At 39.0% G+C, this 72,089-nt stretch overlaps 1 protein-coding gene across 1 annotated transcript; it reads right to left on the bottom strand.

The window, feature by feature from the left end:
• Positions 1-28,595: 28,595 nt before the first annotated feature.
• Positions 28,596-70,635, bottom strand: TTC8 (tetratricopeptide repeat domain 8). Its single transcript, XM_041471946.1, has 15 exons — positions 70,464-70,635; positions 62,051-62,080; positions 59,433-59,553; positions 55,252-55,315; positions 54,944-55,103; positions 54,101-54,190; positions 50,370-50,414; positions 43,907-43,992; positions 41,797-41,884; positions 38,330-38,440; positions 35,623-35,762; positions 34,208-34,382; positions 32,811-32,933; positions 30,930-31,013; positions 28,596-29,293 (listed from the first exon to the last, which is right to left on the bottom strand). The coding sequence occupies exons 1-15, from the start codon at positions 70,569-70,571 to the stop codon at positions 29,177-29,179; spliced, it is 1,542 nt and encodes a 513-aa protein (XP_041327880.1). The 5' UTR covers positions 70,572-70,635; the 3' UTR covers positions 28,596-29,176.
• Between the last annotated feature and the right edge of the window lie 1,454 nt (positions 70,636-72,089).

Below are 72,089 nucleotides of genomic sequence, written 5' to 3'. Positions count from 1 at the left end.
GTGTCTAAGTTCTTCAAAGTCAGTTATTACTGACTGCTACTTGACTAGATGACATCAAAATGACTTGTCAAATAGATAGGGAAAGAAACTAGGGAAAAACTGGCATTAACTGAGGTCGTCATGCCTGCACCCTTGTTCCAGGATAAAGAGCTAAACAACATAGAAACTTGGTGGTTGGTCCTTTTTGGTGTATTTTGATGGCCATGGGCATTGCAGAGGAACTTTAATGCCCCAATAAACCTCTGCTTCTCTTGCACATTACTACATGTGAGTTCTTCTGGCAAGGGATGAATTCTACCAGGCATCAGACTTCACCCTGAAAACTGAAGAGGCTGAGCTAATTTCTTTGGTCTTGCTTTGCCTACCATCCTTGCAACACTGAATAAGCTGGTATGTCGTGGTTATCTGTAGGATGAGACAAATAAGACTGCATGAGTGGCTAGGTCTTTTCAAACCAAGAAGAGCAGCAAATACCTTCTCTCTGTACTGTGCACACTCCTGCCTTTGAGGAAAGGAGGAAAGAAGAGTCAACACAGCACCCACTTTATTAGGGAAGCTTATTTCACTGTCAAAAATATTCAAGTCATGATAATGTTATACAATCACATTAAGAAAAATATTGTTCCTATTTCAAAGACTGTCTCATGAGGATGATCAATTGTAAAATCCTCCCTGTGCTTTTTTAAGGGAAACTATCCATCAAAGAAGGAAGAAGAAAGGAGTTAGCTGCACTAGTGGCTGGCTGCAGTCATCTTTCAGCCCTGTTGTTCTCCAGGAGGTGAAGAGGTTGGCACTGGGGACTGCTGTTTTCTGTGCTCTAAAGGGACACTGAGCATGATGTACTAACCTGGAGAAGCCATACCAGCTTTCATGTATACTTCACAGATGTTTTCTGTATAAGCAGAAAATTTTAAACCATTTTCCTGATGTTTGAAATTATGAAGAAAATGTTTTGCTCATTCTGAATCTATGGAACGTGCACAGTAATGTGTATATGTTGGGCAGGTCGTGGCTGCTACACAAAAGATTCCTCTTCCCTTTGCAGCACAGTTGAAGTGTGATGCTATGGTGGGAAAAGGCACTGGTGTAGATGGAAGTTCCAGCAATAAATATTGAGTATTCTTTATACACTGCCCAGAAGAGAAGGTGAGTTTAAGTGTATTTCTTGAAGCATGTGGAAAGCACTTCAGCACAGCACCAGTACCCATCATCATAAAGCTGCAGCTTTAGGCAGCACTTTTTTCTTGATGATCGTAATTCAAAGCTACAAAGAGTTTTTTTTAGGCTATCTGACAACAGTAGCAGAAGCTTAGCAGGAGCAGGAGCTCTTAGATGCCCTAGAGCTTTCTTTTGAGCAGGAAATCAAGAAAGGTGTCATGTCCTGGGCTCCTTGTGTTTGATGATTTCCCTGACCTTGCAACATAGTCCAAGAGAAGAAATATCAGCTGTGTTCATCTGCAAGATAGCATTAAAGGAAATAACAGGGACACATTTTTTTAGCATTTTTGACATATATAGGATACCTATATGTTTATTATTTATTTTGATATTATCAGTAGTAATGCTGTGTCCCAGTGATTCCACAATCCCTCTTCTGCCCAAGTAAATAGGCATCATTTCTGGATGTGTCTGCAGACAGGGATTTTCAGAATGTGGGATAGACCTTGTACCTTCTATAAACAGATATGTATTTTGCTAGAGTTGATTTGATGGGATTTGCATCAGGGCTTGTGCTGTTGGGTCAGTACTGAAGCAGCACTGTCCACTCTGATGTCCTCCAACTCTGGCCCCTGGGGTTTCAGAACAAATTAATACATCTCGTCAGCTGGGAGAGATGTTGGGCCAGAGTTTTGTGGGTGGATTTCCTCCCAGCTGCTCTGGAGCTGATAGCCTGTGAAATTTGCTGTCTCTGAACTGTGCTAGAATGTCTGTGCTAAGAATTACTAGTAAATTCTAGGCAAAAAGTACAAGTGAGGAATCTCCCCCAGTTTCCAGAGTTACAGGGCTGACAGGCATGAGTTCATCATGTCAATGCACTTCATCTAAGCAGAATTTATTCTTTTCCTCATCAGGTCATGAGAGAGGCTCAGGTTTTTTCTGTTTGTGCAAAAACTGTGTCAAAGGCAAAAAAAAAAAAAGAAAACCGCACTGCACATCGAGTGTGTTGGGGTGCATGTGGTTGCATTTGGAACGTGACCACATGTGCATTTGCGCTCTGAATACTGCCCAGCATGCTCTTTCTTCTAACAAGAAGCAGCTAGAAGCAATTTTTTTTTCAGGTGTTGGTTTTGTTAATCATACTGAAGGTATGTGGATGGTTTCAGAAAATATTTATAAAGTCCCACTGCAGTGGGACAATGAAGTTTTTCAATGCCAGTGAGATACTGCATAAACAAAGCAGCTGTGGTGGAGCAATAGGAGGATCAACATCTCCAAAAACTGAAAGCCTAGGCATTCTGTCCTCTCCAGAATTAAACTGTACTCCAGACTGGTAGTGTACAAATAGGCCATCATTCCACATTTTCATAATTTCCCTTTTTGAGCGTGTTACATGTGCTTGTTCTGCAGTCCTTGTTCAAAAGCAGCATATGTGCAAGACACACCCAAAGAGCAAGAGCTTCCATCTCCTACTGTACTGTACCAGATGGCTCCTTTGGGATTTTCATGCACAAAATGCAACTGAATACACTGGGATTCCTATCTCATGTCTCCTACAGATCCACAGGCTAGGAATGAAGAAGGAAATATAATGTGATTGCTCACTGCAGCCCTGACTGCCTTGTGCTTCACTTGTGATGATTCATGAGGACTCTCTTGGTGGTGCAGTTCTAATCTAGGGGTTCCAGACAAAACCATAACTACTGGCATTTGGACAACTGATCCCATAAGGAGAGGTGATAATCTACAGTGTCGTGACAGTAATTGCCAGCTGCTTTTTTTTTTTTTTTTTTTTTTTTCTGGAAAAACCATACATATAGACAACGCTTTGTTTGATGACAAAAGCATTTAAAAACATGTCCAACATGACAACAACAATCAGCATGTTAAAATAATCTCCTTCTATTCAGTAGCTTGGCATAGATCTCATTACCTACTGCATCAGGTCATATCAGCTGATGTGTGTGCTTCCTGGCATGATGTGGCACAGCGTGACAGCAGCTGACACAGCATTGCCTCTCCCCAGCACAGAGACGTGCATTGGATGCTCAGGCAACAACTGATGAAGTTATTAAATCCTCTCTGTCACCTGCAGTTAGGCAAATGACCAAATTCTAGGAAGAATCTTCATTTAATAGCAAATTGTTATTTTTGTGCTGGCTTGAGGACAGTGTTTTCTTGCAGGGCACCTCCACTGCCATTGCGTCAGAAACTCATGTTGGGCTGTTGAGGGCTGAGTGCTCCAGAGACAGCCCAGCAGTGAGTGTGGGAAGCATCCACATACTGCAGGGTGTGCAAGGCCATTCCCACTGATTTAAGAAGTTATATTCCTCTACAAAAATATTAACATGGCAGGTATAAAACCAAAAGCTTCATGGCTATCCACAAATATTGAGAGATTTGCACTAACTTCTTAAACCATAATGCTAAACCATTGCAGAAAATAAATTTTCGGAAAACTGGGCTAAGAGGGCACATTTCAAAAATAAAAAGCTCGGGAAACTCATTGAGATAATGAGCTGTAGGTGATTAACCCAATCACTGTTGAGGTCAGCAGCAGTATTAGAGCCATAATCCCATTGATTTAGATTATTGTATGGTTTTGTATTTCAGTAACTTCTAGGTTGTATGTTTTTATGTTATGTCTTACTCTTGCTTGATGGTGTGTAAGGCCTCACCAGAAATCAAGGGTGAATATTGTTCAGACAAAGAAAATTGTACCTCTTCTTATCACATGAAGTTATTTCCAGACTCTGTAAAATTTCAAATTTCAAATTTGTGTCTGGAAACTCTGGGGAAATTGTGGCAAGATTGGAAAATACAAAAAAGGGGTGCTCCTGCTGTCCTACCCCCGTGTATTTGCCTCTCCAGGCAGCGTTCCTGACTCGCTGTGCAGCTCCCTGCTGCCAGCCCTTGTTTTGTGCTCTGGAGGTCATGAAAGGAAGTTGGTGCTTTTCTAATCATGACCACCAGGTTCAGAGCAGGGGAAGAGCAAAGATGGGGAGCCATTTGAGAGATAATGTTGGGCTGCTGCAATGGCTCTAATGGCTATTTTACACTGAAGAATGAATTAAGGCTTCATAGTTGGAAGCTGGAAGAGAGTCGTGGCAGAATTGCTCTGAAATCCTGAGGAGACCTAGTGACTGAATGCACATGTAAAGCAGAGTAATGATGCAGTCTCCATGGCAGCATCTCTGAATTGTACAGTAATATTTTGAAATGTAATATAGATTCTAATTTTTCAGTCTTAACCCATCAAATCAGTTTTCCTATAAATACCCACGCTATCCAGTCTCCCAAAGAACTAAGGCTGACAGTTATTTTAAGCCTGCCCAACCAAAGACAAAAATGCAATTTCCATTCCCTGCCAAAATACACTCCTTCAGTTAGGAGAACAGAAGGATTTTGATTTTAGGCAGGCAAAATCAAGGAAATATAGAGATTACAGGGGGAACATGATCTCTGCTTCCTCATACATCTGGATTATGGCAACCTTCAATTGCCAACATCTGAAAACACTGAAACTCTGTGGGCATGTAGATAGGAAAGCTTCTTACCATGACTGGCTACACCACCAATCAACTCAGGGCACAAAAGGGCTGCTGAATCTGTCTGAGGCCACCAGTGTTCACCATGGTGTGTAACTCAGAGCACATCTGAAAAGAGTGGTTGCTATTTGCAGACAAAAACTAAATAGGCTTAAATAGACACCCAGTGAAACAAGCCCCAAGCGCTCTGCTGAACCCATTAGTGTCTCCATATGTGCCTTTGTGTCCCAGGAAGCAGATGCTGCTCAAGGGTAACTGAGAGCAAGTGTGAACACCCAAGGGAGCAAGTGAAAGTCCTCAGTGATGGTTGTCTGGTCTCCATAATAACAGCTGGATTCCATTCAGTCTAACAGCTTGACTGAGAAAAGATGCTCCAATAGATCACTAGTTGTGATCTATGTCTCCACCTGACTTCATCCTCTGTTGAGGAAATTCACAATGATCTTATGAGAGCTGCTGAAAAGTTGTCAAAGTTGTTGATTATCAAAGAATGGCAAGGGTGGGAATGGCTAATGAGGTTGTATTGAATGGTGTGGGACCTGAGTAGGACATAAATAGTATGGAATAAGGGGTGGATTGTGCAGATTTTGGCTGGGGTAGCGTTAATTTCCTTCACAGTAGCTAATATGGAGCTATGCTTTGGATTTGGCTGAACAGAATGCTAATAATACAGAGATGTTTTTGTTATTGTTGAGCAGGGTTTACACAGAGGCAAGGCCTTTTCTGCTTTCCTACTACAACACTGGCAAGGGAGTTGGGGGTGCATGGGAGGCTGGGAAGAGACACAGCTGGGAGAGGTGACCCACACTGACTGAAGGGATATTCCAAAACACGTGACATCATGCCCAGAACATAAAGAGAGGGGAAGAAGGAGGGCAGTGGGGGACATTTCGGGTGATGACATTTGTCTTCCCAAGTCACCATTATGTGTGACAGGACCCTGCTCTCCTGGAGATGGCTGAACACCTGCCTGCCCTTGGGAAGCAGTGAATTAATTCCCTGTTGTGCTTTGCTTGTATGTGTGGCTTCTGCTTTCCCTATTAAACTATCTTTATCCCAACCCATGAGTTTTCCAGCTTTTATCATTCTAATTCTCCCCCCGGTCCTGCTGCTGTGGTAGTGAGTGAGTGTCTCTGTGGGGCTTGGTTGCCAGCTGGAGTGAAACCACGACAAAAGTTATCATTGGAAAACATGCTCTTATTCATCACTGTGCAAATGTAATTATTAGGCAAAGAGCTATAACTCATTTTGAAATTACTTGCATTTGTGGTATAGCTCTATATACACATGCTACTGGGTCTGAAATATTTGCTTGATCATCTCAGACTAGGTTTTCTAACCCCACTCCCATTTTCACCTTGTGTGCAGAGCACTTGGATATCTTAACCCTGGACTGCTCTTACAGACTGGCTGCTTTGAAGACCAGATATGAAAAGGTTTGGACAGACATAAAGTAGTGTCCCCTATAAACATCAGAAACCCAGTCTTATCCTCTGATGGAAAGCAATGGGCTAAAATCTGCCAGTCAGGCATGACAGCTCAGACTCATGCTAGAATTACTAATTTAAAAAAAATAAGTTACTCATGCTCTTGGCAAGTTACATCTATTGCCATCTGTAGTAGCAGTTACATAAGTGGTGCCAGGATTTCTTTAGGAATTGAGAGCATTTTATTCTTTCTAATATCCAGAGAAACATTAAGGTGTTGCTAACAGCTTTGCTGCTAATGACACTTACAATTAAGAAACATGAAATAAAAAAGTATGGCATGAGATAATTACAAGGAATGTCAGATAAGAGAATAATCAATAAACAAGTATTTCTAACAATTATCTTTGTGGAAACTGGAAACTCTGATTTTCAAATGATTTTCAGTGATGCAGGTGCTGTGCCAGCTTGCAAATAAATGAGAAAGAAGGGTGTGGCAGATACTTGTCTGTGTGAGGTGCTGGGATTCTGTCTGTCCAGAATCAAGCTCTGGATAAAACATGGCATCTGGATAAGAAAGAGCAGGAAATTGCACAGCTGTTTCAAAAAAGCGTGGCAATCATTGCCCAAATTCAGGGAGCCAGTGTTGGCCGTGATGCTTTAGAGGATGTCCCTGGATCTCCCAGAGGTCCCAGTTTTATCTGCTGGCCCTGTGCAGGTGCTCCAACCCACTGGAACCACGTCCCAGGCCCCAGGAAAGGAGGCAGGAGGGGTGAAATGCAAGTGCATGGTGAAAAGTGAAGGCAGCCTGATCACATGGAGGTCACTGACTGGGATGTGGGGGCAGCACAGATAACCAGCAGCACCAGCTGATAGCTTTTACCTGGGGAGAAAGAAGAGGAGAAGGAGGAGGAAGAAAGCTCATGGTACTGCATTTAAACGTGAGCCAAATGCTCACCCACGGTCATTTTCAGGCAGAAAATTTAGATATGGTCTTCAGTCTTTTCTATTTGTACCACAGATGGTGAATATATTACCTAGCTTGTCCTATTTTTCAGCTGTGACTCTAAGTTTTCTGCACATATTCCTGCCTTTGCAGAGGCTCCTGGTGCAGGTGTTAATTCTCCCCAAAATCTGAGCTGATTGGGAGCTACAGTCACACCCTTAGGGATAAAAAAGTGGAAATATTGGAAAAGCGGGAAGGTTACAATTTCAAAAACAGCTCCATGTCCCTCCTACTTCTTAATAAGCCCTATTTTAAAATCTTCTTTCTCTACAGGGGTTGATTCTACCTTGTTACTTGTACAGCTTCTGATATCATCAAGTGCAAATGTGGAACCCTTGGCATTACCATTGTACAAATTCTTAAAAAATGTTCTTAATTAAAGACAAAAAAGATTTTTTTTCTCTCTGTTTATATCCTAAGATCATCTCTCTGACATGTTTTATTATTAAAATATATATAGCAGAAACAATGATTAATTAGAAAAAAATTACAGGTTTATGTCTTTCTGTATAAAACATTAAAAACTGCAACAAGCAAAGAGGTTTCATAGTTCCAGAAATACAATTATGTATTATTTCTTAACCTTCAGGTCAATCTGGAACATTAATATGCTCAGTCAGAAAAGTCAGTCAATCAAAGCAAACCTTAGCTCCCACTTTAACATTAAAACCTAAAAAAGGGTATCTTGATTTAAAATAAGCAGGCACACCCTAGAGGAAACTATGAAATGCCACAGTTTCATATGGGACTGAATTTAATATGATAATATCATGTGAAATACAATGCAGAAAATACCATTAATACTAATTTTTTAAAAAACCCTTTTCCAAAAAGTGCTGCCCATGTTGTGTTTATACATATTTTAGGAATAGATTTATTGTTCACAAAAGAAAAGCAGTGAAAATTTATTCCAGGTTTTAGTTGTTGAAAGCATAGTGCAGAATTCAAGGGAGACAAATATACGCTTTTTTTGGTTGGCGGGGGCTTTGCTAATGTGTGATATGTGAGCCTTAGAGAATTGTTTATTTTTGGACAAGTCAAGGACTGAACCACAGGGAGTCACTTTTTATTTTGTTTTATTCCCTTCTCTCTGGAGAGGTGCCAGGGCCGGCAGGGCTCCCGTTTGTGGCTGCTGCTGTGGCTGCTCTCATGGCAGGCTGGCTCCCAGCCCACAGGCCGGGCACCACCGCTGTGCCACTGGCCAGCCCGTGCCATTGGGCCCTCTAATTAATTCATGGAGCTTAAATGTCTCTTTTCTCTTTCAGGCAACTCCTCTGGGCCCCTTCAGGGATGGTGAGGACGGTGTCCGGTGCTTCCCCGTGCGTGTCCCTCTGCCCTCCCTGCAAAGAGGGGAGGTGAGGTGTTCCAGCCCTCTCATCCCTCCTCCACCCTCTCTCCTGCATCCATCCTCTGCCCTCCCTGCAAAGAGGGGAGGTGTTCCAGCCCTCTCATCCCTCCTCCTCCTGCAACCACCCTCTGCCTCTCACACACACCTCTGGCACCCCACGTGTGCCCATCTCTGCTGCCCTGTAGCTGCAGCCAAGCGCCCTTTCTGGCCACAGCGCTGTGGGCAGCACAAGAAATTCCTCTTGCTTCCAGATCCATACAGGCTTTCCTGGTGAAATCAATCAGTGCCCATTGACCACAAGTTTCCTACGGACCCAGGGTGCCTGGCTCAGGTGGGGTTTGCATTTTTGGCTTGCTTATTCCTACTCTGGGCTTTGGGCTCTGGGAACAGCCCAGGGAGAATTGGCTGTGTTTGGAATTCCATGTCTCTGGTGGAGATGCAGCATCCAAGCATTAATTTGTTCTGCATGAATTTGCACAGGAGGCAAACACAGAGGTCAGATCCTGCCACGTTGAATCATGAGGGCCTCTTAGTTCTGCCTGCCTGCCTGCCTGCTGATCAAGGTTAATAAGAGCTGGCAAGCTCCAGAGGCCCAGTTACACTGCTTTAAAATCTTTCAAAGGCAACACAGAATACCAAGAGTAAAATCGACTGTGTTGGTCTCACTGGAGCTACATTTTCTTGCCTCAGTTGTCAGTTTATCTATTAATAAACAGATAAACCTGTTGCTGAAATAAACCACATTTTGTATATCAACACTGATTTAGGCTGAAGCTGCATTTAAATAGGGATCAAAAGCATTTAACTAACAGACTGCTGACTTGTGTTGTGCTTTCTGTATTGCACCTTCAAAATCTGCAGTGGAAAGAAAGTTTTAGAATTGAATCAAATCTCATTCTGCTGTGGCTGACACCAGACACCCTTGTGACATGAGGTCTTCAGAGATCAGTCGTCCCTTCACAATAGAGATGTTGCAAAAAAATCTGTAATTAAATTCTTCCTCCATCAAATAAGTTTACACAGCAGCTTCTGTGGTTCAGTATGGCTCAAAAAGACAACCCTGTGCTTCACACCTGAGTTGAGCTCCTCAGAGTCTGCACTGCTGAGCTGCAGCCCAGTGAGCCAGCCCATATTCTCACAACGACAGCAGCATCCAAGTTCAAGAGCCCCATCTCCACTGCCTGTGTCTTGCACACTCAAAAGTCACAAGCCCCTAAGCCCTTGCTACTGAGTTTTCTGGTGTTCAGCTACTGCCCATAGCTAAAATAACTTCCTTGGTACATGGATGTACATCTCCATGCTTATCTCACTTCTGCACTTGGATTAGAAATCAGAATCTCTTCAGTTTAATCCCCGTGAACCATGCATCCACTGCCTGGCAGAGCTAGTACAGATAACTGCTGCCCTGAGGGCAGGATAAAATTTAGATTGATTAAATTTCAAACCAGTAGCAGTTTTGCTGAGTGAAGAATGGAGAGGAATCATCCACATTTTCTAGAGACTGTAACAACAATTTTAGTATTGTCTGTGCTTTAAAAGAACAAGTCCACTGCCTGTTCTGAAAAGGATGGCTCAGATGTTTAAGTTCAAAGTGGGTGCTGAGCTTTGAATATTGGGTTTGGGTTGAAATGCCTTTCAGGGGTGAAAATGAGATTTCTGTAATGGGGTGAAAATTAGATTTCTGTCACCCCTTTTCAACATTTCTGCCTAGGAGGATCCTCCTCCTCAACCTACGGTCCAGCAGGAATCCTGTTGGGGGGTGTTTCAGAGTCCCAGTGCCCCGCAGCAGAGCCCATCTAAAAGCCAGCCAGGTCTTGCATCCAGAGGATGGGGAACAGAGCAGCAAAAATACCATGTGGGAATTCCCAGCAGAGTACCTAAGGGCCAGCTGCCCTCACCCTGACACCAAGACAGGACAAGAGGATAATCCTCTGGGCTTCATGAGGCTGAGAGGTGTATTTTCACCTGCCGGGCAGAAATAGCAGCACCAAGTGATTGCACAGCAATGATGCTCTGGGGGAGGGGATTCATGCTGCTGGGTCAGCTGCTCGCCACTGACCTCTCAGCCAGCGGGCTGCCTGTTGGCTCCCAGATACTGATCTAAAAGAGGGCATATGAGCCCCAAACGATTTCATTTTGCAGCATTCACAGGCGCTGCCATCCCAGCAGAGGCTCTGCAGCAATGCCAGGTCACCGAGAGTCTGCGTGGGAGGGAACAGGGTGCTGCTCTGCACTCAGTGTTAATGCTTTTGCTTAAGCATAATCCAGCTGAAGGTCTTTTCAGTACAGCAGAGTTCAGTGGAGGACTAGCTGAGTGTGCTGGTTCAGAGGGCACTAATGCAATTGTGTGATTAATTGATGTCTGCGCTTTTGTCTGCTGCGCAGGCTGCGCTCAGTGGAGGTGGGCAGCAGACACAGTCACTCCTGCAGTGCTCCCTGGGCTCTCACCAAGATCACTGCTGGCCTCTGAGAGTGCCTTTGGAGCAGAGATGAGTCACTGCCCAAGGGTAAATAGTGAGTGCTATGATGACACGTTTGAAAGAGAGTGATGTGGAACAAACGAGGTAACTTCTTAATAAATATTTATTTCAAGGAAACACATTTGGCTTAATCCTTTTTCCACTGATGTTAATAAAAGTTATGCATTGACAAAAGGCGCTGCAGCATTTGTAAAGTATTTTGACATCTGTGGATGAAAGGTTCTAAATAATAGCTAAGGATTATGTATTCCTCAGTGGGAACATGAGTTAGCCTGCTGGATAAATTAATAAACACATTGTTATGTAAGTATGGTAAAATGCTGCTGATGCTTCATGATTAAACTTGACAGGCTGACAAAAGGAAGCTGAGGATTTGGTTCATTTTACTTTATTTTAAATCTCTTAAAAATCTGAATTTTCAAAAATTTGATACTTGTAAGGTTTGCTTGAAAAATCTTCAAGTAATTTCAGTTAAAAGACATTAAATTTCCAAATGGACACAACTATATTCAGCTCTGTTTCATAGGTAGATAAATTGAGTATGCAGGAGATCACTGAGACTTCAATATCATGGGATCTGTGAACTGCAGGCTGCACCCCTGGTCATTACAAGGTACAGAAAGTGATATTTAATTGTTTTAATAATGCAAAAATCTCAAAATGGTCTCACAAAAAGAAAGGGACCTACCTAGTGTAAGAATGTCAGAAAGCCAATATTCTTCGTGTTTAGATATTTAATAACAGCCAAGAAGATTTACCATGCCCTCATCGTGGTGTATCTTATATTTCACCCTAGGTACCACCATGAATGCTGCAAGCATGGGAGATCCCAGGGGGCTCTTTTGGCTGTGTGGGTGGGACCCAGGTCCCTGGCTCAGGAGGTTTCACCATTAATCCCACCGAGCTGTGTTTGCCCTTGGAGGCACCGTGCAGCATTGCTGGCAGGAGCTAAAGCCTGTCCTTGCACTCCAGCCCCAGCACTGCAGCTGTGCTTAGTGCTGCTGTACTTAGCCAAAGACCTTTCTTTCTCTCTGCTTTCATTGAGATCCTTGATCACAAGCATTTGTACAGTGGTCCTCACTCTGGTACTTGGGCATCATTTAAATACCCCAAGTGATCCCAAAACTGAAATATCTAGCACCTAAAAGTGATAACTGGTGATAACACATTTACAAGCATTAGACCGTGGTACATAAGAGATTGGTGTTTGCTGCTAAATGCTGGAGAGTCTAGTACTGAGTATTTATAACAAATCATGTTTTTTGTATTTGTAAATATTATGATGTTTATAAAAAACTTAAATTAGAAATTTTCATGACAGTGGTTCTTTTACTGGGTGCAACCTATATCATTTCAGCAAAGGAAGCTCACATAAATGGCTAAGAGTGAAATTAGTTATCACCAACTTCCAGTGCTTTCGTCTGAGTGTGTATTGTATTTACTGTATTTACTTTCAGCAACTCCAGAATTATTCTCCTGGACTTGGGCAAAGTAAAGATTAAAAGATAAGTTTTCAGTGAGTGATAGTTTTCTTCAGAGCTGAAGAGGATTTGGAGTTTGTGTTTTGTCTTTTTTTCCCTTCATTTTTCCTTCAAATTTAATGATCTGTAACACAAAGAGTTTAACACTCTACCTTCTGTTCTGTCCTGCTCTGCAAAGACTACTTTTGGTGTCCATGCAGTAATATGTTAGCCTTTTCGAAGGTTTTTTTTTTTGTTTTTTTTTGGGGTTTTTTTTTTTTTTTTTGTAGCAGCTTTATACAGTATGGATGCATTTTGTCTACAAGGTCACCTTGTAGAAGGTGACAAAAAACCAGTCACATTAGAAAAAAATGTCCTTGGGAAATAAGGTCTGTCTAGGACTGGTGCTCAGGGATCCGCTTGTTCCCTGTCTTTCTGAGCTGTTTCATTGGATGACTCATGAGGACAAGGACTGTCTCATACCTAGCACAGGGAGTACCAGTCCCAGCTGACTCAAGGGCTCTTCCTATTGAAGGCAGTTATGTGCTGATGGAGCCTGCTAGCTGTGAAACAATAACACTGAGATCAATCAGGTTGATAAATAATCTTCCTTTTCTTCTCTTAGATACAGAAAATGCAGGTTCTGCCTTCCACTGCTCCTCTGGTATTAGTAGGAAGATTTATTTAATACCTCAGGAAATGAAGCTAAAGATGAGACTGAAATTCTTTTCAACGTAGTGAGGACTTCAATACTTCTGCAAGTCTCATACTTAAGACTTAAAGCACAAAGAAAGGGAGATGTCCGTGTCATGGGCTGGCACCTCCAGCTTGCACTGCATTTGCTTGCAGGTAAGGAAGTATAAAACCAAGGGTGGGATAAAACTGGGCATTTCTGCATTGTCTCTTTACAGGAGAGAAGGATGCCTTCCCAAATGCATCTTGTCTTCATCTCACCATTGCAGGCAGCGCTGTCAAGTGTGAAGAGAGTGTCTGGCCCAGCTGGAGATGCCTCCTGGAGGTCACAGCCTGTGGGTTGCTGCAGACAGCCGATGCCCAGCTGCCCGGTTTAGTCTTGGCATTTAAACAGGAACTCCCTTTGGTGCGGGGTGTTTCTCTCTGGACCCAAAAGCAGCCGAGAACAGGGATTCCCTCCTCATGGTACAGCAGCTACTGTGCAGCTTGCTTCCCTGCGTCATACTGTCTTTATTCCTTTCCAAAGCGCTTGCAGACAGGAAGCAATTGCTTAAGAAATATTGTTAGTAGGATAATCTCTGTGCTACTGACCTTCTCCCAGTCTTGGGAGACCTATCAAAGCCTCCTGCCGAGCATAACATCTGCCTGTGTGACACCAGTCCCGTCTCCCCAGCCCGTGGTCCTCCTCTGCCGCTATCACCGCTCTCCATTCCCCACCTCCGTGTCCTCAGCCTCTCACCAGCCGTTTCCCGCAGAATTCCCGTCTGGGCTGGCTGTTCCCGCTCAGCCGCTGCTGGGCTCAGCCCGGCGGCTCAGTGACCTTTGGAGCGTGTGTGTGCTGCAGGAACATGCTCCCCTCCACGTGCCAGCACAGCCACAGCCTCTCATAAACTTTTGACCCTTCCTTAGTCCTCTGCCATCCCTGGCGGAACCAAGGGCACTGTTGTACGCCTGGGTTTAGTTACCAGCATCTGGGGACTGCCAGGGAACACAGTGTTGCAGCTCTGATTACACTTACATGGAAGAAAAATACTCTTATGGAAACAGCTGCTGTTTTCTTTTTTGTTTTTGTTTTCCTCTAGGCTGTTTCTCACTCTCTTTTTCTTTCTTTTTTTTTTTTTTTTTTTTCATTATCATTATTTTTATCTGTCATTAGGTTGCTACTGAGGAGCCAGGTGTGAAAGGCTCTACCCCTTGAGTAATTCAGCGTGGTGCTTCCTGAGCTATGTAAGTCCCTGTTATAGATAAAGGCAAGGAAGAGCATAGAAACAGAGAAAGGTGGTTGCAGTCCTTTTAGGGGAGAGGATAAAAGGCAGAAGCAGCATGTCCATATGTCTAACCTGGAGATTTAATGACAGAAATTATGCCTTCCCTGAGTCCAGCAGAAGAAAAATTCCTCCCCAGCAGGAAGCCACGCAGAACACTGTCCATTGCTTTGCTCCTACTAGTAAATAGATAAAAATTACTTTCCAGTGAGTTCCAGTGCAACCTTCAGTGCTTCAGTCAGTGGTTTGCTTTTCCTATTTCCAGCACTGCAGCTGTGCTCCAAACAATTTATAAGCTTCAAAGCCCAGCTTAGAAAATATTTTCTAAGCATTATCCTTTCATACAATATATTTGTAACACATTCATTTTCTTAACAACTCTTGTCACATTGTTACATCAACCTCAGTAAGTGATTCCTTTGAACAGCTTCTCACACCAATTTGAGTAATCTCATGAAGTCTGGCTGTGCTCCTTTATCCTCCTCTCCTTGTTCCTTTTCCCTGTTTAACCAGAGCATTAATGGGGAGGCTGAAGTAAGGCGTCTTTCTTCTTCAAAGTCTTTGACAGAGGATTGTGAGACACCCTTCCTGCAAACAGCAGTTTGAGTACGTCTCCCAGTAACAGAAACCTCTTTTAGTTGCTTCTTTCTTGGACTCTGTCACTGCTTCTCTTAAAAGCTGCAGCTTCTTAGCTATTGTGAGTGCTGCCAAGCAAAAGTCGTGGAGATACAAACACCTCTAGTGAGTGCATCTTCTTGCAGAAGGCTAAACCCAAGGAAGGCTAAACCAAGAAATTACATCCATGCTTCTCCTCACCTGGATTTAAAGCCTAGGTGGCCACCAGTCTCTCTTGTGCTTGTGTCAAGAACAGCAAGCCATAGTTCCCTCAAACCCAATGGGATCTTGGTGTTCCCCAGGAGTTGCAACTTGCCATCAATGAGAGAACAAGCTCAGATTTCATTTGAAACCAAATCTACAGGACTTTTCTTGCTGTTACAGAAGACAGAAATCTCCAGATTAACCAGAATATCACAGATCCAAACAGCTTTCTATTTACAGTTGCTTGGTTTTGGAGGCGAGGCTGACTCAGGACTTTGTGTGCTTGACTTGGCAAAGCCCACCAGCTTGCACCAGCCTCAGCCTCTGAATATTTGCCTGCTTCACTTCAGACATGTATCCCTGCAATGCAGATTATAGAGAGGACAAACTGTTACTTATTTCTTTTCTCCTGGAAAAATATTTTCCTTTTGTTTAGTTGAATGGCATCTAAATAAACATTTGTTGTAGTTTTGTGTCATTCTGAAACACAGAATGACACAAAAATTCTGCAGAAAGGGCAGCACACAGCATTCAGTGTTTGAATTGTCTATTTTACTCCACCCGGATTCCAGAGCTTTGAAACAAATGTGCCACATGACAGCATAAACTCACTGTGGAGAAATAAGACTAATTCTAGTTACTGGGTTGAACAAATGGTGTTTACAAAGTAGTTGTTTGATTCTTTTAATTTCTTGTCATATCCTGTTCCATGTAAACTTGATATCCTATTTTTTAACAGAACAGGTGCCACAACTTTAATGACTGTGACACAGTATCTCATTACCCTTAAAAAAAATCAACAAAAAAGTTTGAAGCTTATTGTCAGCTTCATGAGAGAACTTGCAGACAGAGCAGGAAAGTGCAGTCAGGTTTAGGAACCTGATGAGGAATACAGAGAAATGTTAAATAAATTATTACTTATACATTATTAAAAATAAGTCACACTTCTATAGCTCCTCTCAAATAATGAACTCAAATCCATTTATTATTCATTTCACAACTCCATGTAGGTGAAGGAACTATGCCATGTTGGTTTTATGAGCAAAGAGCTGAGACTTTGAAATATGACCTGTTTAAAAATGGTGTAATGCCAGGGAATTTTCCCCAGAGGACATTCCCACAGGTAAGTGAGGTAAGCAGGCTGGGTTGGTTTTCCAAGTTTTAGCTACTGTATCTGGGACCATGTGTCTGCTTGTCCTGGAGTTGGTTGGAGTCTAGTCCAGTGGGGTCTTCAGATTTGCTCAGTGGGATACTGACCCAGCACCTATAACTCCATAGGACTGGGCTGTTGAACCCGTCATCCTGAAACTTGGAGTTGCCAAAAAGACATTTCACAGTGCAATGCTGTGACTGGATGCTGAGGCTTCCTCTCACTGTTGTTGAAACCTGAAAAATCATGGTGCTGCACAGCAGGGGCAAAAAATGCCATAAGCAGGCCACAAGTGCTGATTTAACTCATGGATGGGGGAGCTGCAACTGCTGAGACTGGAAGCTGTTATGCCATGTGCTGATGGGAAGCAGAAGGATGGACTTGTCTGATCTGCTAACACGTGTCGAGGAAAGCATTCACCTGCTGCTGAATCCAATGGAAAATTAAAATCCTACCCCAAATGATTTTCTGACATGGTATATTCCCAGAAAAAGCAATGACATTTACTGGCACACTGACAATAACAGGAGCGCTGCACATAACACAACCGAGTGTTCTATCAGAGCTGAAGTCAACTGTGCAGCCCAGATTACTTCCACTTTTGCAGACTGCATTGCAGAGTGCTGTGGGAAGCAGTATTTTGGGAAGCGTAATGAGAAGATAATCTGAGCCCTGCGAATGCAGCAGAACGTGACTTTCCCTCCTTCCCCCTGCGCTGCTTGGGTTTGCAAATGGCAGATATTTCCTTTTCCCAGCTTCCAGCCTTATTTTATTTCTCATGGGCAATTGCATCAAGTTGCACTGTAGCTGTGGTATGCTGTGACTGTGTTCCTTATCGGGCAGTGGCAGTCCTTCTGTGGAAAAACACCTCTCAACCTTTGCTTACATCGCTGCCCTGGCCCAGATGAAGGTATTCTGTGGTTGGTACCTTCTGCATCTGCTGACTGCAGAGCACAGGGAGCAGCAGTGAGATCCTGAAGGCAGAGAATTCTATTTTTGGTTCTGCACTTTAACTAGGAGCTTTTCTTCCTTCTCCCAAAATTGTGTTCATTACTAGATCACGTTTCAAAGAGGCAAAGAATTTCTACACTTCCCCAGAAAGTAGTGGGCTTTCTTTATAAAGGCAGGTAGGAAGAACCTGTTCTATTTTAAATCTCTCTGTCAATTTATGTTGCTTCCTTCTCATGTTGCTGCTATTTAAGCTGTTCCAGAAGCTTCTTCTGACTGTATTCAGCAGGAGATGGACAGAAGTTGTCTCCAGCATTGGTCTGTGAAGGGCCCAGGGAGTGCCAGGGATTGAATGATCATGATGAATGCCCATCTTCTCCTGGGGCCAGCAGGCTTCCTCCAGGACCTGAGATCCAGATGGTGACAACAGGTGATTTGCTATTCATATAGCAATATAAAAGCTGTCAGGACTCCAGCTGCTGATGGATGAAACTCCAGTTCTCACAAGGGATTTTCTGTTTTCTGACCATAAGTTATATCTGCATTAAAATAAACAGTTCCCTTTCTCAAACTGCTATCCTTTTCACAGGAAATTTTTTGTTAGCTCTTGTTCTGCAGCCTTCTATTGACTTGAGGGTTATATATGCTGCAAAACCCGCCCATAAAATGGATTATATGAATCACAGAATCATCAAGGTTGGAAGATACCTTCAAAATCATTGAGTCCAATCATAAACCCAGCACCACCATAATCACTCATAAACCACACACCTAAATGGAACACCCAGAGGGCTCTTGAACACTTCCAGAGATGGTGACCTCACCACCTCCCTGGGCAACATATTCCAATGCTTAACCACTTTCAGTGACAATTTTTTTTTTTTTAAATTTCTAATTTGAACCTCCCCTGGTGCAATTTAAGGCAATTTCTTCTTGTTATTTCACTTGAAACATGACAGAAGAAACTATCCCCCAACTCACTACAACCTTCTTTCAAATAGTTATAAAGAGCAATAAGGTCTCTCCCCCGAGCCTCCTTTTCTCCAGACTAAACACCCCCATAAGGAATTGAGCCACTCTTCGTGACACATTTTCTAGACCCGTCACCATCTCCAGTGCCCTTGTCTGGGCACACTCTCCAGCACCTCATTGTCTTGTTGTGCAGGGCCCAGAACTGAACACAGTAGTCCTCACTCAGACCCACCAGTGCCAAATACAGTCACCAGTGCCAAGTTTTTTTCCCTAGGCTGTTTCTCTCTCTTTACGCCTTGAGTAATACAAACACAATCACTGCCCTGCTGGCCACACTAGTGCTGATACAGGTCAGGGTGCCACTGGCCTTCTTGGCCACCTGGGCCCTGCTGGGTCACGTTCAGCTGCTCTTAACCAGAAACCCCAAGGCCCTTTCTCTTGAGCAGATTTCAAGCCACTCTTGCCCCAGTCTGTAGTGCTGCATGGCGTTGTTGTGACCCAAGTGCAGAGCCTGGCACTTTGCCTTATTGAATCTCACCAGTTGTCCTCAGCCCATCAATCCAGCCTCTATAAATCCCTCTGCAGAGCCTTCCTACCCTCCAGCAGATGAACACTCCTGTTCAATCAACACCAGTGTGGATTGGTGTCATCTGCAAACTGACTGAGGGTGCACTAGATCTTCTGTGGGAAAGCGTGTCAAAGGCTTTACTGAAACATCCACAGCCTTTCCCTCATCTGCTGAGTGGGTCACCTTGTCACAGGAGATCAGCTTGGTCAAGCAGGACCTGTCTTTAATAAATCCACATAGGTTGGAACTGAGTCCTTGGTTGTCCTGCACATGCCTTTGTGATGGCACTCAAGATGGTCTGCTCCATAACCTTCCCTGGCACTGAGGTCAGGCTGACAGGCCTGTAGTTCCCAGATCCTCCTTCCACCCTTCTTATAGATGGGCATCACATTTGCCAATTTCCAGTCAACTGGGGCTTCTCACAGTTGCTTTCTTTTTTTCAGCAGGACTACTGATAAATGATTGAAAGTGACTTGGCACGCTCTTACCATCCTCATCCCTCTAGGCTGCATCCTGTCTGGGGCCATGGACTTGTGAGTGTCTCACTAGCATAGCAGGTCACTAACCTTTTCCTCCTGGATTATGGGAGCTTCACCATACTCCCCATCGTTAACTTCCCCCAGGGTATCCTGAGGACAACGGGGTTTGTACAGAGGACTGAGGCAAGAAGGCATTAAGTATCTCAGTGTTTTCCTCATCCCCTGACACTATGATATCCCCTGCATCCCACAAAAAATAGAGAAGCCCCTCAGCCATTTTTTGCTGCTGATGTATTTGGAGGAACTTTTTTTCTTTGTCTTTAACAGAAGTAGCCAAATTAAGTTCCAGTTTGGCTTTGGCCCTTCTAATTTTCTCCCCAGTAACCTCACAATAACCTTGTAGTCCCCCTCAGGTTACCTGCCTCTCCTTCCAGAGGTGATACACTATCTTTATCTCTCTAAGCTCTAGCCAAAGTTCTCTGAAGATTTACTGAATATTCTGATATTCTTCATAATCTGGTGAACAGCCAACTCTTTTCTCTGTGTGTACGTGGAAGAGCATGAAGAGAAGTCTATGCCGAGTAATGACCATGTGAATAATTTCTTTGACACAAAACTATTTTGTTTCTTTACAAAGTCTTGCATCCCTATGAAAGCAGAAGTTACCCAGGGAGCACATTTTCCCTCTGGGGCAGTATGCTCTTTTCCTATATTTGTTTCTCATTTTTTAGCAACAATCTTATTTACTCTATCAGGCATTTATAATCACTTAGAAGTTTTCTGACTCTACCAACAATTATTTTGCCATCCTGCACTACTTATTTTCAGAGTGAACAATAGCTTGTATTTTCTGTATTTTGTAATAAAGATATGATGAGAAACATTTATGTTTTTTGAATAAATAGAATGGATGTAAGATCTGAACAACAGAATGAGGTACGGGTTTGGGGTTTGATTGTAGTTTGAGCAAGCGAAACATGACATTAAGATCAGAAGGGAAATATTTGCTGAAAATAAGAAAAGGTTACCTCAACTTTTTTGAATTACAAGATGGTATTCAAAAGAGGTATTTTTATACCCACCAGGGAGCCATACAGGGTTTATGCAGATTTGACATTTTCTTCTTTCTTCTGTATCTGTGTCTGGAGCCCAGGGTGAATAACCTCCTTTGTGTTTGGTCTTGTTAAATATCTTTGTCTGGGCAGCTGTTGATTCAGGCCCTGTGAATAAATAAAATGAAGAGGACCTCCTGCACGATTCAAAAATAAATGCTATTTTCTGAACCCCAACTTGCTATTTGCAATGTTAGCATTATCTTATTAGACAAATAAATGGCCTCATTTCCCTCCTCAAGAGCACATTAGCTTTGCACTTCCAAAAGCTGCAGCAAGTGAACTTTCCTGACATTAATGGGAGGTGACGGCAGGCGAGGGAAGATGTTGCCTTTGTCCAGGAGGAGAAGAAGCTCTGAGAGCCCAGTGTGCCTGCAGCACTCCAGCTTCATGCACAGATTTTATTCTCAGTGCTTGTGAGTGTTACTGAGGGAAATTAAAGACAAAATCCTTTAAGAATTCTGTCCTGTCACCCCCTGCACACTGCCTCTCACCATTGCTTAGGGAGGACTATTCATGGGAAAACATCAATGGTCACTGGATGGAAGCATTGAAAAATGGGGTCAGGTGACAGAAAATGCATTAATTTATAATAATTATAATAGCAGCAACAATTCCATTAGCCTTACTTCACACGTATGGAAATGGAGACATAGAAAAGCACAATGTGCTGAAGCTGGGAGCACTAGTTGGGCCTCAGATGTCCGTCCTCCCCTTTCTAGGTCTCTATTCTAATGACTAGACCAAATTCTGTGATCCCAACATGTGACTGCTCCACGATATTCTTTATCAAATATGACTAAAACTTGTTAGGGGAGCCTCACACAGCTCTTCAAGGTTCAGGAATCCTCCTTGACCCTCAGCAGTATTTGTGCCACCTCTTGAGAAGCATCAGGCAGTTTGGATGAGCGTTCCTCCCCTGGTAACTCAGTGGCTGTGACTGCATCACTTAGCTCACAGGAGCCCCGTTTCACATCCCATTAGCAGGTTCAAAGGCTACTGCACTGAACTCCACCCTGAACCTTTTGGACAGGGTGTTTTAGCTGCTGCTCCTTTTGGACAGGGTGTTTTAGCTGCTGTTCCTTTTGGACAGTCCAACACTAGGGAGGAGGGTGACAAAAAGGATACAATCACAGAGACAACATGCCACCATGTAAGGAGACATGAGAGCTGTCAACCAGAAAGAGGAATGGCAGGGAAGAAGCCCTGTGCCAGTCATACATATCAATAAGCCCTGTGGAAAACATTGTCCCATGGCTGTAAATCTGACCACACATTGAAGCCCCAGTGTCTGTTTCTTGCGTGGGTTGAGGGGGCTCCCTGGCTGGGCAGCTGCTCTGCTGCAGTGAACCTGCACTGGAGGAGATGGGGCTGGAAGGTGCCCAGATAGCAGGTCTCATGCTTAGCAGGGCTGATTTGACAGGGCTGCTGGGAACTCAGGGAAGATTGCTCTAAGCAATCTCTATCCTCACCATACATTTTAGAAACTGCAGACATTTTCAGTGTTCTGGAGTTTCCAGTGTGTTAGAACACAAGGCAGTTGAGAGAGATAAAAGTAAATACTGCTCATGTTTACAGCTGTGGTCTTCTCAACCTCCAGAACACAGGAAAAGGACATCAGATTAAATATAGGTTATCAGGCTGAAAAATGATGAAATTCCTGCTAGTGAGCACGATCAATTAAATGAAATTTAATTTGCTTTCCAAACATATTCATAGGACAAACTCAAGGCTTCCAGATGACAAGCCCAGACAAAATGGACTGTTCTCATTTCTCTTCAAGTAAATGGCAAATCTGAACAATTTCCAGAGTTATTGGTTGCTGTGTTGCAAAGCTGGCCCTGGTGTGGTGACAGCTCGAGTGGATGGAGATGAAGCCTGTCTGAGGAGTGCATTTCTTTGGGAAAAGCCAGGCTTGCACATTCAGCAGCTGGAAGAGGAAGAGAGTATTTTGGGGTCATATTGACCAAATTGCCTGAAAACAGAACATGAAGTCACAGAGAGTGCAAGTGCAGCAAGGCAGGATGAACACATCCCAAGAGAAAAGATGAAACTAGGTCATAAAATCTGAGAAAAGAGGAAACCACACTTATCATTCATTAGCAATTCCCAGGTTACTTGGCATCTCAGATCAACTGTCTGGTTCAAGGATGGATTTCACAGAGACCAGAATAATTCCCATTTTCAGGTCACTTTTAAAGAAAACTCAAATTTTGCAAGTATTGCTCCAGAAATGGAAAGAATTTCTTACACAAGCTGTCTGTCATGTGTCAGCCTGGTGAAGCCATACAGCTGGGCTGTAACTCCCAGGAGAGGGGGGCAGCTCTCTCCTTTCCTCAGTGGCAGCAGTGTGCCAGCCAAGGGAAGTGGCAGCCTCCAAGCCTTTGGGAGATATGCCAAGCGTTGGGGCACCCACATCTCTTAACCACTTTATTTCAAGGGTAAGACAAGCCTTGAAACAAGGTCCTGGGCTGTCTGTTGAGGTTTATATCATGTGTACCTTTAGCTGCTTAAGTCTTAATCAAAATCTGCCTTGAAGCTCATCGATGTAAGAGAGCAGATCTGGCTGCAGCTGGGAGCACCACAGGGTGGTTGACTTCTTGCCTGGTGAGATGCACTCAGCCTGAGAGTGCTCGTGTTTTTCAGCAGCCATGAGGGGCTGGCTATTATATCTATGGTTTCTGTGTTGGAAGCAGTTTTGTTGTCTAAGTAGAGGTGAAAACATTAGTACAAACTCCTGAAATGAGGATCGATGAAAGAAAATTGTTCTACTATTATAATCACGTGATGGGAAGCACAGCACTGATACCTGCTATGGATATGCATGGAGAAAGGAGCATGAAAGAAGCTCTCATCTTTCTTATATTTAGCTCCTTTGCTACTGTTAAAACAAGTTTGTTATACTCACCATATCTGGTGATATGAACTCCTGAAGGGGCAGTAAAATGTTATGACCATGTCTAGCACTGACATTCAAATATCCATGGTCACAAAGACAAGGATGGCACTGCTCCCAGGAGCATGGCACTCTGAGCATCCATTAAAGACAAATAGCTCTGTGGTACACCACAAACTATTTGAAGTCTGTCAAACTACCTGCTGTGCTGCTCTGAACCTGAACTAAAGTGGGACTTCCAGAGGAGAAAGGAGAATTTATTTATAGTATGTACATCTTAGAATCCCACACAACAAGAGGGTTTGTTTTTCCTCAGGGTGCTTGAACAGACCTGCATGGGTAAAGTTTGTCTGTTTGCACATTGTTATAAGTGATATTGAGTTGCAACAGAACCTAATCTTGACAAAGTTGGCTATGTTGCTATGGGATAAACTCCAAGAGACATAAAGGTGCCTTTTAGAACTACATGAAAACATTGCTTCCAATCCAAGTAACACTTTTCCAGCTTCCTCTTACTCTTTCTCATTCGAGAGATTTGTGCCTGAATTACCATGTTTTCCCAGACATGACAGATGTTTAGCCTGAAGGGATTTTGCTTACAACTTCTGTTACTTTACAATGTGTCATTGGCTTATGTTGCAGCACAGTAGTGCTCACCAAGATAACATGATATGAAGTACAGGTGATGATGTGACATGAGCCATAAGCTACCCCAAGACACAACTCTCTTTTCCCTTCAGAATCACCCATCATTACTTAGGCTTTTTTTCAAGAATTTTAAGTTTTGATCTAATTGGAAAGGTGTCTATTCTGGTAGTGATTTTTATTTTTTTTTTCATTTTAAAGGCATTGGAGCATCTGAAGCTTCAGCTTAAGTAGAGACACTTTCTGAGATGCCTGAGTATGTGTAATTTTTTTCCTTAAGATGATGTGGTATTCTGGTAGACTGTACGGACTTGTCACATAATGCCAGTGATTTGAAAATTTGTGAACTTCGCTTGTAATTGCTTAAAAGTTCATGTTTGATAAATGCATACACATTGGCTAATAAAGATTATAAAGACTGTCAGGGGTGTGGCTGAAAAGTGTAAAGAATATCAGTCATTTATAAGTAGCCACATTTTATTTACTATTATATTAATTATTTTTTGCTAGTAGACATATACCCCTGCAAAACAGGATCTCCCATTCCACCCACTCTTCCAAGTGCCCTGTTAGACTGGGGTCTAAGGTACTCTTGGAGAATTATTTCCTTCACTTTCTACAGTAACTCCCTTACTTAAAGACACAGGCTATAAGTGGATGTCTTCCACATGTGCAATAATGACAGCCATGTCTGTACTGCCGAGATTTTTGGTAAATGTGGTTGTCTGCTTATTAGCCTACCTTCCCAGGATTTATATTGAATTTCAAATCTTACATTCATTCAAGTAGCTACTATTGAATACCTAAATAAATTAATGCTTAGTAGGCAGCATGTTAAGCCTATCCATCAGACACTGCAGGACTGCAGGCACAAGTCAGGGGCTTTCAAAGTTTTTCTACTGGGCCTCCTCCATCAGTATCTCTGGAAGAACTAACAATTACATCCTTGAAAACTAGGACAGATATGTGCATTTGTTTTGTTCCACTGATTCAAAAGAGTGTCAGTGACCATATACTTTACAACACTGTGGGTTTATCTGAACCCTGAACTGTTGGTTTATGGCAATTCACAGGAATAAAAATAGTCCAGGGCAGCTTTTAAGTTGGCTTTTGGGTAGTTTCTCATGTACCATTAGTCCAGTCTCTTGATGGATGACCCTTGGTTACCACGATCTAAATTTATTGCTGGAAAGGATAATTAGTTACCGTGTGTAATACCTTTAAAGGTGCTTGGTATTATTAAAGGATATAGACTTAAAAAAATATGGAACTGATAGTATTGTAAAATTATACCAAAGCTAAAATGTAGAATCTTGGCAATTACTTTATGGTTATGTAAACTGAATAAGCTGAAAATGAGATGAAACTATTGGGGTGGTCTGCTTGCTGGAACCAAGCTTCCTGGTTCTTAATGACTTTGCCCTTTCCACAGTGCTGAGCAAGGTTTGCATCCTGCTGTTTCTTCTGTCTCATTTCTAATGGCTTCAAGACTTATCTTTGTCACACTATAATTGGTTTCACTGGAAATACCTGTCAAAAAGCAAGCAGGAAATGAGGGAAAATCCCCACATTTGTATGGGCTGATATATTCTTAAACACAATTAACATAATGCACTATGTGTTGGGAAGAGTTTTTTACAATGAAGTCATTGACTTGATTGTTTTTACATGTTTTATTCAGATTTAGTATCTAAACAGGAAATCTTATTTAACTAAATCTTTATGACCTTTTAGTAAACTAAACACAAGGAGAAGGCTGTGCACGAAGCAATTGCTGTAAGTAATCAACAGAACGAAAGTACACATAGTACCTGTACAGCTCCTTCAGTTACTCCGCATAATTCAGGGTATGTGTACTTGACAATTTTGCAACAAAAATTGCTTTTGTGGCACATCTTCCAGATTTAACCTGTTTACAGATGCTTCTGAGTATGTGCAGTTTCTGAGCATCCATTAATTCTAAAAACTCTGCTATTCAGGGAAACTAATAACACCATCTTACCAGCACAGGAATTCAAATGCTACTGGAGAGTGACTGGAGATACAAGTCTGTAAATGACTTGAATATCAAGTTCTCTTAGCTTTCCCTTTATTCATCTTGTAAGGCACAAAGAGAGAGACATGAATGAGCTTGAAAGCATCCATCAGAAAGAAGAGAAACATGTGGTAGGTAAAGAGAGATACTAAATACAAAATCTTTCACAAAACTTGATGCTGCTCCAGCAGGTAATGGCTACTGAAGTACAAAATAAGTTAATTAGAAGAAGTTCCTGGCTTAAAAAGCTTGACTTATGTCATACCAGAGATAAGACTAAATGACCCAAAAATCTCTCCCTGTAGCCTACAAAGACAGGAAGCAATCAAAGAAAAAAGCCACCAGAAGGAGCAATAACAAAATTGGATAATCATCCAGTCATACACTGACTGAACTGGCACCTAATGACAAACTGTCTCTGTCCTGTACAACTTTTGAAGCTGCTTTTTGCAGTCAAAACCATCCACAACCCTTAAGTGTGAACTGTGATTCATTTCAGCCACAGTTTTGGAGCTATAACATCTAGCAGAAGAATCAAATTCCTTTAATAACCTTACCCTACATTATCACCTTTTAATTGAATTTATCCATTAGAGAGACCCTAGCAAGAAGGATGGTCATGAAGGATAAAACTGATGGCAACAGCCATAAACTGAACAGACCTTTCCTGCAGGGACACAGAAACTAAAAGAACCCCCAGACATCTGTTTCGAGCTTCCTTCCAGGCAGCTTTGCTGTGGAACTATCAGCACTGTAGATTAAATTGTGAGGTTTTTTAAACTGTATTCTATTCTTTACTCTGAAGAGCCTTTGTAAATGCCCACCAGACACACATGGAGCAGTGCTACAGGTTGGGGGAAAAATGGTTTGTGTGTTCCAGGAATGCTGCTCGCAATGCTAAGGTCACTGCGCCCGGCAGGAGCAGGGCTCCGGTGGCCGCGCTGCGCGGGGCCGCACAACGCCCCGCAGCCGCTCCGCCCCGGGGCTGCCGCTGCGTCCGCTTGCTGCGGCTCACACCGAATTTACACACAAGACAATCGAAAGATTCCTCCAGCATGAACAGCCTGCTGATTCATCTGTTGTTGCACTGTGCTGCTGTACTCACAACCACATTTGATTTCATTTGTACCATGGTAATTGTCAAAAATATACTGCCATACTGCCAGACCCTTGCTTTGGGGCACGAAAGATCAACAAAGCAAATTGCTGCTGCCTTTTGGGGCAATCAAAACACACCACCTAAGATAAATTTGGAATGGCTTACAGATGCTGCAGAGTAGGGAGCTAAAAAGGTTTTAATCCTTGTTTAGACCTTTGTATTTTTTTTGGGGGGGGGGGGGGGGGAAGGTGAAGTTTTTCTAACATCTGACTTGCACAAGCATATTGTGTGAAGGATTCCTTAACATACATAATCCTTTTCCCCTTGGAACTTCCCCAATACATTCCCCAATAAGAAAAGAATAATAAAGCTGGATCCATGTTGTAAGGGGCACTGTTAGCTAGAAGAGAGTTACTCAGATCCTTAACCTGAGCAGTGAAAACAGTAAGTGGCATCTTATAAGCACCTATGAGGAACTATCAAGCAGCCACAATGGATTAAAAACTGGAGCTATATTAGTCATTTCTGTTCCAGTTCATCTAGAAATAGGCTTATTTACTATGCAGTTTGAAAATTACTTCGAGTTGATAATATGACATTCAAAAATTCCCAACAGTTGTGTTTAAACTGCTAAGACAATTTTCTTTTCTGGTACCTCTTTAAGTTTAGTAACGACAGCTGGAAAGATATAAATACCACAGATCAAAGGATGGAACTTTCCTCTAAATTCTTGTGTTTTGGCAGCAAGTAAAATCTTAACTAATGAGAATTACTGGTAAGTAAGATTCCCTTCAAAATAGATTGTGATGAATAATATAAAATGAAAATGGACAAAATAAAATTCCATAAAAGATGCTGCATCTATTCAGCCAATAATGCTTTTGCACCTCACACCATGTGACAGCAATTAATGAGCGCTTCTGTCACCTACAGAATGCTCTGTGGGGGAACCTGTGGGCACACTTCTCCAAGCTCCCCAGCAACCACCTTCACCAGCTACAACATCAAAGATGAGGGTGGAGAAATAACAAATACTAAAAAAAAGACATAAGATTCACAAGCATGCTTAGGGTTGCCCCTTAAGCTAAGACATTCCCCTAATACACCAGAAAAACATGAAAAGATTTCAAAGGTCTGGTTCAGGATGTGCCATTTCAGATTGCTTTAACATCCGACATTTCTTAAAGGTCTTTTAAAAAAGGTCAGATTTGGAATTCATGCAAATTTATTCCTTTTAGCTAAAACACAAAGTATGACAGAAAATCTTCATTAGTTATTAGCAGTAGTATTCCTGTAGTTAGATTGATCCAAATATTTATTCAGCAAGAGTGCTTACGTGGTAGCACAGGTAATCATCCCATCAAAGCCTTGTTCTCAACTATTAGTTCTTAATTCTGCAAGCTTCTAAATACCCTTTTCCCTAATTGAGATCCAGAATAAACTCCCTCCTGGGCAGAGAGGCACACATGCATTTATATGATTTTGTACCAGTTCTGTGGTACAAAACTGGTCTCTCAAAATGTTAAGACTATCAACCCAGATTTTCATGGCAATAAGAATGTAATTTAACTTACATGCACAAATGAGACAAACCATACAAACTGAATTTATTTAACTCATACAGTACAAGGAATATAAGAAATTTTGCTTTACATATGTATTTAAATTTCTTTTTAAGTATTTTAATTTTAAAACCTAACATTCAGTTAGAAAGTATACTAACAAAAGCCAACTTGAAAACCAGTTAGGAAGTATTTTTACTCTGTTTCTTCACAGATGTTGCATGGGAATGTTTAAAACCAATTTTTTCCGCACAAAAGTCAGAAAAAAACCCTTTTCTGTAATCTCTTGTGTACATAGCTGCAAAATTTTCTAGCTGCATTTGAATTAATGTTATCTTTTAGGATCATAAGAAATTGAAACTCAATCTTTTCTTGCTACTCAAAGTAACACAAGCTTTGCCACAGGAATGCATAAAGTATAGTTCATCTACTTTGAGCTGGTGTTCTCAAAATGTGCATGGGACATTTGCTCTCGCTAGCTTCTTACATAATGAAAAATTTGCTCATCAGAGCATAGCAAAGTGCTCCTTTAACTGTTTGATGAGCTGCTGTGTATCAACATGGCCTGGAAATGCTTCTTCAGACTTCTGAGCCGCTGTGTAACTTCTCTGAAGATCTCCAATCTGTAAAAAACACACAAACTGATTTTGCAAATCCAAGCACTGCAGTGTTTGTACTCTTTGCATTCTGTGCAGTACATTTATGATGCTCACAAATTTTAAGCACAGCTGATCCAAAGAGAGAACAGTCAGTGTAAGGACATTTGGAGGCAGGATTATGTCACACTTACATCAAGGGATGAGAAAGACAGAAATGTCATTTTAATGGATGCTTCGAGACATCAACTTAACACAGTCCATTTCACCCAACTTCTTGGAGAATGGACAAGGTACACACCATGTCCAGTGCTTGAAGTATGGAGGAAAAAAAATAGAAGTTTTGCTTTTAAACTCCATAGAAGTGCTACTGTATAAACAAGCAAAACACAACCCATCAGGACTCTACAAAAAAAAAACCAACTGTGATTTCCTGCTTCCTCAGAGAGATACACAACAATGTTGGAGAACTAATGGTGCTCCTCTGTTGCTTTTAGAAGAAATTGTTCCCTACTTAGAGAACTTGATTTTTTTCCTAAATAGACATCATTTTTTGAAATTATTAAAAAGAAAGCATCTCAAAAAGTGGGTTCAGCAAAAAAGAACCCAAATACTTGGGAACACATCTAGTAAAACTGATTACTCCTGAATGGGAAAGGAGGAGCTATAGACAGCCAGGAGGTTTTCTTTTCTTGTGCATCTCTCAACACAGAGCTTCAGCATGGCAAGAATTCTCTGAAGGAAAAAAAGCCAAGGTCCCAGCCAGAGAAGTCATGTTCTGTAAACCATGGCCTTACACTGAATTTAAGGATTGCATTACCCCACTGCACCAACACCTGGCTGATGTGGCTGGCTGTCTTCTCCCATAACCTGTGAGAGTCCTTTGTGCAAAATTTACATAACAAGACATTCACAGACCAGGATTTACTCCCCAAACAGTAAGTAAAAAATGCAATTATTCAACACCCTCTTGTGTTCCACAATGGAGAGGATACACTTACAAATTAATGGGTTATTCTCTTCTTAATGTGTGTACTTCAGCATTTGTAGGAGTGGAGCTGCCCACACAACACAGAATCATAACAGAATCATGAAGGTGTAGGCACAAGCAAAGGAGCAATTTTTTTCTTGTGAAGATACAAGAAAAAAATTTGGACAAGTTTCTCTTATTAATAGGAATGCCGGACACTGTTAATACAGTGTCTTAGACACTCTGGATGAAATAGATTAGTAACACAAAAAATTCAGAGGTTGTAGAGCTGAATAACAGATTTTCCTTTTGAGATCAGTAAGATATTATCAGTAAAGGATATTCTTTCTATCATTACTGGTAAATAATATGATATTAATGCACTTCACATTCTAAAAAAGCTCAGGACTGTCAAGACTGTAGATGGAATTGTTCATCTTCCAGGCATTTCAACAATTACAAAGTTACTTCATAGCCAGTTGGCCTCATTTTTTCACAAAAGCAAACATTGGAATGGCTACTTTGACACACTTCTAGGTATTAAAATGAAAACATAATTTAGCATTTTCTTTTGAGTTTATGCACTCTGTATTCTTTTTCTTATCTATCTGGAATTCTTAATATTAACAATAAAAAATCACCTGCCTCACCAAGGTTCAATTTCTAGATTACAAGAACAGGATAATGCATTACCTTCTCTGAGAGTATGGCAACATTGAAATGGGGCTCATACATGTGAGGTGCTAAAGATGAAGCAGTCTGCAGCAAAGCTCTTGCCTATACAGAGAAATGAATAAAATAATATAGTGACATCTGGGAGGGAGAGCAACAAGAATCTAATGCAGTATTCATAATCCTTAAAAGAAATCATCCTATGTTTACTAAGTCATTACTAAGAAAGCCATTTTCAAAAAGGTTACATCAATAGTGTAGGCATAACAGAGTCAAATAGCATTGAAATGAATAAAGACTTTTAGTTGAGTCAGAAAAAAAATTATTGGGACATACTATATTAAGCAATTCAATTTTAAACCCTGAGGACAATACATCACATAAATAAAACTAAAAGTATTTAAAGAACATCCCACTGTATTTATCTGTTGTCTCTGACAACTGTGTCTTAAGCATCCCTGAAACCATAAATTTTATCATATAAATGACAGTTTTCACATTTAAACATTTAAATAAAATTAGGGGTTTTTTTTCTAACTGGCAGAATAGAGCCACAAAAAGGTAAAACAAAGGAAGTATCAGAGTGTATAGTTTCATTATATAAATCCAATACAAAATTAAGGTCCATATGTGAAAGATTTTACTCAAAAAAAAAAATGCAGAACTTAATGGGGAAAATTCCAAAACATTTAAAAACAAAAGTAACTATAAACTGTGGCAAGACTGAGCTAGGAACTTATTAAAACTTCCTACATCTGAAAAGTCTGAGTACATGCAACAGTACTTATGAAAGAACATTGTGAAATAAAATCCAAGATAAACAAAATATAATCTCTTTTTTTATTCTTCTGCACATATTTTTATTGCCAAAATTATCCTAATTTTTAATTATACATGTGATACAAGAAGAAAACTGAAAATTTTAAGCTAAAAACTAATGGAAAGGCTCTGCAGTGCTAGTAATGAGCAACCACAACTTCCACCATTGAGGGTATGCTCCTCTAGGGAATTAAATGTCTAAAAATTTACTGATTATGAAACTGAAACAAAACCCAAAGTTTATCTGTCACTGGAAACATCCAGTTCTAGGTTCATTTCAGTGTTTCCATGGTAATTGCTAGGTTATCTGAATAAAGTTAACTTCTGTCTAAGAGAATCTGCTCTTAAAAAAGGTATTTATAATTTATTTTAGCTCTATGATGTATACATTAATCCATCAAATTAGCTTGCTCTCATGAGGTCTAAAACAAGCTCACAGTAGTTCAGTCCAAAACTGTCCAAAAACACATATTCATTTTCCCTGCATGTGTATAAAAATGGTGACATTTATTCCACCATGCACGTCAATTATATATCTTAACACAATACATTCAGTATACTCACATTAGGCAAGATGAACGACCAAGCCTGTTGATGCAAAGGTGTTTATCAAGAACCTGTTTCTTTCTGACGAAATTCTAATGCAATGTCCTTGCTAAAAAAGCCCCAACTTTCAAGAGATATCTGATTGCTCTTTTCTGCCACCCAACAAAAGTATGTTACCTGCATTTATAAACTGAATATACAGTCAAAGCTGTCTTTCAAGTGAAGATTTCAAAGCCACGGGGTTTGCTTTGGGTATCAATTAAACAAAAGAAACAAACATCTCAACAACTGAAAAGTTATTGGAAACCTTGCTTGTCTTTGATGATTCATTTAGATATGTCAAAGAATAAGCAGTTTAATGAGAGATGGCATGACAATAGAGAGCTTACACTGAAGCATGTATAATAGTCATCCATGTTTTCTGCCTGTAACAGTGAGTTAGACATTCATATAATGCCTCCACCTTAACGAAATGATGTTTGTTAAATACAAAATGCCTAAATGAAGCATTCTCCTTAGGCTGGATTCAGCACTGACCTGTTCAGTGTGACCTTTTCGCATTTCCAGCACAGCCAAGTTGTTGTAAGCTTCTGCGTAGTCGTTATTGTTAACTAATGTCAGCTTGAAACACTGGTAAGCCAGATTCAGGTCTCCTATGCCCTAAAAGAAAAACTGTGTTTTCACTTGTGAAAATATTGGAAACAACATGCATCTGTTTTGGTTTTTGGAGTATTTTTTCACCCATAAGTACTACAATGGAATGCAAATTACAATAAAAACATGCCTATCAGAAACGTATGTGCTTTCTTCCCAGATCCTCTCATTTCTTCTTTATTCTTCCTACAGACAGAATAATTTCTCTCCAGCACAAACTTCCATGCTTCAAGTGATATTCATTTAATCTAATTTAACTTTTGGATGACTAAAGTGGCATTTAAAGATTATGCTATCTGCTACTGTCTATAGCAGGGTAAGAAAAACTGAGATTTCTCCAGAGAGGAAGTAATCTTGCTTCTTTGTCTCTACACATATTTAAGTTAAGAAAGATTCACTCCTCAGATGGAGCAGCTGACTAATACTACTGTAGTGTTAAGACTGACACTGGCACAGCATCAGGTTAAACATCAAAAGTGACAAATGCTGAGAAATACAGGCACATCAGTTCAAATTTCAATCTTTAAGGCAGTATAAATTACTGTGTTTATCCTAGCTGCAGTACAAGACACAGTTGTGTTTCTGACTCAAATCATTATCAGCAACTGAAGACAACTCATATTAGAAAACTCATGTCAAAAACTTTATTCATCAAACTTATTCTGGGCAGGTAGCTAAAGAGAAATCCAACACAACTTCTTGAAGAACATCTGCAAAAATGGGCAAGACTGAAAGAAAAATTATGTAGAAATTTAACACAATTTATCACATAACTACACAATATTTCTATAGCTGCCTTTAAGACAGAGGAAAATACCTTCTCAACTATGATCTACTTAGTGCTTTAGTATTGGTTACTTGGTGTTGAATGTGTATTTTTATGATGAGAATCAGTCTAATTCTCCATGTAAAACAAATAATAGTTCCTAGAAAAATATCTTGAATTAATTTTTTTTTTTGGTCAGATTATCTTCTTTTGCAGCCAAGGCCTTCAAGGGCTGGTGTATGTCGTCATTTTTTCAGAAAGATGTGAAAATTAAAGACAGTAGGGAGTGAGCATCTTTTAGCAGGAGAAATCCACATTCTGTGAAGTACAGAGTTTTTCTCTTGCTGCTTCTTCCCCACTGAAGTGCAAGTAAACATTCCATCTGTACTGGACTTTATCCTGTACACTATCAGGTTTTGTATTTCCAAGAAGGGAAATTACTCCTTCCCAGTTATTTTTTTACATTTTTAAATAAATTTCACTTATTCAGAAAGATGGTTAATATTCTTCATACCACAGCCACGTGTCCCAAGTTGTACCACACATCTGCTGTCTCCTCCTCATTTTCAGCCAAAAACAGTGCCCGTTCAAATGAAGATAGTGTCATATCATATTGCTGGGCATAGAAGCAACAGAGGCCCAGATTGTTAAAGAGCTGGCAGTTATAAACACCCATCTGCAGGAGCCGTCTAGATTGAAAGAAAACATTTGTTGGTTTTTTTTTTTTATTAATTTCAAGTAGGAGTTTGCTCTAAAAGACAAAGTTCTCTCCTCCTTTCCCCCTAATCTGAAATGGTATAAAAACCAAGTGTTACAGTCTTATACTTGTTAATTTCATGAAGGACAGTGCAAGGTATTTTTATCAGAATCACAACTGTGCAAAAGTCTGTGTAAATTAGTAACTTCTGTCTTCTTGACTAGGTTACATGATCTGACTTTACTGTAAGACAGAGATGTAGCAGACTTTCTGTTTCCTCTTTCTCCCACATCAATCAAGCTGTAGTTTGTTGCAATTACTTTGTATAATTCTTAAATTCTTAATTCAATTTTTGAATCCTTAATTCAGTTTTTTGCTTGATTCCCATCCTTCAGAACTGCTCTAATTAGTAATATTAGTATATTTAGATGTGAATGTATATTAATCTTACACATCAAGCATAACTCAGATTTTGATTCACACTGATACTGCTTAATGGATCTTTTAAAATAGAGATGCATTATAAAAATTCTGTTTATTCCTATTTATAGGAATAAACAGAAATGCTATGAGGACCAGGGAAAATGAGGGCTGCTGTCTGCAGCATGACTGTGAGTTTCTGAACCTAAAGCATAGAAGAGCTCAAGTCCAACAGAAGTGTAATGATAGTGCTCTTGCTGACTTAATCTGCTCTTGGCAAGGGAAAGTCAGGCTCCTTTGCACTCTGACCGTATTGAAATAAAAATCAAGCAGCAGTGTTAAACTATCTCTTCATTGCTTTCAGCAAAACACACAGGAAGCCCAGCCCACATTCCAGGTCAGTTCAACACCTGGTCACTTGAGGTGGAGTAAGGGCTAAAGAGGAAGTCCTTGTGCCTTCCGTGTGCATTTGAAGTTGAGGGTAAGATCCACTGTTCTCAAACTGCCTCATGCTGTGAAAGAACTTCCCTTGTTTATTGGTTGAATGATAATCTATGTTGATATTTCTACATCCCCCTCATCTAATGATTACAAGTTTGTAGTGATGTACTTATCACCGTATAAAAAGATACAGAAGCTGTTACACTGATTTTATGGTAATATTTGTCCAAATGCTCATTCATACTCCTATGCCAATCTCCTAATTAATTTTTTCCTGCATTACAAAGATCAATCCTTTATATTACCTTCTCACATATTCTGTTCCCCCTCCCTCCCTCCCTCCCTCTCTCCCTCTCCATAAGTACAGATACCTGTAAAACCGCAGAGCTATCTCAGGTTGGTCTGAATAAAAATGGTTACTGCCAATGCATGCAATGGCTTCCACGTGAGTATTGTCTTGTTTTAACACCTCTTTATAGTACTCCGCAGCCGAGGAGATATTGTTCATTTCCTACACAATTGGACAAAAATTCCAATTACTTCCACTGTTTATCACCTATTTTTAATGTGGAACTCATTAAAATGTTAATCCACTGAGTGCTTTATCTATGCCCTGTAGAGTACCTAATTGAGATTAATTATATATGCTCTTAAAGTTCTCTGGTTGTACTGTTCAACACCACTGTCTGGCATCTTCACAAGCAGCACACATATCCATGACAGGAATGCATATTGATTTATTAGTAATATCTTTACCTGAAATTAACTCTCTGCCACAACTACAAAAAGAAATTTATTTGAGTTTTATTTTTTAGAAAGAGAGACAGCCTGTTGTATTGAGTTTGGAAGTTGAAGGGGGACTACAGAGGTGGCTTCTGTGAGAAGCTTCCAGAGCTTCCTCCACATCCAACAGAGCCAATGCCAGCCGGTTCTGGGATGGACCCACTGCTGGGCTCAAGGCTGAGCTCATCAGAGAGGGTAGTTACATGTCTGTGATAACATACAACATATTTTAAAAGGAAAAAAAAAAATATTGCACAGATGTAATTGTGACCAGGAAGAGAGGAGTGAGAATATGTGAGGAACAACTCTGCAGACACCAAGGTCAGTGCAGGAGGGGCAGGAGGTGCTCCAGGCACCAGAGCTGAGATTCCCCTGCAGCCCGTGGTGAAGACCATGGTGAGGCAGCTGTGCCTCTGGATCCTGTGGAGGTCAACAGGGGAGCAGAGATCCACCTGCAGCCTGTGGAGAAGCTCCATGCTGGAGCAGGTGACCCTGCTGTGGGCTGTGACCCTGTGGCAAATCCATGCTGGAGCAGGCTCCTGGCAGGACCTGTGGCCCCGTGAGGAGAGGACCCCACACTGGATCAGGTTCACTGACAGGACTTGTGACCCTTGTCACCAGGGGGACCAGTGCTGGAGCAGCACCACGTGCCATAGACATTTGCCCCTTCTTGCACAATGTTTTGTGACACCCAGAACTGTGCAGTCAGTTTCCAGCATGGTAACACAGAACAGACTGACTTCGTCAGACAACGTCTCAACTATTTTCAATATAATTACATATGAAAATCTATTATGTGCCTTTGAAAACAGGAATCGTGAATTTACCAAAACCTGTACTACCTAGGATATGACAGTTAAGAGAACTGTATGGTATATAAATATATGCTTGGATGTGTGCTACTTGGAAGATGAATTAGGCTAAACTCACTGCTATAAATGACAGTGCACTGTTTCTGAGGGGTGCAAGGCCCTGAGAACCTAGCCCCTGCAAGAAAAAAAATAAACTAAGAGATCAAATTTGCTTCTGTGTTTGTATAGGAATAACTTCTATCTGTGTGCTGTAGATACAATGTGCTCCCAACATAACTAAAGAATAAGCCTTTATATAACCTCAGCAGTGCATTTAGCTACAAAAAAAAAGGATTTATTGTGATTCAAGGAAATAGTAATAAAGTAGTCCCTTCAAAAATTACATAGTTTTTTTAAAATCAAAAATGCTCTACAAACATTTGTGCTGTCAAAAGTTAGTGACTGAGAAGAAAAACTCTGATTAACATGTCTGAAATATATTCCACTTGTGAGTCTATATAATGAAAGCAGCCCTATGCTGCAGTGCAAATCTTTGCTAATGAAGCTATTATCCTTCACTGAAGTGTCAGTGCAAAACTAGATCCTATCAAATACATGCTGCTCTTTAATAATTCCTTAAAGGGTTATGCAATGTTATGTATGGTTCTGCAAAATAACATCTATATTAAAAACTATTCAACAATTCAGAAAGAAAAGCCTCCAAAATTATGCAGCTGTTTTTTTTCTTGCTGAAGGACAAAAAGGATTTAACATGAAAATGGATTAAGGCTTAGGGGTTAGATGAGAATGATGAGAACAGGATAGAATGCCAAGCGTGAATATAGACACACAAAAAGAAATTCATTACTTTGTTTTTAACATTTGTTCTGGAAGAGCACTTTACCAACTTTCAGTGGAAAAACAATATGAAATCCACCGTTTGATGTGAAAATACCCAATTTTAAAATATAAAATACATGGTTACCATGCTAAAGTGAAACTACTTTATAACTAATCCTACTTAATACAACATTTACTTCCTAACTAAGAAACTTTCACATTCTAATTGTTCTCAGAGCATTAAGAGACTAATGACAACACATAGTGCTAATGAAAGCAACACAGACAAAGAAACTATTTTGCTGTTTAATTTTGCTGGTTGGTGACTTGAGCAGTTTTAGTATGATGAAATATATATAAACTAGCACGGACAACATCTGGACAACTTGACTTAATATGGACTTGCTTCTGCATGCCAAGGGCAAATGAGATCTCAATGGTGTGATTAATCATTGAAACAAATAAGCCTGCAGGGCTCTGCTGACATTACCTTGTTACCTTTGTGGAAAGTTACCTGTTTTGCATTAGTGACACTGAAAATCAGCACAGTTGGTTTTTGATGACCTTAGTTATTATTATAACTATTAGTTATTAGTTATAACTATTGCCTCTTGCTCAAGCAGCTACATTTGGCCCCTATAAGGACTGCATAGTGGGAGCATACCTCGTAGATTCGGGCAATTCCACAAAGAAGAGTCACTTCTCCAGGAAATCGCTCTAACCCTTGCTTGAAAAGGTTCAGAGCTGTTACAGGCTGATCCAAGCGCAAATACACCTAAGCAAATAAAAAGTGTACATAGATGTCAAATGTCTGACATTTATACATGTTCTGCTGTTTAGCAAGGGAGATAAATAAAAGGGATGACACCTCCATTTATACAGGAAACCATTAGCTGAGATGATGAATAATACTGGGAAAATAATGGAGTGAATAATGAATAAATCTGTGTAATGAAGATAAAATATGCTACTTAAGATAATTAAATTCACCTATATATGATTTATTTGAATATTACTAATTTAAAATGTCTTGTTATTTATTATCATATATAATATAGTTTGACACTGAGGTGAAGGTATCACCTTGAATATTTCCCTCTTTAATGTATTTTCAAAAACTTGTGTTTGGGCTTAAAAGAACAGGATTTTCAGGTTAATAGTGCTGCAATATCAAACTATTTTACTTATATCAGTAATATGGATAGGGACCACCTCAGCAGCTGTCTAAGAGTACAACTGTAAAGCCCTCCAGCTGTGGGGTATGGTAAACACAGCTACAGCAAAGGGAAAAACCCTGCACTCATGCTTTGGATGGCTAGAATGATTTCTCTATCTCCCACTGAGTGGAAAAGGATTTTGTTGGAGAAATAGTATATTAATCAGTGCTAATATTTGATACTACTAAAGAAGAGAAAGAATCTGTGACTGCTATCCTGATACAAGCTTTCTGTGATGAAACGTAAAACAAATACCAGTGTTAGCTGAACACTTGAGAAACCTCCAATTTCTGCTTTTGCCCTTAAGCTTCATGGACTTTTGACTACCAACAATTACAACTGTACCTTGTTTTTTTGCAATCCCATGGATATATACTGCTGTAGACATTTGCAAAGCATTCTTTCCTATGACCACTCAATGACATTCTTAATTATCAAAGAGCTGACAACTGTGAGTGTCTTCCAAGAAAGGGACTGCCATTCCAAGTTGGTCATTGGCAAAATGTTAAAATACAGGCATTTTTTACACTCATTCTGCTAATGTCACTCACATTTCCTGTATTAAGCTAGAAAGATAATGTCTTCTTCTGAAAATCTATAAGAGCAAGGGTTTTGGAGAGCATGATACTTAGTAGATTAGAACTGCCCTAATTACATCGTTAACCATGAATGATGCATCCAATTTAAAAAATGGACAGTGTGAAACTCCCCTAGATTCTAGATCCCCCAGAAACTCCCTTTTTTATATTTTTATCTTTGTTTATGAAGTATGTTTTCTGACCATTAATGACTTAAATCTGTTCTATTGCTTTATCTAGAGGCTGACTCCAAACTCACTTCCAATTTTAGCATCTGAAGTGAGATGCACTCACCTGAGATGCTAAAATCACACAGTCACAGTAGTCTACTATGTAATTCCCTATCCAGTGTGATATCACACTATCCAACATCTCTGTAGACAGTAGAGCTGCTCTCTAGATAAGCAGCAAAAGAAATTAAAAAACAAGTGGGGCAATTGCCATCTACTTACAGTTGCTTTGGGGAGACTTGCTGTTTAAAAGTACTACAGCTAGAGTAACTATGGTTTATATACTAAAAGCAGAATAGCTCCATTCTCTTTTTGGTCTCTTGCTTATCTCTTGTAAAAATATCCCATTTCTAGCTCTTCTAGGTCATGAAATACTTTGTAAATTCACAGCAGGTCCTGACTGCTTTAAAGACTCTTACCTTTTTTTTTTTCGTCTTTTGTATTTTTGTAAACTAGAATTTCAAGGGAGAGATCACTTTCAAGAAAATATTATTAAAAACCCAGATAGCTGTTGCAATAATGAATATAAACAAAACTAACTAGTATCTTATTATCTGTATATTTCCACAGAACTTTATGCAATCTTATTATTTTTTAATGGCTGCTTAACTCAAGTCTGAATTTTTCATTTCTGTTAAACTGAGCCATATCTTTGTGCCTTAGTCTACTGCCTGTCCACTGACAGTCACTAAATTCTGCTGTGCAATGTTTTATACTTGAGCAAGCTGCTCTATAGAGTGGGAGGTGGAAGTTCAAATGAAGCTCCTGCCTGAGCTAGTACTGATGTAGGGGGACGCAAATCTCCTGTAATGAATCACTGTTTGTTAATCCAATTACTCTGCCAAGTGAATAATTCTGTGTAGTTCATGGAGTGAGTCGGGAGAAGGGCCAGCAAGATGATAATAGGGATGGAACACCTCTCCTGGGAGGAAAGGCTGAGAGAGTTGAGTCAGCCTGGAGAACAGAAGGATGTAGGGTCACCTAATTGCAGCATTCCAGCACTTGACAGGACCCTACAAGAAAGCTGAAGAGGGACTTTTTAAAGGGACACGTAGTGACAGGACAAGGGGGAATGGCTTTGACCTGAAAATTGGTATGTTTATACTAGATAGTAAGAAGACATTCTTCACTATGAGGGCGGTGAGGCACTGGAAGAGGTTGTCCAGAGAAGCTGTGGATACCCCATCCCTGACAGTGTTCAAGGCCAGGTTGGATGGGGCTCTGAGCAACCTGGTCTAGTGGAAGGAATCCCTGTCCATGGGGGAGGGAGGGGAGTGATTGGAATTGGATGATCTTTGGCATCCCTTCCAACACAAACTATTTTGTGATCATGTGTATTTTGCAGAATGACTTGTGATAGAGACAGGAAAATTAATAAGCTTCAATGAACTTCAAACACAGTACTGTGGACACATCTCTAGATAGCAATGATGACCATTCAAATACAAAACATAAATTGCTCAGGAAACGTAAAGAACATATGAATAATCTGAATTACCCACTACCAGTGGTGACTTTTGGACAGGCCTCTGACAGCCAGCTTAAGGGAACTGATAGAGAGTAACTGGTTTCATCTCCTTCCAGGACATGATGAAGTTTTAGTTTCTCACAGGCCACATTTTCTTGAATGTCTTAGAAAATGCTTAGAATCTAATGTGTATCCTGGTAAACAAGTAGTTCTGAGACTCATCTGTACCACTTGTTCTTTTAAAGCTTTTAATGCCTTTATTTTGACAAAACATTCCCTGTTTCAAGGTCTCTGATTGCTTCCTTTAAGCTCGCTTTGTTTTGATTTTGCTTGTGAAACTAGGATTTTGAGCTTTGCTCTTTATTTACAGATTTATTGCATTTGTTTCCTAGGAGACCATATATAGCCACATTGTTCTTCATACTGGAACTCCAATAATTTTATAGCTACATAATCCTCATTGGAATTTAGAACAAAGAATCCAGTAACATAGAACATTTTTAAAAATCTTGTTTGTGAAATCTGGGAGCTCTATAGCAATTTCATAAACCATCGACTTCCACTGCAACTATTAGCATGTACTGCCTCAGGCATGAAGACCACACACTTTTACACACAATGATGTATCTATGACTTACTTTTGCCAAGTACAAGATTGTATCAACCATGTCCTGCTGTTTAAGGGCTGACTTAAATTGCTTTTCAGCTTCACGATATAATCCCAACCTAAAGAGACAACAGATACATATAGAAGGTAATTGTTTACTGTGGTTTTTTCAGGAATTTTATAAGCTTATTAAATAATGAAGCAGTTCAAACTAAACCAAACATAAACTGCCTGAAAGCACACCTTATGACCACATATTTGTGTGCACATTAACAAAAAACATGTCATTGTTTATAGATAGCAAAACAACCATTCAAAACTATAGAAAAGATAAATCCATGAAATTTGGCCCTCTCTTATACATGCAGTCTTCTGGAATGGATGAACATGAATAATGATGTATTCACAGGAATTCCTCCTGCTCTTAAAACAGACAGTAGAAAATGAGCAATTAATGTCTCTACCCAAACTATTTCAGACCAGAATTTCCTCACCCATGGCAAAGATCACACAGATAATCTCCACTGTGAATGAACATCACAGGAGTCTATTTCATATCAAAGGCATTTATTTTGCATAATTACAGTCAAATGTTTTGCACTAATCTATAAAAGGTACATAACTACAAATTAAGAGGACCGTGCAATTTTAACAACAGAAAATGACACACTTTCTCATATATAAATTGTTTTTTGTTTCCTTCACCCAAAGAGCACATACCTGCTGAAGAAATGCAAAACACAAACAGAACAAGCCAGCTAAAACAAAGAAGCACAGCCAATGGGGACATAAGGTAGTTTGTGATCCTGGAAGTCCATGTATCTGCTTGGATTCATTAGTGTCTATAACATGATTCATAAAAATCCTGAAAGTAATGAATGACCTCTAAGCTCATGTGTTGGGTTTGCATGACAAGGTTTTGGTAGCTGGAGGATTTAGGAATGGCTTCTATGAGAAGCTGACATGTCTCCAATGTGTGACAGAGCCAATGCCAGAGGGCTCCAAGATGGAATCATGGCTGGCCAAGGCTGAGCCCACCCATGACAGTGGTAGTGCCTCCAGTCAGCATAGGAATAATGTAACATGCAGGGATAATACATTTAAGAAGGAGGAAAAACCAGTACAATGGCAGGCAGAGAGAGGAGTAAGAATCTGTGGGAAGAACTGTACAGATACCAAGGTCAGTGCAGAAGGAGCAGGAGGAGGTGCTGCAGAAGTTCCTTTGCAGCCCTTGGTGAAGACCATGGTGAGGCAGCTGTGCCTTTGCCCTGCGGCCCATGGAGGACTAAGAGGATGCAGAGATCCACCTGCAGCCTGGGAAGGAACCCATGCTGGAGCAGGTGGATGCCCAAAGGGGGCTGTGACTCCATGGGATGCCCATGCTGGAACATACTCCTGGCAAGACCTGTGGCCCGAGATGAGCCCACACTGGAGAAGGTCTACTAGCAGGACTTGTGACCCTGGGGAGGACTTATGCTGCAGAAAGGAAGAGTGTGAGTTCTTCTCCTGAGGAGAAAGGAGCAGCAGAGACAAACTGACTGCAACCTCCATTTCCTGTCCCCCTGTGTTGCTGGGAAGGGAGGAGGTAGAAAAAACAGGGAGTAGAGTTGAGCCCAGGAAGAAGTAAAGGGTGGGTAGTTGTTTTAAGAATTGCTAATATTTCTCATTATCCTACTCTGATATGATGCTTGTGTATGGGGTGCCAGCTTTAGGCCTCAGCATATTTTTAACTGGTACTTCTTGGGCAATGTAATTCTCTAACACGAATATTTGATTCTGTATTATTTCATCAATCTGAAGCCCTCATTGACAGATTATTTCTCAAACTAATACTGTAATATTTATTTTATATGGTGTGTTTTAACAATAGTTCTTTGCATTTATTGACTGACTTTTCAAATAATTACTTTAAAATCCATTAACAAAGGCAAAATTGCAACTAATTCAGTTACTCACTATGATGCCTTTATCTCAAGCAGTGGTCTCCTTGTACATTAAAGGAGATTTAACTGTAAGCACAGCACTCTTCAACAAAACATTTTCTGAGCTATTTCTCAGTGTTCAGCATTGCCCAACACACTCAGCAGTACAGGTCCTGCACTCACAATCACTCACCACAGAAGAAATGAACAATGGCTTACCTATAGTAGCACTTCCCAATTTGGACTTTCCACCACCAGTCCTTGAACTGTGCATACTCAGTGGCAAGGGCTGCCAAATCTAGAGCCTTTCAAAATAAACCCATCATCTTAAAATTAATATTTACACAAAGAAAACACAGTAAAGATTTTTGTGAAGAGAAAATGTTGAGCAAAAATCCAGTTAACTTGAGGTGGAAGCACTGCTTTTTATTTATTACATTTACAGTTCAGTGCATAAAATAGCTGAAAGCTTTATTTGTCCCTACAAAAATAAGCAATCCAAACAGTTTCTTCTAAATCAAAGAGAAAACAGAAAATTAATTTGATCAGATTCCTGCAGTGCCACTTCAGAACACACTATTTGTTTAAGCACAAACACTTTTTCCAAGCTTCCCATCCTTTTTCAGTAAAAGTTGTTAAAACCAAGTAAAGATAAAATAAAGAAATAAAAGAAGAAATAAGTGAGTTTGAAATACTGCAGAAATTTTCATCTCATTGCTAATATCAGGTTGCCATCACTTCTGGAGACTCTCAAATGTGTACAATAAGAAATATTTCTTCCTTTAAAAAGTCTATAATGTAAACATTTTATTACAGGAAAAACAGAGAAATATTCTAAAAAATAGATATCTGTTGAAGATGGTGGAGGTCTAAAATCTCTTTTGACTGGTATACTGGAAAAGCAAGTAAACTAATCAATGTTCTCTGATCAGCCACCACAGCAGAATATATGGCCTTTCATGTTTTAGGGTTTCAATGCCTCTGGTAAATTTCGATGCCTCTGGTAAAACATGGTAAATATATGTCTTTCCTGTACCACAATCTACCATAGAAACACTTGTGCTTCTTTTTTTTTTTTTTTTTTAAATTTCATTTTATCTCAGAACATATCAAAGCCATGTTATGTTTGTTATATTTTCAGGATATCATCAGAAGCAGAGTAAAAAAGCTTTAGCACAGTGTTTTTATAACAAAGAACCAACCTTTCTTGCCTGCTTTTACTGGTAAACATTTTGCAGACCACAGAAATCAGGAACAAGTTATCTATTAGGAACAATATGTAAAAGTTCCGTGCACCAGTCACTCAGTTGCAAAGAAACTAATAATTCCAGGAAAAATTAATCTGAATACTGAAATGCTGTAAGAGCCCAATTTAGTGACATCTACACCTACACTGGGTTCCTGTTCTTTCTGCTAGCAGTCAATGGATTTAGATCTGGCATAATGAAGAAAAGTCAGTGGAGATATGACAATTTAGACAAGTTGCTCTCCTTTGGCTCTGTGAGAATGAAAGAATAATTTGTTTTCTGTAGCAATTCAAGATAAGTAGCTGCATCAGTGCTGTCCCTAAGAGAAAGAGACAGCATTCCCTGCCTCTGTGACAGGAGAGAGAAAATTCAGGTAAAGCTACAACTCTGAATTCATTGTTTCTTCAAGTTAGGTAGAATCATTGACAGCCTTAGATGGCAGCTCTTGTCTTGGTTGCCCTCTGTTTCTTCATGTCTTTGCAAATCGCCCAACAGGGTCTTTCGATGCTACAACTATAATGGGGAATAAGCTTGCTTCAAGACAGAAATGATCCGAACACCCTTCCGGGCAGATTCTTCCTTTCATGGGAAGGCACATAAGCAATTTTGTCCCAGTACTGGAAAATCTGTGAAAGTAGTTGATGTTAAACATTGGTTAATTCTGTTGCATTTACAGATGTATAAACAACTTGGGTGACTGTAAAATACCACACCTGCTTCTACTGCAGCAGGAGCAGCCACTTCAGAGGAGTATGGATCATTCTGCCAATACCATGCTCCAAAGAGCTTTCCTCAGAGTTCTCTGATGGCAAGGGCTCAAGAAGGAGGACTGAGTTTCAGAAAATGATCCCTTCTGTAGATATACATTCAGGTTTCTTTCTGGTACCCTAATTGCTTCTGATAACTATTTTATGCAAGGCTAACAATTTTGACTGTGATTGGAAAATGGAAACTAAGAGTGCTTTAGTAGACATAGTAGACAGTAACATCAGCAGTTTATTTGTTGGTGCAGATCCTGGCGTCTTCTACTAGCATCAAGAAACACAGCATAACTTCATTTTGAAGTTAGCTTATGAAATTTAATCCTGCTTTTATATTTTCCAATTAATGAAAAAGGAAAGTAATAGGATGATCCTGTTTCTGATACTTTACAAGCAATTACAATAACTTCAATCAAAAAATCCTACCAAAGTTACAAATACTTCTTAGAAGTGTTTCCCTGAGAAGGCTTCATACACACTAATAGTTAAAAACTTTTGCTGGTATTGCAAAAAAAAACAAAAATCTTTTGACAATGTGGCCCTTGACATATTAGTAAATAGATTAAAATAGCCTTTTAAAAGTAAAACCTTTCAACTTGCCATGTCAATACAAACAGCTAGCATATTTAAGTTTCAGTTTGCTGCAAACTTTGAGTTTTTAATTGTACACTTTGAGTACAAATCAGTGTTGAGTCTGCACAACATGTTAATTTAAAATCAACCTGTAAGAGCAGTAGTGATATGTCTGTCCTGCACTCCTGTGTGTTGTTGGATATTGGTGTATTCATATTAATAACTCAAAGGGAAAACCAGGCTGGATTTGGAATTGGCAGATACTGATATGTCCTTTGACATAGGATTTTTGATTGCTATATGTATATCAGTTCAAAACCTACACTGCTTGTCCTGAAAGTTTAAATAAACTTTAGGATATAACTCATCATCTGGACATACTGTTGAGCTGAAGTTTTTACTGTCTAGAGGACTTAGCACACTCAAAAATGCACAGCCCATTTCAACAACAGTCTTGACCCTGAGAAGCTTTTCAGAACAAATTTATTTCACTCCCAGTTCTTATGTTATGTTCTTATCAGGTTAAAAAACCCTGATACTTGGTGGATTTTCTGTTTATTTTTTTTAAAGGGTTTTTTTTTAAAGAATGAAAATTAATATATATTCTTTAATTGTATTTAGCATGATTGTGAGTTTCTTTTTTTTTACCATTACTTTCCTTAGCTATATGTATTATAACTAAAACTTCCAAATTATCAACCAGCTGTAATGCAGTATAAAACAGCCTGTAGGCTTGTGGCAATTTACTATTATATTGCAAAATTAAATTGGTAAATGTACAGTTGTTTGAAACAGTAATTTCATACAGAGTATTGTATGCACCTAGAAATTAGATAGATGGAAACAATAGTGAGCATCTGCTTCTTCTTTCATGTGCTGTTGAATAGCAGTAATTTTCCCAGCAACAATTATTGACTGAAGTCTTATTTGTAGACAAATCAACACCAGATAGCCTATAAAATAGCTGAGGAAATGACATTAGCCATAGTCAATTTAGCACAATTTATTCTGGTGAGTGTTGTCTAGATTTCTATATTTTGTAGATCTAATATAATTCCATTTTAAATAGATTTCTATCAGAGAGTATAAGTACAAAGTATTGAGAAGAACTAAGGAAAAATGAGAGGCCATGACTTCTGGCCACAAGTATATCGTGTACAATCTTTGTTCTTCCTTAGGACCAAGTGTTTTGTCATCATTACCCACCATTTGTGAAAAATGGCAAAATACAACGTCATGGTCTACTGAGAAAAGGAGCAGCTGAACTATTTCTGGACAAATCTTTGAACTGCCCTGCTCTTACAGCATTTAAGCCACAAAATGGCTTTTAGAAATAGCTCAAGGAATACAGAAAGTCAGTTATTAAGTACATGTGTTCAAAAGGAAACAAGTCAAGAACAATAATGGATATAGAAATAGTATTTTCTTCAGACAAGTGTTTAATTTTTCATTACGTAAGACAAAAGACTTTTGAATATATTTTCAAGTGCTGAAAAGCTCACTGCTTCTCTGTCCTTCTTGCATCCCCACGTTTCTGATAACTGATAGATTACAGATATATTTAGTTTTAATTTGAACCAATTTCCTCGCACTATTTATCCAGTTGAATGCACACTGATTAATGGCATTTCTCAACAGAAATTGCTGAGTCTTTTTTCTTTCTATATACTGGTTGCATGTGAAACAGAAGATAAATAATAAAACTGCCTTTGTTTCTCAAATAATAATGCAAATGAGAACAGTACAGACTGTTCCAGTTCAGCACAGTGACAAAGAAAGGATATTGTCACTACTGCTTTGTGTTTGATTTTCAAAACTGCAGGAAGTAGTATTTTATCCATGCAGAAAGCACAAAGTAAAGACTTTTCAAACTTAAGTCAATTTCCCAGGCTTCCAAGCCTTTCAAGTGCTTTCATCTCACCTCAGGCAAAAGAGTGTCGGGTTTTAAGAATGTCCATTATCACTCAGCAGCAGGAAATACACAGATGTGAGATGGCAGTGAATGTTCTAACAAGTGATCAAGTAGGAGCGAGATAAACTTTAAAAAGTTATGTGCTGTTTCTCTGATGAACCCTAAGTGACCATATTATTTTCAGGGAGATGTAAGATACTGAATTTGTGAAATGCCATTGCTAGGAGAGGTGAATAAACAGTGATGCAGCCACATTTTAGCAGACAACCAAGTGTTTCTTTTTTTTTTTTTTTTTAAGAAAAATTAATGCAGATGAGGTTCAAAAGGAAGGGAGAACAGTTTGGAGAATGGAGTTATATTGCAAATGGAGTAGAAAGCGCACAAGAACAGAGGCAGTGAAAGCAAATGAGAGAAAGCAAACTCATCAGCTAAAAAATATCTCTGCAGAGATATACATTACATTATAAAGACACCTCATTCTGTGATGTGTGAATTCAGTTCACAATAATAGTTTCTTCCAATAAGATGCAATCATTAACCAAATACTGATCTCTCTTTCATTACACAGTAATGGTGGTGATTAAACTGACACCTCTTTGCTTGCAAGTATTTATTCAAAAGGCTCAGGTGGGTAAAAAAATATAAACAGAACTCTTCCTGCAAGACAGTGATTTGGGATTCTCAGCAAGGATTTCAAAATACATGCAGTACAGTGCAGAAACATTTTCCAATTTTTTCTGGAGTTCTTGAAAAAATTACTTCCATTATATGAATCTATGTATAGGCTACAGGTCCTGCATGTCATTAAAGTGCAGACACATGCAGCATCATATCAAGTGTCCCTTTTATTCCTAGTGAAGTGGATTTTCAGCAACAAACATAAATTCTTAGTTACCAGTGGGCTAAAACCCAGGTACCTCCTTCATATTCAGTATTGGATTATGTAAATGTTAATTTCCATTTCTCTCTGACATTTCTGACACTTGCACTTACTGTTCCAATGATATTTTGGATTAATAGTGCATTACAATTCAATCCTCTTGAAAGACTGCTATGCAATAAATTGACAGTGTACAACTTTAATCATTTGATACTAGATTAAAAAGCTTCACATAGCAGTACATTTGGAAATTATTAGGAGCTATGTCAACAACAGCAAAATATTTTTGGTGTGCGTTATTGATTAACTGGAGAGTTTAACTCCAGATCTAATTGCACACCAGCTAGTAGTGTTGCAGAAAGTTCAATAACTGTTTAGTCACCTATGCATTATTGACATAAACTAATTTCAAAAAAACTCAAACATTTTGATTCCATTTCAATTGGGTGCACATATCTAAGATAGTGCTGAAATACACTGACACTTTATTAATTCCATGAAGAGATCCTTTCCTGGGTGAACTGCCAAAAAACCTCTGCAACGTTTATCTCTTTCTGAAAGCTTAAACAATGTGTACCCAAACTTGATCTTTCCCATTCAGTGCAGTAACATAAGAACCACAGAAGAAAAATTTTGGATAGGTTAAGAGGGAATTTATAATTAGGAAAATATTTGAAGAACAAATTACAGACAATTGTATGGACAATATAATCTTTCTCTTAATATCACAAAACACCTCAGCATTACAGATTTACATTTCTAGAAAAAGTATCCAAAATCCTATATTTTATTGTTATGTAGTTTCACCAAATACATTTTCTTTTTATTCACCCAAATGTATAAGCAATCACCTCAGGAGTATAAAATGTCAAGTGATGTCCAACAATACTTGTTTTGTCAGGTATTTTCACCTTCCTTTGTTAATGGACAGTCTTTTGTAACTTATACTCAAGTCTCAAGACTCTGAACTTCCTAGGCAGTTCAGCTACCACTCAGGCTCCAATAAATTCCATTAACATGAATTCATTAGATTCAGAGACCTTGTCATATTGATCACTGAGGGACCCAGTTTTACCAATTAGAATGTTTCACTTCTCAAAAAAGATACCAGTCCATATCTTGGTATTTGCCAATTATCATTCCTGACTATCACCCCTGTAAGAAAGGATTTCTCCCTCTTAAACAACCATTAATGCTTCATTTCTGTACTTGCGATGTTCTACCTGGATCCTTAGTTTAGCACAATACTGACAGAAATTACCGAATCATACATAATAAAATCTGAAAAAGGAACATATGAGTTACTTACATTCTTTACGTCATTTTCATGGTGAAAGATATATTCAAACAATGCCTGCCAGAAAAATATTTAAAACATTGTCATATTTGAAGAGAAAAATTGATAATATTCCTTCAGAGGAATATAGAATCTTAATTAGACTAAGCAGAAATTAATTCTTTGGGAAAGCAATCACATTCACACATAACAAATGCTGACATTTACATTTGATAATCCAATAGACAAAAACTATAGATGTGCTATACTGCCATCACAGGAAAGCATCTTAATTCCTAACCTGTCTCAAAAGATTAGCAGAATTGCTGCTTATCTTTGGTGTTTAACTTCACTTTAAAACATAAAAGGCAGCTGAAAGTGCATATATATTTGAAAATCTGGTACATGTTTAATGACTTCTTAACTGTAAAATCAACCAGTGAACTAAAAAAAGCTTTTTGCAATGGACACTCAGGTGCTTATGTGGTGGTAAGCCTACTTAAATTAAACACAGATTTATTAAGAATGCAAGCTGAGCAAACTTTGCCTTTGGAGAAAAAAAAAATTTTAAGCTCTGCAATATTTTGGGATCTGTAAAGGAAAAAAATATTTTTAAAATTGTTTGTAAATTATAAATAAATGCTAATAATACTCTGCTTCTGGAAAAAACCATCATAATAACAAAGCTTAAAGAAGTCACATTCATCAGCTGTGCTGCAGTTAACTGCTTATAAGGCCACAACAATTACACATCAAAATAATTGCAGCTTTGTTTCCTCCTCTATAAAGCTAATTAAGTCATACTACCTTGTAGCTGCTCTGCACTAGAATATTAGATGAGTATATATCAGGTAATGGGGGTGGCATGTTCAGTGAATAAAATGACATTGAAAGATACTGGATACCTAAATGGAGACTGGAAGCCTCTGCTCCCAAAAATGTATTATGGGTGCTAGTAACTCAAGGTTCAATTGAGTTGAACCTTGACCTTCTGCATCCAAATCCCAGGTCTGAATTGCTTCAAAAGAACAGAACATTTTTCTAAATTAGTGTAACTCATTCTAAAACACCAGGAGAAAATATTGCCTCATGAGTAAAGAAATATAGAACAAGACCTCAGCCTCTTAAGGGTTTCCACGACCCTTCTGCCAGATTTTCTTAAACAAAATTCTTACAATATTTACCTTCAGGAAACTAAGAGAATTTCTAATAAATTGTCATATCTTGTGAGGAAAATAAACCACAACCTACTTTTCTTCTAGTTTCGGTCAGAAAAGACTCTGAACAGATGATTAGAAGACATTAAGGGATTATAAATAGAAACACATTTATAAGAAGCTTAGAATAGGTAGATAAGAAAAGAATAGACAATAAAGAAGTAGTGGAACATTTTCTCCTCTAGTTCAATAACAGAGGAGCATTCAGTAAAAGTGTGTAAATCTGAAGTGACAAGAAAGATGTTTTCTTGCACGGCTGGCATGAGGAATTTACTGCTGTTATGCACAGACTCTGACCTTCAAAAGGATTTAAGTGGCTGAACATTCACATGGATTAAAATATTTAGAGTTATCTTAATAAGTCTATTAAAAATCCACAAGCTAAAAAAGATAAAACTTTCTGTTTCATACCAGAGAATAGTTGCTAACTGGGATTTACCAGAGGCTTTCTCTGGTGACAGGTGATACCTTAAACATCTACTATGGTGTTTCCTGGGATAGTCTTTAGCATGGTTAATGTTAGTCAAAGAGAAGCCACATTTCTGTATGCTTCAAAACATTAGAAAACCTCAGACAGATAATCTAACTTTAAAAAAGATACAGTGAGGCTACTTTTCAAACCCATAAGGAGGAAGTATGTAAGAGGTATTCATATACAAACATGAATAGACTGGCTAATTTTGTGAATTCAATAGCTGCAAGGTTTATGCACTGGGAGAGGTGACAGCTCAAAAAGTTTCAAAACTTTAATCAATTATTCTTAACAGAGAGTGCAGTCTTCATTCTCACCTCCTGCTTTGGCTTTAAACTTGCTGCTCTTTTGTTTAAAAAGTTATAAATCCATGTAGCTCCGAATTTAAACTTAGATCTTACATTTTGTGTGAAATGTTAATGTCATAATGTATTAGCCTCATAATACTGACAAGTACACTTGCTGCCTATGGATGCTTCTATGACTGTTGATTTACATTTTTTGGCTTAAGCTTCTTTTCATATGAAACTGAAGAAAGACAAATCTGCCACAGAAAATGCTAATTAAAACCCAAAATTGTTAAAAATATGTACATTTCTCATTCCTGAGAACCGTTGTTGAGAATATTTCCTCTGAAAGCTAACCTACCTACTTAAATAACATGTAGTTAGCAGTCACATTTAAAAGATAGCTGTCTTCAAGCAGAAGAACTAAGCCTAGTTTTTATGGATGTGTCTTGTGCTTCTTAATCCTTACAGGTTTCTTACATTCCCCCTGTTTTCCAGACTGTAATGGAGTTATAATAATGTGTCTGCTGGCTGATTGCCGGCAAGGACATAATTGGACAAAAAGCACGCCGTGTTTTTTCAGCACTGATTTGTAACTGCCCTCAGATGTTAGTCTGGAAGTCTTCAATTACCTCACCATACTAGAACTTACTAAATTTGATACCTCTTCTTCTGCCTAGTTTGGTTAAGAGGCCAAGGGACAATGATGCAAGCAGTGGAGGAAGGACACAGTGCAATTACACAAGATTTATTTCCTTTGAAAACCAACTGAGATGCAACGCCCTACATCAGTCTAGATCAGGCTTTAATGAGCAAAGAAATTTCCTGGTTGCTTATGAAAAACTGTTAACCAAAGTTTTGGACTGGAAGAGTTATTTCCACCAGCACACTATCAGATACTACCAGTTTTCTTAACAGTGTTCACCATTATGTTTCTCAAAATAGACTAAATCATACTGGTATATTCACCTTTAGGCTGAGAGCCAAATATAGCTCCCTAGAGTGTGTTTGATACCTTGTGCTCCCTAGAGATAATTCCTTGATACTTGTGCAAAATGAGCTGTTGGCCTCAGCCCAACAGTTGTTTCTGAAGAACACACTATACACAGAAAATACCATACAGCTAACTGGTTGTGTTGGGGAAAGAATCCACTGAAAGGCAAGATAAATCTTCTCACAACTTTCAGCTCCCTGCCACTCGGAGCTGAAATCTGTAAGTTGGGCGGATAACCTGCAAAAACCACTCTATTGTCAGATAGTTTCATTGACCGTCAATCTGATGATCTTAACTGAAAATGAAGAAGCATTCTGAACAAAAAATGGTACCTTTTACATAAAAGGTTTTAAGTCACACCATAAAAGCAAAGAAAAAATCCAAACATTGTGAAAATTTTTAGGCCAGGATTGCCATCTATTTGTACACAGAACCACATTTCCAGACATTAAAGAAGATTCTGCTGGTTTTTTACTGCTGGCTTATTTTTTCTTTTTTTAGCTGCCCTTCATCACTCCTAGATGTACAGCTCAAAATTATTTACCAGTGGAACATTTTTTCCTATACGAATGTTTTTCCTAGGTTATACTTTCACCATAACCTCTTTAGACATAGCTTCAATTTCAAGTCTGGTAAACACTGTCAAAAGGTGAGTAACACACTATTTTTCTGGAGTTAATATCTAAACCACTGTTCATCATTGTTTTTATCCCCAGTCCTACGCACAGTTACATCAGAATGACACCAGAAAACAAGAAAAAGATAACACAACACTAACTAAAATTGTTACATACCTTTGCCAGTTTGGGTATCTGAGCATATTTTGTTAAATTCAGTCGAGACAGATTTATGAAAGGGCCATCTGGATTTGTTAGCATTGAAGCCTGAGGGGGAAAAAAGAAGCTTTTTAAGTGGGAAGATCCCTACACTTTTCCTGAAGATTTTCAAAATATTATTAGTATACAAAAAACCACCAAAATTCCAAACAAAACATTCGTAGATTCACTGCTCTACTGTGCAGTACCAACCCTACCTTTTTCTTCTCTGTCTATCCCCACTATTTCCATACAGTGCCTAAGCATGTAGCTTGGAAGCTGGGATATGTAACCAAAAAAATCAAGAAATACTTAGGAAGATTAGTTCTCACCTGCAGTAGTGAGAGGATGCCACATTTTGCCATAAATGTGATTTTAATATGTATTACATACTCATGCTGGTTGCAGTTTATTAATTTTGCCAATATAATGGGATAAATTAGTATATACTATTCTCCTTATCTTTTGAAGTGGCAGACACTGAATGCTTATCAATTGTTTTGTAGTAGACACATATGGTGAAATCATGTCACAGTCTTTACACGGTTTTCCATTAATAAAAACTTGTCTCAAGGAGCCTGTGAATTTGGAATTTATATGAATCCTGGTGAACTTGTGAATTTATGAACATTTTTTAATATAACCAAACTATCAAATGCACAAGTTTTCAAACTCTATTTTGAAAATAATTTAAACAATTAAAAACAGTCGCCTCCTTCAAACTTGAGTTTAGATGCAGCTTTTAAGTAAACTACAGTGTCAGTGTGCCAGATACTGTGACCATGAAATCTTCCACACTGGGAAGAGAGGCAAGCAACTCACCGTGCCCGGCCTGACGTATCCCCCGGAGGCACTGGTGATGGGACGAGCTGTGAGAGCTGTTCGAGGCGTTCTTATGGCCTGTTCCATGGTACTGGGCCGTCCGCTCTGCGTGCTGGGTCTCACAAATCCTGTTATGGGCCTTCCCGATTGAGTCACGGGCCTGAAGATGTTAAGTACATTATCCTCACGTTAGGTGGTATTTATTGAGAGAGAATTTAAACAGTTCTACACAAAGCATTTCATTTTCAGAAGTTTATGATTTGTTCATTTTGAACTCGTCACATTTTAAAAAATAAACTATCACATACCGAACAGCTGGGCTGGGGCCGCCACCTTGGCTAGTTGTAGGAAGTTTCAAAGATGTTCCTGGTCCTACAAAATAAGAGCATTTCTCACTTCACTTTGAGATGTTACTCCCTTGTCCAGAGAACTTTAAACATGATTGTGTTTAATGATAAACAGTAAGCTAGAAATTTCTTTATTCAGACTGAGGGGATAAAGAAGACAGACCCCAAATACTGTATTCTACTACTTATAATTTGAAAGACTCTTGCAAGAAACCTGCCAAACAATGAATATTGGTTTTATTCACCCTCTCCATTCTCTTCCACATCCCACCTGGGGGGAGCAAACAAGTGCCTGTGTGGACGCCTACTGCGATTGACCCAAACAATTGTCAAGAACACCTTAGAAACACCACACAGTGCTAAAGGTAGAAGGTTACTGAAACAATGAGACCAGGCTAACTTGAAATGGTATATTTTCTATCTGGCACCCAGACTTGAGTAAGCCCAGGTGAACGGATGAAGGGCTCCCCTTTTCACATATTTCTGTTTTGACAGTGTATCATTAAGAATTACTAGTTCCTGCAGGTAGATTTTCATTCACTGACATTTGATTGGGCAGTTTTTCTAATCTGCTAAGTGAATGTCTATGAGATGGTTTTAAATACTCAGTTAAAAGCAACATATGACATTTATACCTTGCAGTCTCTTTGCTGCTTGTTACTATGTACAGAAAGAAATGAGATTTAAGTTGACACAAGCAATTCTTGACAAATCACTGTTACTCATCTATACATTTCCTGTGTACTTATGAACAGCTTTTATTGCAAATATTTCCAAGAACTGAAGATAAACTGATACGTAGACAGCTTCCTTCATTCTTTTTTCCCCAAAATAAACTGTAAGTAGCCATCTGACTACAGCCGTATTTAAAGTTAAATGATACAAAATAAGGTATTAACCATGATCTCCTTGGTAAAACCAACTAAACATGCAATTGTTGCTAACATACATAAAAAGCCCCCTAGGATTCTCTCCCTTTTGGCTGGACACACTTAGGACTTCTACTGCTTACTTGCCTTCTATAGTTCTGTGAGTCTTGAAGTTTTTACTCCACAACAGAAAGGGTAGACAGTTCACTCAACACAGTTTCTAACATGGTAACTAGGGCACTCCTCAGTGAAATAGGGAAAGTGACTTTCAACTTTTCACACTAGCAGACAAATGTATTACTCTTCCACTTTCTGAACTATTTTTAAAACTTTTGCTGTAATATAAAAGAGGCAAGACATTAAAATTCCTTTTTTCAGACATGTTTTTTAATAACTACAATTGTTTTGAAATTTTAGTGTGCTGGGAGAATGCTTACAGTTCCTTTCACCTCACCCCAGGCAACTCAGTCCTTACTTTGAGAATTCCCAAGCCAACTAGCTATGAATAGATGTAAAAGGCCACAGCAGTGCATGTTGCCACCAGAAGTGTTAGAATTTAAGAGTGAAATTTCAGCAGTCAGTGATGACTGTAGATGACTCCTTTAACTCCCCAGTTAATGAAATAGCTGTGATTATCCATAATGCCAATTAGTACAATTTTCTGAAAAATATGCTGTCAAGGTAACACTTTGAAACAAGATTACAGTATTACCTGAGAAAATTAATGGTGTTAATAGTCCAAAAGTAACATAATGGATTTTTCTGTAAAACAGTGCTCTAGGACATTTTCATTAATAAACAAGATCGATGGAAAATTAACACAGCAAAATTATAGGAAGAAAGATACCATTACATATGTGGGAAGAGGAACCACAGAAAAGTAGTTTTTTCCCATGGTTCCTATAGACTTTAGTAATTATTTAATAACTCACGACTGACAGCAAAGTCATTATTAAGAGAGTTTAATCTGGAAACTAAGATAAGGGCAGATGTGAAATTGAAATGGATATGTAAGTGATGCAGAAGGATTTAAACTGCTTAGTAGGCAAAGTATAGACAATACCAATTGTAATATGAGAGGTGTGGTTACACAGTTTCAGGTTTGTGAACTATGACTTTAGTGGAGGAGCATATCATGAAACATCTTCCACAGTGAAAGACCTTAGTCAAGAGCAACTATGGCTAACACACTTTAACAGCAAAAGGAAAAGCCCACAGTCAGTCAGAACCCATTTTTAGTAAGTCATGTGTACAAGTAGAGTAATCACAGAACCACAGAAAGGTGGAAGTTTGAAGGGACCTCTGGAGGTCATATGGTCCAACAATGCTCAAGCAGGGACACCTGAAGCCAGCTGCCCAGGACCCCCTATTTAGATGGTTTCTGGATAGCTCTAAGGAGGTAGACTCCACAGTCTCCATGGGGAGCCTGTGCCAGTTCTCAGTCACTCTCAGAGTTAAAAACAAATGTTTCCTGATGTTAGACAAAACTTCCTGAGCTTAAGTTTGTGCCCACTGCCTCTGATCCTGTCACTAGACACCACTGACTCTGTCGTCCTCACACTCTGTTTAGTGATTTCTGTGCTTACCTTTTATGCACAAGTGTAACATTAGATGTACACCTGTAACCTCAGATGTATAAAGTAAAATCAAGGTGTAGAGACATGTTTTCTGCGTGTTAGTGGATCATTGTCTGGTTTGGCCACTACAAAAGACAAGTGGATAACTAGAAAGGTTTAAGAAAAGACTTTCAAGACTCAACTCAAAAATTAAAAGATATAGCTTAGCTCAGAATGAGAAGATTGTTTAGCTTATCAAAGAAAAGATCACTGGATGATTTAATGACAGATTTAACTACTTACCTGGAAATATACCTTTATAAAATAACTTTGTATCAGGCATAAAATGTTCACAAAGAAGCAACAGGTGGAGTGACAGTTGATAATTCCCACCAAAGATACGGCACACTGATAATATCTATTAAATTTAATAATTTACAAAAGACTGCAGGGAATTCTCTATCTTTGGAAAGTTCTTATACTTTCTGAAAAATTATATACTAGCTCAGGCACACCTAGCAAATTTGAAGCACGAATAGCAAAGTCTTATCTCAATGATTCAGAAGTGCAGGCTACACTACTGTAATAATTTTCTTTGGTTTTGAAATCCATGACACACTATCCAGAAAGTCGCCTTTTTTTCAGTTTCAACATAGTATGAATATATTTTTCCAGAATGCCTTATTTCTAAATTGTATTCATCAAATTGTTTTTCTTGGAAGATAATTTCTTCCACAGGGGGCACAAAATCAAATTAAACTCCACATTTTATTACTATGGTGTTTTAAGACAGATATCTGTAATTAGTTGATCACAATGCATAAACACATCTCCGGTACTGCTTGACTGTGGCCAAGCATGTAATGAAAATTTTAAAAAATATGAGAAGACAGATATGCAATTGCCTACATCTGTACAGACAAGAAAAGCCTTTAACCCTTCAAGTGTCAGTTCTGGTCTATGTCCAGTTCTTCCCTTGAATTCCTTGAATACGGTATGTGGTTGAGGGCCACACTTAATAAGTTACATAAAAATTTTCATGTGAACTGTATTAAAGAAACAGAGAAAAATACAAATACTTCCAAAAAAGTAGTGGAAGACTACTAGTTATTACAATAACTAATTATTGTCCACTTGGAAGGGAATTGATGAAGCTGAAAAATAATTGCATAGAAGAAACAATGGCAGAGCTGAAGAACTGCTCTGTGAAGGAAGAGAAAAATGAAGAAGAGAAAAGCAGAAGAAAGAAAATCGGTTCCAATAATGTTTGCACGACATGATGCCAAAAGGTGGTATCTGACTATTGTCTACACTATAGGAATATGGACAAAATTCACAGTACACCAAGGGCAGATTTTTTTCTCTAGTTTCCCACAATGTCTAAAGAAGCCAGAAAGGAGTAAAATAAATCAACATACTGATAGAAAAAGCAAGTGACCACTTGTATGCTCACTACATTTCCTCAAATGTAGAAGAAAAGCTGACTAAACATGATTGAACACAGTCTGAACTCTCGTCTGACAGGCCTAAGAACTACATCAAGAACTCATGGTGGATATGAACATTGCCATGCAACCATAAAACAATCTAAAACACTTTTTTAACCAATACTAAATGCTGTATCAGGTCACCTCAGTTTGTACAACTCTAGATGGCACAAGAGATGGCCAAAAGAGCTCTTGTTGATTCAATGTATTTAAGTGAAAGTCAATCTTACGAGCAACTTGAGCAATGGCATTTTCATCCAGGATCATCTCTGCGATTCCTTCTTGATCTATATCAATTTCATCCACATACACCATTTCTGTCAAAGCTCGTGTTTTCAGGTTCCAGGCAGCCTGAATAAGGATAAGTAAAAAGTAAAATATCTTCAAGACACTAATTAAATAATCTAATAATCAATTTTATCATTTCTTTACTATTCACTTCAAAGCCTTATTAGGCTTGAATAAGGTATTGACTTAAAACAGCTGAGTATATCTATCTGTCTGATGGATGTATAAAAGGGGACTAAGTCCTTTGTTCAAAACATCAGTTGTAAAACACTGTATAAATATATACCCCAGGCATTTTAGATTATGAGAGTATTGGAATCCATTTGAGTGACCTGAACTGACAAACTACTACACTGTATGTCTTGGAAGATAATCTGAGCAATGTGGAAAGGCAAGCATAACTCTAGCCTATGTGACAAGCTTTGTGTAGACTGTGAAGACACCAAATCAGTGGGGGAAAAAAAGAAAACAAGAAAAATCAATAGCAGCCATATAGAAATATCAACAAAGTAAGTGCAGGTCCAACCACTTTGATAATTTGATATGCTTGTAATGTACTCATAGAACTGGCATGATATAGGAAGCCACAACACCAATCCCTGATCTTCCATCAGATATTGAACAGATAATCATAAATTTTCCAGAGTAAAAATCACTGCCAAAATAATTAGATTTGCTTTCTTTCTAACACGGAGTACAGCAATCTGGTGGAAAAGCATATTTAATATTGGCTAAGGAGACCTTTCAAAATAGAAACAGACTATCTTAATAGAAATAAAGGTCAAACACATGGAAACATTTGTTCCTTAAGTAAGAGGTATGAGAAAATCTGAAACTCAGGCTTATTTAATAATTTAAGTAATTACTTAATGAGACACTTCTCATTCATTCTGTCTTTTCCTCTAGACTTCCCTTATACTTCTATGCAAATCTGCGTCAATCAAAAAGTAAGTGTACTTAAAGATGCTGAAATATTTAACTATTCTTTTAAAAAGTGATTTTTTTCAAGCAGAAGGAGGACTTCAGCCAGCTGATTCAACCACAATTAGAAATCTTTGTTCATGAATGAAGAAAAGGGAATTCAGCAGGATGATCTAGGCCAGACAGTCATAATCCAGATCTGCTTTATTTCCTTTTAGTTCCTTCTTATGTAGTAGGATGACAGCCTTTAATTAATTTTGAGATTTCTGTTATATGTCCAACACCTTTAATGGTTTTTCATGATTCTATGAAGTATTTAGTTTGTTCAATTTTTAATACCTTGATGCTACTCTATTCTTTTCAAAGACATGTATATCTGCAGCCAACACGACCATGTCAATACAGGGAATATTCTCCAATTAGAGCTCTTGCATAGCCAAGCACAGGTTGATTTCTTAGTAGAAGTAAGAAAATCTGCCCATAGTAATGATCCTTTCATGGGAATTGGAAGTAGTATCTCGTCTACACTAATTGCTAAAATTGAGGTCAGTTCTTTACATAGGATTAAATGTATTATTGTGATTTTTCCACTAACTAACATGTGAAAATGAGTTTTTAAATCAACATGTCTCTTCGTCATTACTGGGCAAATATCTGTCATAAAGAATATATTCCTCAGGCATCTCTTCTAGAGTAAAGCTCCTAGTCCAAGGCTTCACAGCCAACAAAAAATTCAAATATCACACAGTATTCCTTAATTAAACATCTGTTTGTAGATTACAGATTATCTGCTTTCTCTTTGTGAGACTGATAATTTTTTTGTGTGATAAGCACCATGTCTGGAGTTTATGAAGATAAACTGCATTTTTATGACACGGCATCTATATGGTAGGAAAAAGAAAGGGAAGCTCATTTCAGACAACCCACATATCCACAACATAACAAATTTAGCTAGCTTAACTCAATCAGAACAAAATTTACAATACCTAATAGCAATTTAAAGATGCCATTTCACATTGCATTTAATCTCTTCTGATTGTAGGCTGGAGCCAAAAGATGCCATCACCTGTCCAATACTATTCTTGCCATTGCAATAATCTAGAGATAATGTGGGCAGAGGGAAAATTAATTAATTACTCTCAGTCTTCCATCACTTATGCAAATCCTGATCATGCACCTACGTGCCTAGTAGACTCTGCACAGGGTAGGCAGTGAGCCTGAGCTGCAAGAGCAGGAAGAGCATGGGTAAGAGCCCACCACTACACACATTAAATAAAACATGAAACTGAACCCTAAGAGCACAGACATTGTGCTGTCTGCGAATACATGTGGTTTTCCTCCTAATCTCATCTGCAGATGAAGGCCAATCAGTTCAAGGTAGATTTAATTTAGCTTCTAGAAAGCACTGAACTGCTGAAAAAAGATATAGGAAAAATATGAGAGAAATAAAATTCTATCAAATATAAAAGCTGCCTGTTCAAAAAACCAAAAATCTCCCCCTTATCAAAAGTAATGCCTTACCAATAACAAAAAAAATTATGCTATTGAGAACATAACTACAAAACAAGTATTATTCAGTGTATCAGAAATTCTTCCCAATGATTGCAGCTAACAATTGTATTTATGGAAAGAACTTTACCTGAAACACAGTGTATTCAGAATCAAGCTCCTGAAAAGAGAGAAAAGAGAAACTAAGGAATGGAAATGCCAAACAATAAAAACAACAACACAAACATATTTGTACTCTATGATGACCTCATTTTGCACAAACATTTCCTCTCTGATACATATATCCAAATGTCCATTTTATTACATTATCTCAACGTACACACATTATGAAGCTAATCAATGTTTTGCACAGCGAAAGTAAATTTGCAGTAAGTGTATCTTTCTGATAACTTTGCTTTTTTGCTTCTGCTGAATCTAGCCAAATCTTATATTAACATGTAAGCATTATGAAGCCAAAAAATGATAGATTAAAAGAAAATTAACTTGGAAGATGTATGCACGTCTCCTGAAAATTAACCAGATTATTGCACCATGGTCTTTAGAATGCCTACTTTATAAAATCCATTTTTGCACACGTTTTTTAGCTGTTGCTGGTGATCACAATGATACCACTCAAGAAGACAAAAGAAAATTTAGTGCCTTTTTCATGGTACTTTTATGATGAAAATGATGTATTCATTGCACTTGTAAAGTAATACTGCAAGTGGAATAAATGTCAAATTGACAGCCTATTACACTACCCAAAAAACCAAAAGAAAAGCTACCAGATGAAGTTTACTGCAAGTGAAAAAGCTGGAACTTGCAGCTGGAACTCTACTTGAAAATTCTATTAAAATTGAGTAAATACTGACAGGAAAAAAAATGTAGGTTTATCAACAATTAATGTGTAATTATCATGTTTACATAATATTTAAACTACCCTTCACTTCCAGGGACTGGGGATGAGGTTTTCCTAATGTATTACTTTAGCTTTGGACAAGGAAGATGGGAGATAAATATTACTTTCTCTAAATCGCTATTAGTCTTTTGTAGTGTCAGATCATTTCTGCTCCTAGAGGTAGTGAAAAATTTCTTGCATATCTGGCATTGTATTAATCTATCACAGTTAAACCAATTATATTGAACTGAATATACAATCTTCAAGCAATTCAGACTATAAAGGGACTTCTGAAAGTCTCCAGTCCAAAGCCCTCAAAGCAAGGTCAGCTATGAGGTCAGCTGAGGTTGCTCAATGTCTTCTTCAATTGGATCTTGAAAACTTGCAAGGATGAAGGCTGCACAGTGCCACTGGGCAACCTGTTCCACTGCTGATTAGAGAAATGTTTTTCTTCATACCAAGCCAAAGCCTCCTTCACTTCCCTGCATCATTGCAAGTGGTCCCTGGCTCCATTTTCTTGATAACCTCCTTGTATGTATCAGAAGGCTGCTATTAGATCACACCAATGTCCTCTCCCAGCTCAAGCACTGCCCTGCTGCTGGCTTGCTTTGCAGCCAAGACACAGAGCTGTCTTCTATTCCACCAGGAGAATGGCAATGTCAAGATCACCCCTCTGTAGTACGAGGCATGGTCTACTTCTTTCAATTTGGACTTTTTTATTCAGTAAATTCTATGACAGTAGGGATCTGGAATACTGGTGAAGGACACCTTCCTTCTGTAGTGTACTGGAATTTGTGGCCTTTAAAGGATTGTATTTGGAGCCAAAAGATCATTCACTGGTGTTAGAATGCATAACACATCTTACACATTGAGTATTCTGTGGAACTAAACATTAATTCAGTGATTAAGCTTGGTTTACTGTGACGTACCTGGGCCTGACTAAGGCACTGAAACTGCCTTTGCATTTTAGTTGTATGATTAAATGAACTACTACAATTCTTTTACACACAGCAGTTGTTTCCTAAAAAAAAGGAAACTATTCGACTACCTAAGTAATAAAGGACATAGTGATATTTCAGCTTACATTTTGTTCACCCCATTGTGTCTGAGTATTACAGCACATATGAGGGCGGTTTTAAGAACAGTAGGAGGTCTTCTATACCATATGTGCTACAGTAACTAATGAGGACAAGTTTGGAATATTATGTCAACACTGATACCAAAATGACTTGATGTTGCAGATGTGTATCTTATTTTAGGCACTGTTTATTAGTTTAAAAAATAATTTAAAAATCAAACAAATTTGCTTATGTAGAAGCAGTTATATTACTATAAAATTCAGAAATTACATTCCTCATGATATTGGCAAAAAAATAGAGTCGATCAATAATACTGAAACCATTGCACTCTCATAACTGTAGGTGAGAGTATGCATTGCTCACACATACTAGTACATTGTTTCAGGTTTAGACAAGAAATAACTTTAGATTTTAAATAACTCTCAAGCAGGTAACAGGACCCTCATATTAAACAAAAGTATGGAATAACAAAAAGTACATTAGAATATAACATATTTTAACATGGGTGGATCCAGCAGTTGCTACACATACAAGTAATCCACAGGAACTAGATTTCAAATAAAGAGTTCTTTGAGAGGATTAACAAATAGCATTGCCCTGTAAGCTTGTCTCTCAAAACAAAAGCTCAAATTTATTCTTCATTTACACATACAAAGCTCCCTTGAAAGTCAAAAGATTGTAAAACCAATGAAGGAACTATTTAATCCAGATCCCCAAATCCACTGAGGGCACTTTAATATTAAAAATGCAAAGTCAGTTTATCTGAATACCAAAAATACTTACAATAATTAAGTTTTTTGAAGCTTATAGCCTGGAAGAGGGAATATATTACGTACTTTATATTATAATAAGGCTTCACTCTACAATTTGTTTCAGGTGAGTATAATTTAATACAAGCAAAATATTAAAATTATTATAGCCTGAAAATGCTCTTCAAATGATTAAGAGCAAAAACACCAAAAAAAATACCCAAACCTTTACCCAGGAACAATGACTTCACTCTAAGTGTTACTATTTTCATGCATAAACTTACAGTCTCTTGCACCAGTAAGTGATTTCATGCTTTTCCAAATCAAGTTCAATGCCCATGAACATAACCGTGATAACTTTATTATGACCTTACAAAAACAAGTATGCAATTTACAGCAGCTAAAAGTTCAACACAGGAGAAGAAAGGATGAATGAACAAAAGTAAATCCTCATAGAACATTAATCAAGTAAAAGGAAGAACACCCACTGTATGTCTATTAATTATATCAGGCAATTTTTTCCTATTGTTAAACTAGAGCAGGCCTCATACATGGGTTCTGTTTATTGTCTTGAATCCTACATATGGAACACAAAGAGTAATCGGATTAGGTGACTAATCAGGATGATCAACAGAGACGGTCCTGGATTGTATTTCCTCTAGGTCATGCTATTACTATAAACACAGAAGACAAGGCCTGTTTGCTTACAATAGGAAATAATTAAACTGAACACCAGTATTTTACGTGCTTCTTTGACCAAATGCAGTCACACAAGATAGTTTTTATTTATTCTGAGATAACATAGAAATTAATTCCAGCAATACCATACATATTTCTAATTCTTAAATGAACAAATGCACAGGATATTTTATAGAAAAAAAAAAATCAATCTTCCATAAGATGTAATCCAGTAGCAGCTAGTTATTCTTCTATCACAATATTATTTTTAAAGAACTCTTCAGGAAAACTTCACTGCTTTTAAAACATTTCAATTTTTTTGTTGTGCCCTTTAAGAATTCAAGATTTATGATGGCACAGTATTTGATACTGCTAATTTAGAAAATTTCTGATTCATGCCTAGTTAGCTAAAAGGTCAACAAAGTACTTAAAAAACCTCCTAGGGCTTACTGCATCTGGTGACAGGGTTCAAAGAAAGTTCTGCACCAATTAAGATAGCCTCTAAATGTATGCACATGTGACTACTGACTAGATCATCAGTAAACTTATTTTTAAGATCTTTATATCATCATTTGTCATGTTCTTAAAGGAGAACTTCTTGTCATTATTATACTTGTGATACAAACATATCCCAAATACTAAGCTATATGTACAGGGAGTGGTAAATCAAGAACGTAGGTCAAGATATACTGGTCAAGAAAATTCCTTACTACATTTTTAAGTGTGGTGGCAAGAATGCACCTACTTCTAAAGCTATTGTAAAAAGCTGGTTTCAGCAGCCCATAGCTCTAGGACACTGCTGCAGATGGAATGGAGCAGGAGTGGAGCTACCACTTAGCAGATGAGCTGGGAAAAAAGTGCAGGCTTTCACACAGGAAAAGCCATCTCTTTCAGGCATGAAAACACTCCAGTTAGGCAACGTTAGTCTCTTCCTCGACTTACCTGCTGTTATATTACCTGTCTTAGAAGGGAGAAGGCCAGTTGCCTGAGCATGAAAAAGTTCTGACCTGTAAGACTCACTGTTTAACTCAACCTGGGCATGTGTTTAAAGGACACCTGCTCCTGTAGCTTAAATTATATCCTAATGCATGCTGTTCAAACAAGTGAGTCCCTGAACAGCGACAGAGGCTACTGTTCCTACAAGATCCCTCTTTGCCTGGTTGCAAAGGTTGGGAAGCACATGCTTAGCAGAATATGGGACAAGAGGATAAGAACAGATGGCACAGTGATTAAAGCTGCTGAGTATTCCTCATGCTGCACAGCAGCTCAATTAATCCAAACTTTCTGCAAGTGTTGTCATTTGTTGTTGTTGCTGGTGCCCAACATGACATATCTTGAGTTTGATTTGCAGAAGTGCTACCATTAACAGTCTGAGCATTAAATCTGCTAGAACTGCTATATGGTTTTTAGGCATTATAAACCACATTTACTGGGTTAGGTACCAAAAATGATGCATATTCCATTTTAGATAATTTGCCAGCTTATATTAAAATACTATTAATGTAATTCACACAGACGGAAAACAGCACCATTTTCGGTAGGTGGCTGAAGACAGAATTAAAGTTCAATCAAAATATTTAGGAACCACTGATTTCATTAACAGGCCATTTCAAAAGTAACAGAGATACCAGAAATCAAAGTCAAACTGCCTGAGAATGATTCTGGGTTTTCAATTAATGTGGACATAAAATAATCACAAATCACTATTCTAATATTCACAACTACAGCTAATTAGCTGATACACTACTATTGGAATAAATTCAGAATAATGTAAAATAGGATTAGTCTAGGCAAGCCAGGAGAGTTAAGTAATGTATGTAATTTATTTGAGCTTTAATGACCCCAGTGTTCAGCCTTGGAGCTTAGTACCTTTCAACGGTTTTTAAAAAATTATTTTATTAAATGCAAGGTATATGTGCTACAATCCATAAAAATGATCCAGTTTTTCATTCTGTTGTACCAAGTAAGTCCAAAATAGTTTGTAAGGTTTCAAGGATGTATAAAACATATTCCTGAGGCTTGTTACTACTCTCTTTACTCCACACCTGATGTTTAGAGGGGTAAAGAGGACAGATTGATACATGAAAGTAGCAAGTGTTACAAAGTAATGAGCTGAAAGTGCAACAACATGGGTAAGGAAAACACCTTTACAAATGAGAAGCGGAACAATAAAATAAATACAGGCTTATTTGGACAGATAACCACAAAATATCAGGATTTTAAGTTGACTACAATAAAAAAGGTAAAACCTAAATATCATGAACACAGCTGACTGACAAAGAAAAATGCTGTTCCATGTTAAGTTTGGCATGAATGTTAAAATTATATTCTAATTAGATAATCAAAAATGTTTTGTTTAAGAGATGTGAGGTGTAACATTTTGTATGTTGAACTGGTTTGAGTTTCATTCAAGTTGCAGTCTTGAAAGTTATTTAACCAATATTCTGGTTTCTGCAACCTGCTGTACCACAATGAACAGGTTACCACCTGTAAATAATGCTACAACTCCTGTCAGAAGCTGTGCTTTTTGTCTGGACTAACAGACAGGAATGATGGAAAATATCCGTGTAGCCATTCCATTACACACCACGAATGCAGTATATTCCATGATCCTTCTGAAACAACATGCCGCATTTCTATTTATTTATCATCTCTCCACTTATTTTATTCTTTAAGAAAATCTCTACATTTTTATTCTTTATAATAAATACTTTATATATAGAGTAAAATCCACTTGGTGTCTGCAAACTTTACTTGACCATTGCTGTATGAAATCTTTTCAGACAAAGACTGAAACATCTGCCATGCATTTTTAAATGTTATAGAGAAAGACTGATATTTCCCAGTCATAAAGATATAGACTTTCAAATACTTTTAAAAGTCATTCATTCCTGCTTAAAATGAGCTCTTAATAAGGATTCCTCAAGAAGATTATATAAGGCAAGAACCAAACTAATCTTATTTCAAGTTTGCCTCTCTTCCATCTGAACTTTCCAGCAGGTTTGAAATGTGCTGCTGCTGAAGAGCACCTTTTCCACACAAAACTGTGGATAGGAATACAGTTCTGAACTGAACATACTGAAGTTATAACATCCAGTCATTGCATGCAACTGTGGCCTGAAAGTTTTTCCAAAACAGTGATGAAACTTGATCTTGATATTCAGAGACTTCACCTAAGACTTCTAAGAGCTTATGATTTGATATGGTATAAAAAATGTTCACAACCCCACCCTCCACCACTTCTCAAAGGAAGTTATCTTAAATGTTTTTCTTCTTTCATTCTTATAAAAGATGAAGCTTATAGGCTGGTGTGAACATTTTAAAGATTAAATTAGGTGATTAATTGTTCATCTCAGCTTAGTACAGAATTTGGAAAAACTCATATTGCTGGTATATAAGGTCCTTGTTCTCTAAAGAGAATGTGTACCTTGCCTAAGAAAACAATTTATTTCATGTAATTAAATGTTTCACCATGTGTAATCTATATTTGGAAGAAAGAAAACCAATTAGGATCTACATCAGAGAATCACAGAATGTGAAGGATTTGAAATGGACCTTTAAGATCATCTAGTTCCACCCTACCCTTGCCATTGACAGGGACACCTCCAATCTGACCAGGTTGCTCAAGGCCTTACCCAACTACATCCTCTCAGTGCTCTTTGTTCATTTCCAACTACATCCTCTCACTGCTCTTTGTTCATTTCCAACTACATCCTCTCACTGCTCTTTTGTTCATTTCCTCCTAAGCCCTTTTTCTCAGCCTCACACATCTTGTATTCCTTACTAGTGCTACTAGCCCAGCAGAAGTTTGGAGTTGACAAGTGCAACAATACCATTTTATACTTGAGTTTAAGCACACAGTAGAAATGCAGTTGTCTTTACATTCCCATGTTGAGATCATAGATTGAAAAATGTTTTACTCATTAAAAACTTTATCAATTAAGAGCAATGGAAGCATCATGATCTTTACAACTTTTATTTACTGTTATCTGTGCTATTTCAAGAGTTTCTTTCACAAATCAAGTGTTGTCCTTCCATATGCAAAGATCACATATATAAAGACCCAATAATGTAAATACATATAAATAATGCAGCACTAGCATGGAACTAATACTGAGTCCCATTTAGGGCTCAGGAATAATGTTCTTGGAATACTCTCTCCACTAAAAATGTCTCTGCTGATGGCTCCTTGGTAGTGCCTTACAGTATAAAATATTTAAAAAAAGAATATTTTAAATATCTACCCTAGATCAGTTCAAACAATTACTGCGCTTTATATTTACACTATTGGGTGACCATGCAGCTTTCTTTAAAGACTTGTCCTTTGTGATAAAAAGAACTGCCTTCAAGATTCTTGAAACATCTGTCTATAGGATGCTTTGAAACTTACAAATTTACTGTAAAGTGTTCAAGATGAAGACTGTTCAATTACTGTTTTTAAAATATGGTATAAAAAATGCTTATATGCTTGTAAACATTAATCCAGAAACAACTTTCCCAAATCCTTTGCTCTTACAGAAGGGTGGGAAAACATGTAGGTATTGAAAAACATGTCCTACGTTTCCAGAGACTCTGCAGCTGGAAAAAGCTAAGAGAGAGGTATGCAAATAACTCCTGCCCCAAGGTAGGGCTCGTAGGTGAGCTGCACTAAAATGGATGTCTCTTAATCTTATGTGATTTGGTCCATACAGCAGCTATGATATCTAAACATCAGTATAAAATCAACAGGCACATCGCCAGCAGACCTGATTTTTAATCTCAGCTTTTCTCTAACTCCTCAAAATCTTGAGTGCGTTAAAGTTCCCGTTCGGAAGCGCCGGGCCCGCCCAGCTGTCACGGCAGCACGCCGGCAGTACCCGCAGCACGGCTCCCCTTCCCAACGGCGGGGCCGGGCCGGGGCTCCCCGGGGCGTGTCTGAGGAGGAGCCGCAGCGCCGGCCCGCCGCCTCGGGGCCGGGGGAGGCGGGGAGCGCGGAGAGGCTGCCCGGCCTCCTGCTCCGGAGCTCGGCGCGGCCCCGCGCTCGCTGCCTCGCTGCCGGGGTCGCGCCCGGCCCCTCCGGCGGCTGCAGCAGCACAGCGGGGTCCTGTGGTGCAGAGGCAGCCGGGACGCGGCCGCTGCCGCCCCTCACCGCCGCCCCCGCCACGGCCCGGCCCCCGCTACCTGCTCGCCGGGCGGCCTCTCCAGCAGCTGCGAGCAGACATCCGCGCACTCCCGGAACTTCCTCCGCCTGAAGTAGCTCCAGGCCTGGAAGAGCGGCTCCAGCCCCATCTCGCCGGCGGGAGCACCGCGGCAGCTCCGGCCGGGCCCCGACGTTTCCCGCCGCCTTGCCGCCGAGCGGCCTGTGGTGAAGAGCGTGGTGAGGCAGCTGTGCCTCTGCAGCCCATGGAGGACCATGGAGGAGCACAGGATGCTTGAAGGAAGCAGGTGCTGCTCAAAGGAAGCTGTGAGCCTGTGGAAAGGTCACAGTCTTCCAAAGTCACATGGGTAGATAGTGCTGTGTAGCTTCTCAGCAAAGGGAAGAGGAAGATGGTTCTGCAGCAAATTTTGTTTTTGTTACACTGCTGGGAAGGGTATTCATTGCACTTAGTGATCAAGCAGAACTAATGTTGTCCTATAGTAGCAATTAGATCAAGACACATCTTCAGCTTTTGTACAATAAGATTTGGCAGTGTTGCAAATGATAGAAAAATCAATTTTCCTTCTTTCTAACCACCCCCTGCAAGGCGTTTTTGTTCTCTGTTTGGTTGCAGAAAAAGAGGGGGGTTTTTCAGTTTCTACATGATATATGAAGCCAGAAAATTTTTCTCTGGTATTGGCCTACAGGTCATCCTATTCATATAATCTCTGAAGTCTTTTCCACTCGTAATACTGCTTTTCACTTCCTGTGTGCTGGAATATTCTGAGCTTTCTAATATGGGGATTGTCATTTATATTGATCATTGAAATCCCCAAATTTGAACTTTTAACCAGTATTTTCTCCAAATATTAGTCTCTGTGGGTGGCCACATTCCACTTCTCTAACTTACTAAAATCCTGGAATACAATACAGAGAGTCCTGTGGCTGTCTTTGTGTTCTTTGTAGAGCCCTGTACATCAGTCCCCCTCCAGTGTAACTGTATGGAAGCTAAATAGCCAGGAATTATATTCAGGTCCTTCTGGAACAGGCTGCTCCAGTGTGGGCCTCCCATGGGGTCACAAGTCCTAACATGAACCTGTTCCAGCTTCTCTCTCCATGAGGCCACAGGTCCTGCAAGGAGCCTGCTCCAGCACAGGCTTGCCATGTGGCTGGAAGTGTTATCTGTCACAAGACAGCTTTTCAGTGGCTTATGGGAAATCAGTGGTTGGTTTTAGTACCATTAGTAGTGCTTAAATCTCAGTGTTAAGGAATTATTTTTGGCATACTTGTGTGTAGAGTGTGGAAAAAAATATTTTGAATATGCTTTGTTTCTTTCCCAGAGCTTAGGGCTATGACACTCTAGTTTGCTAGAACTATCCACTTATTTCACCCACCCTCTCAAAATGAGGAAAATTAATTTTGTGGGAAGTTCAATAAAATTAATTTGGGGATTTACACCTGAGATGTACCTGATTTGTAGGAGAAGAACAAATTGTAATTTTTCTGTTTAACATGGACAGAAAAGAAAATCAGAATTTGTTAATTGCAGCATCCTGGGAGAGATTGTCCAGGTGGAAAAAACATTTTGCCATGCAAAATGCTACAAGTAGTGTCTGATTGTGTGATATTATGAAAGATGGAATTTGCCTGGCTTTAGTGCAATTTAGGCT

This window comes from Pyrgilauda ruficollis, unplaced genomic scaffold (genome assembly GCF_017590135.1).
Source record: "Pyrgilauda ruficollis isolate IOZ18807 unplaced genomic scaffold, ASM1759013v1 scaffold28, whole genome shotgun sequence".
Lineage (NCBI taxonomy): Eukaryota > Metazoa > Chordata > Aves > Passeriformes > Passeridae > Pyrgilauda > Pyrgilauda ruficollis.
Note: the sequence above shows the minus strand (reverse complement) of the source record. Positions and strands in the feature narration are given on the sequence as shown.

What these genes read in the sequence shown, in the direction of transcription:
- TTC8 (XM_041471946.1), bottom strand. Translation starts at nt 70,571, where the DNA reads ATGGGGCTGGAGCCGCTCTTCCAGGCCTGGAGCTACTTCAGGCGGAGG. An exon ending in GGCCCCAGCCCAGCTGTTCG is followed by an intron (nt 55,104 to 55,251) that starts GTATGTGATAGT and finishes TAACATCTTCAG; the next exon opens with GCCCGTGACTCAATCGGGAA. An exon ending in AGATACCCAAACTGGCAAAG is followed by an intron (nt 50,415 to 54,100) that starts GTATGTAACAAT and finishes TTTTTCTGGCAG; the next exon opens with GCATTGTTTGAATATATCTT.